This window comes from Vicia villosa, linkage group LG4 (genome assembly GCF_029867415.1).
Source record: "Vicia villosa cultivar HV-30 ecotype Madison, WI linkage group LG4, Vvil1.0, whole genome shotgun sequence".
Taxonomy (NCBI): domain Eukaryota; kingdom Viridiplantae; phylum Streptophyta; class Magnoliopsida; order Fabales; family Fabaceae; genus Vicia; species Vicia villosa.
Genome location: NC_081183.1, coordinates 148,743,010 through 148,815,098, shown reverse-complemented (window position 1 = coordinate 148,815,098; position 72,089 = coordinate 148,743,010). Strand labels below are relative to the sequence as shown.

General features: G+C 34.0%; 4 protein-coding genes across 4 annotated transcripts; 3 read left to right on the top strand and 1 right to left on the bottom strand.

Moving 5' to 3' along the window:
* The first annotated feature begins 13,259 nt into the window (after positions 1–13,259).
* Positions 13,260–16,407, top strand: LOC131595464 (3-dehydrosphinganine reductase TSC10A-like). Its single transcript, XM_058867814.1, has 4 exons — positions 13,260–14,025; positions 14,697–14,844; positions 15,183–15,473; positions 16,032–16,407. Exons 1-4 carry the CDS (start codon positions 13,501–13,503, stop codon positions 16,055–16,057), a joined length of 990 nt encoding a protein of 329 aa, XP_058723797.1. The 5' UTR covers positions 13,260–13,500; the 3' UTR covers positions 16,058–16,407.
* Positions 16,408–27,378: 10,971 nt separating this feature from the next.
* On the top strand, positions 27,379–29,553 carry LOC131598051 (receptor-like protein kinase HERK 1). The gene is made up of 3 exons (XM_058870697.1): positions 27,379–27,773; positions 27,892–27,969; positions 29,319–29,553. Exons 1-3 carry the CDS (start codon positions 27,379–27,381, stop codon positions 29,551–29,553), a joined length of 708 nt encoding a protein of 235 aa, XP_058726680.1.
* Positions 29,554–34,868: 5,315 nt separating this feature from the next.
* LOC131598050 (uncharacterized) lies at positions 34,869–35,513 on the bottom strand. Its single transcript, XM_058870696.1, has one exon. It carries the CDS (start codon positions 35,511–35,513, stop codon positions 34,869–34,871), a length of 645 nt encoding a protein of 214 aa, XP_058726679.1.
* An 11,676-nt stretch (positions 35,514–47,189) lies between these two features.
* LOC131599916 (uncharacterized) lies at positions 47,190–48,178 on the top strand. Its single transcript, XM_058872154.1, has 2 exons — positions 47,190–47,390; positions 47,609–48,178. The coding sequence occupies exons 1-2, from the start codon at positions 47,268–47,270 to the stop codon at positions 47,831–47,833; spliced, it is 348 nt and encodes a 115-aa protein (XP_058728137.1). The 5' UTR covers positions 47,190–47,267; the 3' UTR covers positions 47,834–48,178.
* Positions 48,179–72,089: the final 23,911 nt, after the last annotated feature.

The window sequence follows — 72,089 nt, the reverse complement described above, 5'->3', positions numbered from 1 at the left end:
TGGAGTGAAAGGTTTGAATTATGGAAAGCTAGATTTGCAATATTCCTTCAAAGTTTTTTATCCTGAACCGTGGAAAACTATAATCAATGGTCTGTTTATCTCTACTCACCATGTAAATGGTAAAGTAGTATATTTATTTGTACCATAGAGGAAAAGAAAAAGATTGAAATTGATTTCAACACAAAAAAAATTCTTAGTTATGTTCTTAGATAAAAATCAATTATTTTATGTCCATAACTTTAAATCCTCCAAGAAAAAATGGGATACTCTTTAAATTATAAACGAAGTTTCTTCAAGTGTGAAACAAGAGCGAATGAATAGTTGAGGCGAATAAGATGAATTTCTTTCTCATAAATGTTTTTCAATCCTTAGAAATCTTGGAAATAATGTTCAAACCTTTGTCACTAACATATATCTTATAATTAAATTTGAAATTTGAAACCTGACTCAATTCTTAAATGGAGAGATGGAAATGTTTACAAAATTTAGGAAAAATCTAGGAAGTAAGAAATCATCGAAAAAATTGAATGAATTAATTCAACTGCTAAAGGATGAAGGCATGAGCTTAAATCTAGAAGCATCTCTAGCAACTTCATTAATGAATTCCCCTGAAGATGAATCAACTCGAGTAATCTCCTTAGAAATAATAGTCTTTTGGTAGCTGTACAATTCTTGAAGAATTCAACATATGGAGGAACTTCATCAAGAAAAGAATATGACGAAGAAATATCATCTAGTGGAATACTCAAGAGAAGAAAGGATAATGAGGTCTTAAGGAGAAGCATAGCCAAATACTTAACTTCAAGGAGAAATGTCGAAGAATCAACCTCTAGTAGAAGCTTCTAAAAATCCTCTTTTGAAGAAGATAAAGTTTGTTTGAAATTATCACACAAAGAAGATGTCCATGAGGTAAAAAAGTTATCATACACACAATTGTTTAAATTAAGTGCTAGGTTAATTGAAGAGAATGATAAGATTAAGAAGTGCAACTTAGATCTTAAAGATTATTTTGAGTTTCTAGAAAAGAGTAATGAAATGCTTAAGCACAAAACAACCTACATTATAAACCTAGCTGGAACATGTGAGACTTGTGTCTCGAAGAAAAATGAAGTAAAAGATTTGCATGAAGCCCTAAGTAAATTTATTAACGGGAACAAAAAACTTGACTTGATTTTATCAAGTCAAAGGCCTTCCTTGAATAAAATTGATTTAGGGTTTAAATACGCACTAGTGCAGAAAGTACTTTTTACATCGGGTGAAAAGTACTTTTTACATCGGGCCTGGGCCCGATGTAAAGCCAGGTGATGTAATAAGTCAGAGACATTTTACATCGGGCCTTGGCCCGATGTGAAAAATTAACATATCACATCGGTTGAATTCAGATGTCTGATGTGAAAAATAATGCAATTTTTTAATGAAAAATATATACGCCATATTTTACATCGGTTTTCCTGTTCGCCCGATGTAATAGACAGTTTTTACATCGGTTTCCACTTTGCCCAATGTAATAGATAATTTTTTACATCAGTTTTCCATTTTGCCCGATGTAATATGTTTTCTGCTTTTAAGCATAAAATAGCTGTTTTTCCTATTTTATCCTGTAAACATACCACATTTGGGATTTCCTATAATTTTTTGGTATCTATTTTTTATATTTTTCCTACATCACACACACACATACCACATTTATGTTGCTATTTTTATAATAAGAAAAACATAAAATTCTTCAAAACATAATCCACTAACAAGACAATGTAGCATATAAATGCATCTGCCAATCATAACCACCTATTACTTACAATTATTACAATTCAAGATGCAATAAAATCTTCAAACGAAGAAGAAAATTCATGACCAAACTCAACAAACATAAATCAAAAGATAATCAAGTACTAATAAACTTAGATAGACCTAACTTAAAATTCTTCTATGAATAAAACAAAATATAACATAAACCCACTAGACATATTCTTGAAGAAATTCATTCAAAAGTCCACTGGTTTTCACGACGAACTTCCTCCTCTTCCTTTGGAGTGAAGTCATTCATAATGTTGAAGGTCATGCGGATCTCCTTAGGTGTCTTTCCCTTGATCATGTCTGCTAAAGTCTGACATGTAAGATCAAGCAAGTTCTTGATGTTTAAATAGTTAGCAGCCTAAAAAACAAAAACGTCATATAAGTTAGTAAATATAAAGTCTTTACTTACGAATAATAAACAAAACTAAATTCAGAAAAGTAATAAAGACAAAGAAAATAATAAGTTTAACAATGATACTTTGTTTTAACTCAATATCATGTGCATAGTATGATATATATATATATATATATATATATATATATATAGATATATATATATATATATATATATATATAGAGAGAGAGAGAGAGAGAGAGAGAGAGAGAGAGAGAGAGAACGGAAGGTAATGATGGTTACGCCATTTAACTTTCAACCATCACTCTCTTTGTCACAAGATGATAGAGAGCAAGGTAAACAAAAAAGGCTCAAATCCAATAAGTGAAAATGTTTCCCCCTTGAATGAGATTTAGCCTTTCCAATTTCTAACTAGTAGACTATCCCTAAACATTACAATAGTGTAGTAATTTTTATCATTAACCAACAATAATTAACTTGAAGCAAGAACACAAAACATTTTACACATAGACCTATTTTAAAATAGAGTACGAGCATAGAAGAACACAAACAAACTGAATTATTTTCTCTTCATCTCTATTTTGTTTGGTTGCTTGTTTATAATGATGAAGCGTATGGAAGGAGATACCACAGTTAAACAAGCAGTAACCAAACTAAACAGTGCCATTTATTGGTAATGTGGTGTACATGTTGACTTCAGAAATAAGTACGATACATATACTGTTATAAAAATGTAGAATGATACACAACTCTTTAGATACCAATAGAAATAAAACATCAACCCATATAATCACTAACCCTTTACATCTCACATTAGGGAACAAGCATGCGCAACCCAAGAAGCTAAAACATGCCCAAATTCACAAACAAGCAGCAGTAAGGAAAAAAGTGGTGAGGTTCATTGAATCATTTACAGTTCTGTTTTCATATGGCGGAACACAAGTATGTCACTCTCTCTACTTATTTTAGATTTAGACCTTTGTTTTCACACAGAGAATGAAGTAGCACCATTCCCAACAGCAGATAACCCACCCACCCCCTTCCCATATATTTTTGACATAAGAAAGGAATTTATCCATATATTTAACTCAACATTGATGGACATGATAGAAGGTTTCGCTCTTCAACCGTGTCAGTAAATGAAAACATTTGCAACAGAGGCCAATACACAATTATGATTCGAAATAGAAGCAGCCACTATATTGGGAATTAATTCAGAACCGAAACAGAACTTATGCAAGATGTCAACATCGAAATCGTAGCACAATATACAAGCAATTCCATTCGAATCAGCACCAACAAATAAACAACCTAATAACTCAGAATCGAAATAGCGTGTACGCAAGAGCTGTATTTGAATAGAAACAGAAAACAAGCAAGGATTTAATTCAAAATAGAAGCAGCATATACGCACAAAGTCAAAACAGGAGCAGATGCATATACTAATTCGAAACAGAAGCAGAATCTACGCAAGGATTCAACTGCATAAATGAACCATCAACGTCATCGATAACTAACGCATAAACAAAGATTGAATTACATTACCTATGTCGAAGATGGAGTTTCTTGAATCGAATTGATACCGACCGTGTTTCTTGAATCGATTTGCTTTGATTCTCTTGACCATGTTCTCCGCAGGCCGTGAAATTAAGGAGTTGTGCGTAATCGTAGTCCCTGCAGTGTCGTTGTCGTTTGGACGAAGCAGTCGCGGCGTTGGAGTTGTAGTCTCCGTAGCGTGCGGTTCTTGAAGTGATTGGCGAATGGAATAGGTTGCGACAATGGCGAGAGAGAGCTTCTTGAGAGAGGAGAGGACCACCTCCGATTCAAAACGAAACTGTTGTGTGCGGCATCAGCAGCAGACAGTGCTCAGCGGCGCGCGAGGCAGAAGAAGAATGAGGAAATAGATTTAGGGTTTTTGTTTAAAAAGGGGAAGGATTTCCCATCTGTTGAATAAAAGGCCTGATGTAAAGTTCCATATATCAAATTGGTTGGTCATTTACCCGATGGAAAGGCCATATATAACAAAACTTCTTCTATTTACTAAATTGCCACCGTGTTAAATATTTTTTATTAATAGACTTTTCACATCGGTGCGAATTTAGGCCCAATGTAAAATCATTTATAAAAAATTTCATTTTATTTACCAAACTGCCACCGTGTTATATTTTTCCCTAAATCAAACCATTTTTACATCATTGGAAATAAATGCCAGATGTAAAAATTTTTAACAAATATTTTTTACATCATATATCCTGAAACCTGATGTAAAATCCTTTAACCAAATGTCTTATTTTTAGTAGTGACGGTAGAATGCATATTAAAGATCTTAATATGAAGAAATTAAATCAACCTATCTATAAATCCTCTTACTACAATAGACTTGGCCATTTAAAGCCCTTTTTTTTTTGATAAATTGAGAAAGTCCAAAAGTAGTAACCCTAGACCTCTTAGAACTACTAATACACTAGGACCCAAAAAAGTTTGGGTATCAAAGGTGAAAACCTAGTGTGTTTTGCAATGATGCTTTGCAGATTTAAGAAAGTCATAGTGAATATTTAATGAAGTTGTGCAAATCAAAGAGTATACTTTCGAGTATACAATGGTACTTGTTTGAACTAAAGATTATGATCTAACAATGCTCGTTGATGGCGTGTATATCTATGATCGTGATCAAAACAAATGTTCATTGAGATTGGTCTCAATATTTATGATCTATGATGATTAATTCACCTATTAGTACCTATTAGTAGTTTGATAATATAAGTTTGTAGTGGGTATATATATCTCATGTTCAACCAAATCTTAATCCAATGATTCATAAGGAAGAACGTACGATATTGTGTTGTTGTTCTCTCTAAAGGGGGAATTTTTATCAAGGTTACTTGATAAATAAGGTAGTACACTGTTTAAAGTTTTATTAATCGAAAACTCTAATTAACCCTTTTACATAAGTGCTTTTATTTTTTGCTCATCGATGCGAAATTACTTTTACTAATAAAATAAATAAGCTTTTAAGTTTTGTCAAGAAAGGAGCGTAAACATAATGAGCGAGGGTGCAAATCCATTTTGGAAAATTTTTTTCTCATGCTCATGAAGGAGAAGCACTATAAATAGGTAACTTTATTCTCTTCTTTTGCAGTTCATATTTTTTCTTCTTTATGTGTGTGAGATAATACTATTTTAGTATTTTATCATCATCATCATGGAACCCCAAAGGCAGAGACTTATCTCTCCATCATCTGCTCTCACTGATGACTTCTCATCGCAACAACAAGAAGGAAGGTTATTTCAAGATTTCATAAGCATATCCATCTTGGGAATTCACACTTTGGATGCCTGAGTCTATCAAGAATGTGAATTCTTCACATAATTTTTCTGAGGAAAAGCTACTTCAATCACTTAACAAGGTCTAACGTTGCAACTCTCTAGATGATTGCATATAAAAATGATATAAAATGGGAAGTGAAGTGATACAATGCATGTTGTAAAGCAAAATAAAAGGAATATGACTACCATATATTTACTTGGTCACAAAGATCTTGGAATTCACCAGCAACCATGAAGGAGAAGATTTTAAGGAAGATGTAAAAAAAAGGAGAAGTTGCACTAGGAATGATGAGGTACTAGATTATTAATGGAAAAATAATTTAAAAATCCTCGAAAGGAAAGAAAAGAGGAATGAAACATAAGATTCAAGAAGCAACCATGAATCTAGAAGATTTATACTATGGCATCCACAAAAATCCCCTTTATTAAAGGCTTACTAAAGTAAATAACCAAGAGACTAAATAGGACAAATGAGAAGATCAACTTATTCGCTTTTCACTTTGCCCAAGACTTAAGACATATACCTACATAAATATTCACTGATTATGATGAGGATAGTGAAAAATTTCCTCACTTATGTGTTTATAGTTTTTTAGTGTGTTTAAATTTCTGTCTTTCCAACATTGTTCCAGTTCCTAAAATTTCATGCTTTCTCTAAATTGAATTCCAATTTTTTTTAATTAATAAATTAATGTTTTTCTCTCCTTAGTAATATGTTTGAATATGTGAACAATGTGCTTGAATATTTAAAATTATGTCTATGATCTTTATCCTTCTTTTTGTTTATGACAAAGGAGGAGAAGTATACTCTCAGGGGGAGTAGAGTATACTCTCTACTCACGTGAATGAGAGTTTAACCCCTCCAAAATGTATTCACCTATTTTTCTTTTACCACCTTCATGAGATATGAACTATTATCATCAAAGGGGAGAAGAATGTGGAATCATATACTTGCAAGTATAATCAAGAAGCTCATAAATATCAATACTTAAGAAACAAATGATTAGCCTTGATGATGTCATAGTTTTGATGATGACAACACCTGGAGTAGTAACAACACTTTAATTGGTTTTGATAACGAGGCATTAAGTCAACCAACTAGCTCAAGTGGTCAAAGATGCACGAGGTGGTTGATCAGGTTACTCCTTAGAATCAAGCAAAATAATAGGGTTTATGACTACTAAATGAAAGTGCAGTTACAATAAGGATGATCTTCATCATAAACCTAAGAGCAATAGTAAAAAAAACTTCAGCAATATTTTCAATTCTTAACAAATGTATAAATGCTAAACCCTAAAATGCAATTATTATAATAAAAATCATCATTTTGCTATGTGTTGTTTCATTAATAAAAGTCTTGAAATGAAGCAAGGATAACCCCCTCGCATTTTTATAAAGAACATCATGATCTTAAAATGAGAAATATGTTTGATTATAATAAGTATTCAACTAACATCGAAGGATCCAAAAAGAGTTGGGTACTAAAGGTTGAAAAGTCAATCTGTAATGCAGATATGCTTGACAACTTGAATTCAAAAGATCATATCGACAATGGCTCTTAAAGTTATACGACCGAGGAAATAAATATGATGTCTTATTTCACTCCTAGGAGATTAGAAGTTTCTTCGTAAAATAACAATAAGGCAAAATCGTTTAATTTGTGATTTTTGGTAAGATCCATAATATTACCTTGATTTATTCTGATTGATTAAACTTTTATAGCACAAGTTACTTTGTATTGAGTAGGTTGTGTAACAAAGGTAATAAAATATGTTTAATTCTTCTATACACATGGTCGTTAAAAACCTTGAAATAAAATCCTCTTCTTCTTCTTTTAAAACTTCTTTTCAAAAAGGCCATGACTGTATAAGAACTCATACATATTACCTTTATTGAACTAATCCCTATTAGGTAGAAGTATAGGTTATTGATTGTGTAGGTATCTTGGAAAAGACAAATCTAGAGGATGAATATTAAGTTCTAGATCAGATTATAAGTAAAGAAAATACTGTAGAATATCAAGATCTTCCGAAGGAATTGAGGATGACCTAAGACCATACTATCTAGAATATAATTGGAGATATTTCTAAGGGAGTTACTACTCGACACTCCCTTAATAATTCATGTTACTTGTGGCTTTTGTTTCATAAATTAAGGCAAAGGGAATTGACAAAGCTATTGTCGACGAACATTGGTCTCTTGCTAGGCAAGAAGAGTTAAATCAATTTGAAAGAAACAGTGCTTAGGAACTTTTTCCCAAAGCTTCCGCTAATCGAGTGGTTGGAACCTAGTAAGTTTTTCACAGTAAGCTTGATGTCTTTGGAATTTTTTTCAAAACAAGACTCATTGCAAAAGGTTATAATCAATAAGAAGACATATATTTCAATGAAACTTATGCCCTTGTAGATTAATTAGAAGCGACAAGAATGCTTCTAGATTTATCATGTATTATGTTTTGTTGAACTCTTCCAAATAGATGTAAAGAGTGCATCCTTGAACAGTAACATCCATAAGAAACTGTATGTTGATCATCCTTTTGATTTTATAAAACTCTCCTTACTCATGTTTTCAAAATGAAAAAGGATATCTATGATATAAAGCAAACTCCTAGAGCTTAGTTTGATGGTGTTATCAATTTTCTTCTTGATAACAAGTTTCTAAGAAGGATGATACAATTATTTTTCAAACTCAGGCATTTTTTTTCTGTTTCTTATGCATTTTTTTAATGATTCAGTCATACTAACAAATCCTTGTGCAATGAATTTTCTGATATAATGCATATTAAATTTGAAACATGGGAGAGATTCAACACTATCTTGGGTGACAAATTCATTAACCATAGGAAGGATTCCTTAAATATATTCACCTAAGGTATGTATAAAGAAATCTAAAGCTTTACACCAAAAAAAGATAAAAAAGGAATGATTTGCAAACTTGAAGAAGTCTACCGTGAATATTTAATAAAGTTGTGCAAAGCATGTGTATACATTGGGTATACAAAAATAAGTGGTTACCTGGTGGAATTTGTCAATCTCGATATTTTTTTATCAAGAAGTTGATGGTGATGTGATCAAGGTGTTAATAGATATGTTCAAGGTGTTGACGTTGATGATATCATTCAATAGATATTATCATGGAACCACTTAGAAGGTTTAGGTGATAGTTTTGCAATGGATTTATCAATCTTCTATTTCGATTGACTCTTGTATCAAACGATTCATAGAGAAAGAAAATCATCGGTGGTTTGTCGTACCCTCGAAAGAGGGATTTTTTTAATTCATCTTGAGGTTTAGAGGTAGAACACTTAATAGAGGTTTAAAAGTCAAAAAACTTTGATTGACTCTCTTGTAAGAGGTTTATTAATTTCTTAGTCAATTAAATTTTTACTAACATTTAGTTGATTTTTAAGTGTTTTTGGAGAAATGGGTGTAAAACGCAGTACACCTAATTCCCAATATTAGTCCAAGGCCCTAGGAGGCTAAAAGAAGGTTTTCCAAAGATTTCCCTAGGGGAAATGATTATCTATTGAAAGGAATATCAACAAGTAGATTCTAGAAGTGCCTCTCGATTTAGAAAGTTTCAAAGATAATTTGGCTTTGTTCGAGAAAGAATTAATGGGAGGAAATCCTTTCAATATTACCCAATATTTGATATCAAAGATCGATGTGCCATCCGCGAGGAGATGAATGGTCTTATGTCCCTCTCATTTGGGCCTCACTCTAGACTATGTTCTTGTTCATCTCTTTATCATGTAACTTGCTCCTTTTACGTGTGAAATCATGTGGTTTATGAGTTTTGTTGTGTTTATTTTTTCCACCTTTTTAATATTGCCAAAGGGGAAGAAGTATACTCCTAGGAGGAGTGGACTATACTCTCTGCTCATGTGAGGAGGAGTTTAACCACTCTAAAATTTACCCATTTATTTTTTTATTCTTTACCACCTCTCTGAGAGATGCATCATCATCATAAAAAAGGGGGAAATATGGATATATGTACTTGCAGGTATGAAGCTAATAATCCTATTATTGTTTAGCGTCTTGGAGTTTTGATGACAACAACATTAATGCTTGTTCAACTCTGTTGTGAATTCAATGCCAAGAACAAAGTATAAAACAAGGAAGAATAAAGGGCAAGGAAGAAGAGGAACACAAGAATTGGTTATAACTGCTATTCTTTCACTTTCTCTTAAAACAAGATTACAAGTTTACAAGAATAACAAATAACCTCTCTCACCCTAAATTAGGATTTGCAGCTTTGCAATGATGAGAGACTAGTATGCTATTTATAATAAAACCTAACATACTAACTAATGGGCTTTTTCAGCAAGGCCCATTACACAAGCCAACTTAATAAACAAGCTAACTTAACAAATTAGGGTTTAAACACTAAAACCTAATTTAACATGCTAACAACCCTAGCATCTTCGACATCTGCATGCTAGACCCATCTTCGACTACAGCATGCACACTTCGACATCAGCATGTAAACAATCCTTCGACTTCATGCTTAACTCTGTCGAACTGTCGAACCAAGAAGCTACCCTTCGACAATACTAGAGTTCGATCCAATATCTCACAAACTCGGTGGTGATATCCTTACAACTCTCTGATGATGGTGATTAACTTGAATATATCTCAAGTTTCATCTAGTAGAAGATTCAATGTTCCAATTAAGTGCTTATATAACTGGTATATTAGGCAAAGGAACATGAAATTTTATAATTGTGAAAGAGGGAAAGTGTGAAAGCTCGCCTAGTCGTGTCTGTATGAGTGACTAGAGTCTTCTGAAAGTAGGAGAGTAACTCCTAAGATACTAAGACAATTCCTTATGCCTTTTGATTGAAAACTACTTGTGAGGAAAATGTTGTTTGGTGTCGTGCCATTGTTTATTTCAAGAGTGCGATTCTCTTGAAGGTTTGTATTTGTTTCTTTAGAAAAACTAGTGAAAATCTATGTTTGGTTATATAAATCAGTCTGGTAAAAATTCTATTTGGTTATTAAGATTAGCTAGTAAAATCTCTACTCAGTTTGTGAGCTCAACCCGTGTAAAAGCTCTTGTTTGACTGCGGGGCAAGCCAGTGTAAAATCTAATGATTCACTTGTATCAAAGGTTCGTGGCACAACTTGTAAAAGTTCAAGTTATAATTTAAAACTCTCAAGAAGATATCTCAAGGACAAGAGTAGGCCAACATTCAACTGAAGATGTATAATCTTGTCGTCATGTCTCTAACCCTATATCGTTATTTTATGTTATTTACTTTATCGTTTATTTATTTCTGCTACTATTCTTTCTGTTATTTCTATGCTAACACAAATTTGTGCTTTAAGTAAACTTTTTTTTTAAAAATTAATCACGAATTTTAAATACAACAATTCACCCCCTCTTGTGTTTGACGTTACTTGTTCAACATAAATGATATTAGGTTTTAAAATGGTAAAATAGACTTTGATAGAGACATTCTTCATGTTACACAATTAATACATATGATATCTACTTATTTTAAAGGGACACACATACTCTTAAATTCACGGGTTTGCAAGTATTAAATGCTTTGACATCAAATGTTGACCTTCTCTAGCACCTAAAATCATACAAGTTCATTGGTTATTTCTTAGTCATAATTGGATTAAGTGCAATACATATGAAAATTTAAGAAGAAATCCTATAATATCAACTTGTGGTGGAATATTTAGGGATACTTTAGGAACATTCTTGGGAGCTTTCTCAATTAAGATTGAAATTTGCACTTCTTTTCAAGCAGAATTGCATGGAATCATGCTTGCTATCGAATATGCTAATAGGAGAAATTAGAGAAATCATTGACTTGAGTGCATTTTCTAATATGAATACTATCCCTTGGCATATGTTACAAACTATACGTTTCTTTGGATTCAAGATATCTCATATTTTCAGAGGAAAATGCATGTGCAGATAAATTAACCAATGTAGATTTTTTTGTGTGGATTATGACACTTCTCAATTTCTCTTTTGAATCAAAAGCAATTGTCTATGTCATGATATTTTACCCTATGATAGGAGAAACATAAACTCTATGGGTCTATTTGGCCTATTTGTTTGGTTGGTTCATCTATTAATTATGTATGGATGATTTATTTCAAGAGTTGAATCCTTAAAGCATTTAATGTTATTGTTGAGAAATTAAATGGGGGTTCTATTGTTCGATATGGAGTTTGATTTGTGCTTCCCTTGTCCTTCTTTTTTCCTTGGTGAGTTATTCTGCTTTAGGGCTCTTTATTTAGAGTTCATGCTTATATTTTTTTGGATTGATTTTATCGACCTTTATTTAGTATTCTTCTCTTTTTATTACCTTTTGAATGTCATTGACAGACTTCTAAGAAAGAGACTCGTTAAAATGCCAGGCCTTGAGGTTGTTTTGAAATGATCCCACAAAAATGTATTAGTTAGGATTGGCCACCTTTATTGTTGCTTCATTGAATTGTACTAGATACTTCTTAAAGGTTTCTAAGTTACACAAACAAATGTTGATCAAGCCTGTAGATATAATCGTCTAGTGTTTACTTATGGAAAGTTGATGTATAAACTTTTGGAAGAAATCTTAATTTCTTGTTTTACAGTACTGGAGTAGGTTCATGTACCACTTAAGTGTCACCTCTTTTAGAGTACTAAAGAGGTTCCATGACTTTGATGAACACCATATACGTGTTGATTGTAGCTAGATGCTCTTAGGGTTCTATTTTTTTATCAAAGCCAGTAGGTGCGGTGGTTTGAATTTCGATGGTCTTGTGGCATCCCAGGTTTCCATGCATAGTGGTTAAAGATATTCTAACTCACCATCAAAGTCACTTTATTGTACATGTTCGTTATGGATTTCTTTCACTTGTGTTTGTAAAGCCTCATTTTAACACTACAACTCGTCCACGATGACCCAAATTACGACCAAGTCTCCCTTTATTTTGGTGGAGACACTGATTTGCACCATCTAGTAAGTTGGATCAATGATATAGTGGCTGAGGAAAGACTTTTACTCGGCTTCAGGATAGTGCTAAATTGTCTTAATGAACTTGGTAGAAACACTATAAATAATGTGCGAAAGGCAAAGATCCATGATAATATGTGAATGAAGTGGAGTGTATGATTACTATAGACTATGAATGAGATCATTTGGTTCTTTCTAAACTCTCCATTTATAGGTAGCTCATAATTATGTCATTTTATTGGTCATTAACATGTTTTCAATAATAGATGTGGACGTGAAAAATGATTGTGATTAATTTTTTATGACTTCTAACATATTGTGATGTGGAGTTGGTTGCCTTTTCTATTTAGGTAGAGTGACCACTCTCCCTCATCTTATGTTGTCTAGATTGGACATATGGATTTGCTGAAGCTGGATTTTTAGTCCAATAGAGAGTACCAGTTGATCTCGTGCCTTCTCCTCTATCTGATATGGCATTTGATCCTTGAGTATCATTTTAAGGTTTATGCTCATGCAGTCAACATAAGTTCGAGCTCGCGATCCTTTTGAGTTTGTATCAGTCCAATCTCAAGCTATCCATAGTGGTAATTCATATGCGCATGTATTGCTATTTATATAAAATATATACATAATTTTATTACAAACTGTTAAATGTTTTCAATTGAATAATAAGTCTTTGCAGTTGTGCAAAAAAAAATTCTAATTCATATAAAAAAAATTAAATAAATATATAAATTTGATTGAAATAAATATTTACATTTGATTTTAATATACTTCCAATAAAACTATTATCAATGAGAGAATCTTTAGAAAAGAAAATAGAAGAGCATGAAGTTGTAGATTTTGTTACCAATGGAATGGAATTTGATAGGCAAGCACATCTATCAAAAAGAACAATATCACATGCATTCATTTCATTCTTTGTTTCAAAATTGGAATTAACAAAATTTGGGCAAAACCTTACACAAACGACAATAACAGTTTGTTACAATGACATAGAAATTGAAATTCTTCCCAAAATTCACACTTTCATATTCAACCTTTCAATTTCGAAGCTGCATCAATGGCAGACGCGTTCTTCTCCTTCTTCGTCCTCCTTCCTCTCATCCTCCTCCCAATCCTCTACTTCATAGTCCGCCCCCGTCCAGTTAAGATCCCAATCGTCAACCGTCACGTCTTCATCACCGGCGGATCCAGCGGCATCGGCCTCGCCCTCGCCCACCGCGCAGCCGCGGACGGTGCTCGCGTCTCCATCATGGCGCGATCGTTGACGAAGCTGGAGGAAGCTAAGAGCTCCATCAAGCACGCTACGGGAATCGAGGTGGCGATATTTGCGGCGGATGTGCGGGACTATGATGAGGTGAAGAAGGTTATTGATGAAGCGGGGGCTATTGATGTGTTGTTGTTGAACCATGGAGTGTTCTCTGCGATGGAGCTGGAGAAAATGGAGTTGAGTGAGGTGAAGTCTACGTTGGATATTAATTTGATGGGTTGTTTTAATATGATTAAAGCGGCTTTGCCTGCGATGAAGAATCGGAAGAATGTTTTGCCTGCTTCCATTGCTATGGTTTCCTCGCAGGCTGGTCAGGTATTGAATTTGAATTGGATTTTGAATGCTGTTTATAGTGTGTGATTCTCAAGATACCATAACATTGTGTCAGTGACTTAAGATGTTTGATGAAATGCCTCAATGGTGTTATGATTTTTGGAAAAACATAGGGAATATAGTGATTTATTAGGTTGACTCCATTTTGTATACCTTTTCCGCATGTCAATTGGCTGTTGAAGCATGAATTAATTGGTCAGTTTCAAGACCATTATAGTCTAATTGTGCTGCTGAAGGCAAAGAAGCAGTCTCTAGTTAGATAGTACTTAGAAATGTGGATTCTCACTTTCAGGCATTGATCGTGCGTGGAAGAAGTTGATAGATTGCTTGTTAGGCTATAGAAGTTGACTTGATGCCCCTTTGGTTTCTGCACAATCTGTGTATTATTAACTAATGAGTTGGTAGACTTAACTATTAGAGTTGGTTTGTTAGAGTGAATGGTGACTTGCCTGTTCCGCTAGGCTCAGCCACCGTTGGTTTCTGTTTTTTACTATTATATGGTATAACTTTTGCATTAATATTTGTTTTTACTGTGAAGTACTCATATCTAATAGTGTGATTCTTCAAAGTGTATAACTCTGGTTGATCAAGAGATGATCTGATGATGTGGTTTTTTATTTTCTTGTTAATATGGACTTTATGTCTATATCTAGGTGGGAATTTATGGTTATGTAGCCTACTCGGCCAGTAAATTTGGCCTCCGTGGTTTAGCAGAAGCATTACAACAAGAGGTTATAGGAGATAATATTCATGTCTCTCTGATATTCCCTCCAGACACGGATACTCCTGGACTTGTAGAAGGTAATAAATTGGACACGTGAGCTTATATTTACACAGACATTACTTTTGGTAATTGATCTTGGTTCATTTTACATTGAAAATGAGGTAAGTAAACTATACACCTCATTAGTTTGTTTCAACCTCAATATATGGATGTGGGAATAGGGCCTGCAACTGAAGTGCTTGATTATATATGATGTATTGTTATGTGGGATATTGTTAGCTAAGTCCTAAGTCCTAATTAAAAATTTTGTGATTTTGTCATGCCGAGTACCACTTTATGAAATCTCTTGGGAAATTTATGTATACTCTAGTGTAATCCAAGTGTAAAATCGAACTGAAATTTTATTTTTTTGCAGAAAATAAGAAAAAACCAGAGCTCACCAAAATCATTGCATCCTCTTCTGGTTTTATGAAAGCCGACGAAGTTGCTAAGAAAGCTTTTGATGGCATAAGACGTGGCAGTTTTTTCATTTCTTGCAATATGGAGGGTATCGCGTTATCCCTAGCAACTTCAGGTTTATCCCCTCAGAGGTCATTCTTAATGGCATTTGTTGAGGTCATTACTGCTGGAATACTACGTATTGCAGCACTATGTTTCCAGTGGAACTGGTACGGAAGTATAGAAAAGTGGCACCAACAAAGGAAGTGTAAGAGTCTGTTAACTTTGTGAAAACATACTCAATTTTTCATTTTTAAAATTTTCTGCATTAGACAATTATGACATATAGAAGACGGAAGGCTACTTAGAGATAATATATTTTTAGATACAATGAAAACAATTTTTTTACATTTTCAAAATTTCTATAAAAACTGAATCTATTTTCAAAAGCTAAAAAAGAAAATGATTGGGAAAATACAGTATCTGTTTTCTCTAAAAAAATTGTGCCATTTATGTGTATATGTACATTAGACTTTAGTCCTTAACAAATCTTTGGTATTAAGAAATCATAATTTCATGTATTGTGGAGACTGTTCAGAACTTTTGTTATCACTCCGATTAAGGGAAGAACAGAGACTGTCCAGAATGATCAGTGATAGTAGTATCTATTGTTTGTTTTTGTAAAATGATTGTGGTCTGTCTATGCTGTAAATAAACACTAAAATAATAAACACTCGGATGATAGGAACATTGTAGAAGGTTAACTGGTGTTACTTTCTGCACGTTGGACAAGGCTTGTGAATTTGATGATTTCTTCTTCATACAGGTTCACCTGGAACTGAAAGCAGTTGATGCACTCTGATCTCTATGCTCTGTTTTAGGAGGGTTAAATGCAAAACAATTAATGGGATGCGGGTTTCGTCCACTCTGCTCTACAAAATTAATTTGGCGAATCTTAAATGACTGTTGACAAGAACTCCATGCACCTTTAGTTATTCAACTTTGTGGCTTGTGATTTTCATCTCCTCGTATTTGATAGAAAGTATGTGGTCTATCTCGCTGACTCTGTTTTCTTTTCTCACAGCATTGTAAAGTAAATGAAACGATTTGCAATTTAGCATCCTAATTTTTGAACCATTTCCCCTCTGTCTAATTTTAACCATATCGATTCTGGGCTCAAGTGTTTTCTATTATGCTTTCTAGTTCTATAATCTCTATGCTGTTTTACTTTCGTTGGTGGATTCATTAGTAGTTATTATATGTTTAAATCATGTACTATTTGAAGCATGATGAAGATTTCCTCTTGTGAGTTATTTTGTTCGTTTATATGTTTGGAAGGTACAGTCTGGGTTCCTTGCATCAAACATATCATTTTTCCTCATCTGTGTTTGTAGCACCTAAAATTTAGGTTTAGCAGAAGATCTTTGACGGGACTGTGCTTGTTGACTATATGGCTTGACTTTTTTAGCTAGCTGTCAATGTAATTTTTAGGCACCAGACATAGGAGTATGATGTAGTCGATGGTTTTAGAAGTTCTGTTTTAGTGAAATTTTCACTATAATGTACTATCAAATTAAAATAATTGATGAGAGAATATTGGTTAAAATTATTTTCTCTATAATATATCCCATTGATTTTATTTTCATTAATATTTGAGATTTGTATTTTCCACATACATACTAATTCTCATCCCTATTTTGCCTGAAAAAAAGTTCGAAAGTGTGCCTCCAAATGTACATTTCCATGACTCCATCTCCGAAAAGTGTCATATTTCCACTTTGTTTATTTACATGGTTCATTTTTCCAACTCTCAGCTCACAATTAGCTCAAACCAACAAAAAGGGGTTAGGATCCTCTCCATTTTTCTCTCTCTCCATTTTCTCCATTATTATAGTTTTGTATATAAATAACACGTATTTTTATGACATGTGACATTTATTTCACATTTATTTAATTTTATATACTTAAAACTATAGTAATGGAGTCTTCTATTTCTTTTAACAAATGGAGAGGATCTCTACCCACAAAAAAGTTGCAATATTAGGAGAAAATTCACACACAGGCACATGTTAATTTTGATAATAGATTGAGACTTGTTATTTTGATGTCATTTTATATGGATGGATCAGGTAATTTGCTTTTTTTATGTCACTTTTAATTTTATATGCGTTTGGAGATGCTTCTCCGAATTTTAAGGACAGACTTTTTTACGGCGGTGTAGGAGAATACATGAGGGTGGAAAAAACAATCCACTATTTTTTTTATAAGCAAAATTTGTCTTAGTTTATTTTGGAGCTAAATGAGTTCGGGAAAATATACAGAAATTTCAGAGGAGGATTTAGGTGTATTAGCAGCAAAATTTTAGATGTTACTATTAGTAGGAGTGAGAATAGGTTGGACCGAATTAGGCTTTGTCAAGCCTGCTAAAAAATTCAAAACCTGAGTCTGGCTTGTAGCCTATCGTAGGCTTAATTTTTTGGCCTGAGTCTAGCCTTTTTGAAGGCCTGGTTGACCTACTAGCCTACTTAAAAGCATATTTCTTTTAAACATTTGTAAGTAAGTCATTCAACTAAAGTTTATATTATAGACTAACAAATTAAAAGATCAATAAGACTAAATACTTGTTTGTGTTAAATTATTTGAGTTTACCCAGTAGCATACGTTTTGTGATATTATTTGTTTGAGAGAACTTATGAAAGCAATTTATGACATTGTTCATAAGATTTTTTTCATCTTATTTTCACAATTTCTTCAAGATAACTAATATTTATTTTTATATTTTAATTTAAAGTACAAAATACAATAGAATATTAATAATATTATTCATATTTATTTAACTAGGCCGACCTGATAAGTTTAAAAGGCTTTTTATATGGCATGTGGCCTAGTCTTTTTAGCTAAATGGGCTTATAAAAAAGCCTAGACTTTTTCTATTTATAAAAAAATCTAGCTTAAGCTTGACCTGTGTAGGTTAGACTGTAGGCCCCTGTTAATCGGTCTGATTTATTCCCACCCCTAACTATTAACCTCTATTTTCAATATGAAGAAACAAAAGTGTGATTTTATCTTGCTACCCCAAAATTTGATCAGGCACCCTTAGCTCTTATGCATTTACCATATTAATAGTAAAATATTAAAATTCATTTCACAATTCTACTGTAAGACTTTGAGTATTTTGAAAAGCTCTCATCAATAGCGGAGTTTTTAGACAAATTACTGAATTTATGAGAAAAAGAATCAATTTTTACCAAATTTTTATGTTTATATGGTCTTTTTTATTTAAAAATTATGCATTTTTACCATATTTTTTTACTAAATATTTCAAGAAATTGGTAAAGAGGCATATATTTTATCAGATATTTTTAAAAATTTAGTAAAAATGCATATGTTGTTCTGGATTTTTTTAAATATCCGGTAAAAATGGACCGGCAACCGCTGAAGGTTCCCACCGGGGAGGGGAGATGAAGAAGTCATTGGATGCCCCGATGCCATAGGATGTCAAGGCGATTGTCAAAGGGTGCGGCCTCATTTTACTTGTGGACTGTTCATTGACGATGCTCGACGGTCAGCTACTGACAACGTTTGTAATCGATGTCATAAAGAGACATATTCCTTCCCTCTTCCATTTGGTGAAATGAAAATCACCTTGGATGATGTCTCATCTCGATTCCATCATCCCGTGTCAGGTAGTTTGTTTACCGCTCATCTCATTAGTCGCCATCTATCACATAATAATGTTCTACATGACTTGGGAGTTACAGAGGAGTAGGTGATAAAGGAATTTAAGGTTAATAGGGGTGCTCACTTTTGCCTATATTGGCTTCGGGATAGATATAATGACCTAGTGCGTCAATCTATGTATGAGGCAGCCGCTAGGGTATACATGATACATCTTGTAGTATGTACTATCTTAGTAGATAAGTCTCAAGTATATATTGTTGTGAAGTATATGTGGCTGTTTAGTGGCCTTCCCATTGTCAGATGGGCATTAGGGGTGTGTTATGCACATTCGAGCATCGTTTTTGTGTACTAGAAGAGGATTGATTCGTTTACTATAGATAATTTCATCTGGACACCACACACAGACCATAGAGTGCATCAAGAGTTTAATGACACTTCACTTTTTTTGGTTATCTGCAATTGGAGACCTTAGTGGCTAGACACTTACCAGAGAGGTGTTTGCGCCAGTTTTGATATGTCCAAGGCATCCCACGACCAGTCACTGCTATTCCATCTGAAGGCGTTGATATATGATTTGTTAGTCTCGCTATCGGCTTTGCCTATGCCATTGGAGATAATGCAATTGGAGTTCAGTTTCCTGTGCAATATGTTGATGGGTACTTGGAGTGGTACCTTGTTGTATCCCACCTATGCAACATAGAGATGATGCTGAACATTCTCATGTTGGGGGACCTTATGATGACAGGAAGTTGCCTCCACCTCTACATGGTGAGGATGACGCTCAACGTTTTCAAATGTTAGCAGTCATTATGCATAATTTCATGGGTTTGGTAAACCTAGATGGTAAGTGAAATTCTGGTATCAGATATGTGATGTCGAATGAGATGTCATGACATAATATCTGAGCACTAAACAGTAATGAACAAGTTGTTAGCAGTGATAATAATAGTGAAGAAAGTAAAGAACTCAACGATATATTTACCCAGTTCGGAAACAACCTTCCTATCTAGGGGCTACCAAGCCAAGGACGAAATCAATATTTGATAGTATCAATTCATAGACCCTACAACCAACACACCAATTGACGATCTACTCACTTAATCACTACCCTTCCTATGACTTCTACCTAAGACTCATCTAGGTATGAGGCTTTCCTCAAATCCCTTTAATCACAGAACCACTATGACAAACTACAAAACAAAAACACACGTAGAAGACACTCTTCCAAAACACACAATTCTCAATGCTTAAAAGCTTATGAGAACGACGCACTCTCCTTACTTAACAGCTTCGGAGATTACACCAGCATTCAACACCTACAGGTTTGTGAATGCACACATATGGAACTTACAAAAATAAGGATTCCTATAACCCTAAAATACAAATATCAGTTCCACCTAAAACTAGGTTACAACCCTTCTATTTATAAGTTTAACACGACTTGACTGGGCTTCAAAACACATCAAAGAGGCTGCCAAAAGTCTAGTACTTGTTCTCCAAGAAAATAGGTCTTCAATCCAAACTTTCCTATATTGTCTCCAATAATAGAAAGTGAGGAAATCTCTTGATTGAATCAATATTGGATAACACATCAGCTAATTGATTATTCCCGAATATTTTGTAGCTGAAACATGAGATTCTTGTAGCAACAAAAATGCCCGATTCACTTAACATATCAGCTTCTGCAGTCAGGATGTCATACCAGACATATTGTGACATCTTGTTTGACATGTTGAAGTCTGAACGCTAGATTATCTTTCATTTCTTTCAACTTTGATTACTAAGTTTGTTTTACCAAAATGCGTGCCAACCTTTCAACACATTATCTCCTTTGAAGTCTTCACTGATTGTAAAGAGCTTCCTTTTTTCATCCTGCAGTAGAAAAGCAATGTTCCTGTGCTCTATTACTTTCTTCCGAAGTTTTTTATTTTCCAAGCATGTTTCTGAGAATCCTGCTGCCAATTCACTTACAGTAAGTTCACCTATATACGACTCAGTATCAGACTCATCAGGTTCTTCATCAGATCCCCATGTTTTAGTTACGCCATTCTCTTGTTTGAACCTTTCCCCTAACCATGATACAACGAGCCTTTCTCATGTTTTTTAAGGTATATGATTTAATGTCTCTGTTCATACCCTTCATGATTCAACCTGGACTTTCCTATGTTGTTGAACTGCTTTCTCAACACAGTCAGGTCGTCAGATGAGCTTTCAGGGATCATCTATTCCTTGGTTCTAGAGGTCGAGGAAAATTCCATACTCCTCTTGTCTGGATGTTGAGACATTTAATTTAACATCTTTGATCTAGTTAGGGAATGACTAGAGTCTAAAGCTGACTTCTTTTTCTCATTCAGCCCTAGGGTACTCATGTCCCTTGTCATTCTTCCCACTTGAGGAATTTCATCATGAGACATAGACCTAGTATTATGTACTCTGACTAACTTTTGAGCTTTGTTAAGTTCAAATTGTAGAGAGCTAACCTCTTCTTCCAGTTCATAGATAGTCCTCAACTGTTCTTTCTTTTCTTCATTCAGTTGGTGCACCAGATCTTTCTGTTTCTCCCTTCACATAATTCAACACTTGTGAGACACAACTCTCTGTATGATGCAACTAGATCATCATATGCCGAGTCACAATCATCATATGTCCATATGCTTGTTAAATCATTTACATGTTTGGCAGATTCGTCTTCAAGGTCACTATCAGAGTCTTCTTTAGACCAAGTTACAAATATGCCCTTCTTCTGTCTCTTAAGATATGTAGGACACTCAGGTTTGATGTGTCCATGACCTCCACATTCGTAGCACTTTATACCATTTTCTTGCACAGACTTTTCTTCAGATTTCCTTCTTCTAGCATCATTCAAATTTTGAATGTCTGATGAGTTGTTCTGGACATTTGATCTCGGATTTCTGCCCCATCTGCTTCATCACCCTGTTGTATTGTCTTCCAAGCAGTACTATGGCATTGGATATTCCTTCATCTGAATCCAGGTCACATTCTTCCATACCAACTTGAGTGTTTGGCAGCAAAAGATATGCTTTTGTTCTTCTTATCGGCTCGATCATTGATGCTTAACTCAAACGTCTGAAGAGATCCTACAAGATCATCCAATCTCATCCGGTTAATGTCTTGAGCTTCTTCAATAGCAGTCACCTTCATGTTAAATCTTTTGGGAAGGGACCTGAGCATCTTTCTCACCAGTTTCTCTTCTGGTATCTTTTCTCTTAGCGCACTGGATGCATTAGCTATCTCAAGAACATTCATGTGAAAGTCATGAATACTTTCATCATCTTTCATCCTTAGATTCTCAAATTGGGTGGTTAGTAGCCGATGTCTTGACATCTTCACTTTGGATGTTCCCTCATGGGCAGTTTTGTGAATGTCCCAGGCATCCTTGGCTACCTCACACGTGTTCACCAACATGAAGATGTTCTTGTCAATTCCATTGAAGATGACATTTAGAGCTTTAGAGTTGGAAAGAGCGAGTTCATCCTCTTCTTTGTTCCAGTCTTCTTCAGGTTTTAACTCACTAGTGGGTTGTTTATCTGCCCCAATAATAACAGGATGCTTCCATCCCTTCAAGACTGCCTTCCAGACTCGGCTGTCTATGGATTTCAAGAAAGCCACCATACGAGGTTTCTAGTAGTCATAATTGCTTCCATTCAGAACAGGTGGTCTGTTAAAAAATCTTACTTCCTTGTCCATCGTACCAGAAAGTAACCTCCGTAGATTTCACCCAGATCCAGAGCAGGATGCCTACTCTGATACCAATTGAAATTTTGGTATTAGATATGTGATGTCGAATGAGATGTCACGACACAATATCTGAGCACTAAACTGTTATGAACAAGTTGATAAGAGCGATAATAATAATGCAGAAAGATAAGAACACAACGATATGTTTACCCAGTTCGGAAACAACCTTCCTACTCCGGGGGTTACCAAGATAGGGACGAAATCAATATTCGATAGTATCAATTCATAGAACCTACAGCCAACACACCCGTTGACGATCTACTCACTTAATCACTACCCTTACTATGGATTCTACCTAAGACTCAACTAGGTATGAGGCCCTCCTCAAATCCCTTTAATCACAGAACCACTGTGACAAACAACGAAACAAAAACACACGTAGAAGACACTCTTCCAAAACACACAATTCTCAATGCTTAAAAGCTTATGAGAACGACACACTCTCCTTAATTAACAGTTTCGGAGATTACATCGACATTCAACACCTACAGGTTTGTGAATGCACACATATGGAACTTACAAAAATAAGGATTCCTATAATCCTAAAATACAAATATCAGCTCCACCTAAAACTAGGTTACAACCCTTATATTTATAAGTTTAACACGACTGGACTGGGCTTCAAAATGCAGCAAAGAGGCTACCAAAAGTCTGCTACTTGTTCTCCAAGAAAATAGGTCTTCAATCCAAACTTTCCTATATTGTCTCCAATAATAGAAAGTGTGGAAATCTCTTGATTGAATAAATCTTGGATATTACATCAGCTAATTGATTATTCCTAAATATTCTGTAGCTGAAACACGAGATTCTTGTAGCAATAAAAACGCTTGATTCACTTGACAGATCAACTTTTGTAGTCAGAATGTCATACCGGACGTATTGTGACATCTTGTTTGACATGTTGAAGTTTGAACGCTAGATCATCTTGCATTTTTTTCAACTTTGATTACTTAGTTTGTTTTACCAAAATGCATGCCAACCTTAACATAGAGGTTTTCATTAACCGACGTTTGGATATGGGAGTTGTCAATCCTAATTCCTTTAGGAAAGTTATGGAAACCGCAAAAAAATGCGTTATTGATCGCGGTGTTGATAGACCCTCGAGGAACGATATTTTGTGGGATTTAAGGAGGCTCTTCGACTCCAAGAAGTTGCATTTCCATGTTCTCCTACTAGAGATAGTTCTGACTGTATTGTGGAGCTTGCTCATTAAGATGCAACAACTTCATCTTCTTCTTACGCTTCTTCAGTTGATGAGGATTCAACTGATTTTTTTCTAGAATGTTTTCCCCTATGGCAAAATCTAATTAGGGTATGTGAAGGTGAAAGAAAGAAAGCGCAGATGATTTGTAGCAAAAATGAAGTGTTGCAAACGGAAATGAGATAATATGAGGATTTTAACAAAAGTAAGATGAAGAGATATCACAAAACACCCAGCAACTACCCATCACATTTCTCCACCAACTCGCCAAGAAACGTTCATTCCTTCTGCCACTACCATACTCCTCATGCCGCTACCATTGGCGTGATCTCCGCTTTCCTTGCTGTTGGTCTACTCTCTGTTTATCCAGTTAGTTATTTGGTTCATCCTTTACAAGAAAAGGATGTTAGCAAAGAAACATACAATTGTAGTAGTTGCACGAGCGTCCAGCTTAGTTATAAATGCAGATTACGAGTATTTTCTGAGTTTTTCTAAACTTCTATTCAACACCAACAATTTTGATGAAAATCGGGTTTTTGAACGTGGAAGGTTTGATAAAGTCTACCGAGGAGAGTTAACTAATGGTTGAAAAATGGGGGGAGTCAAGCTTGCGGTCAGGGCATCAATGGATGTATAGCCAAAATCAAAACTTTATTCAAGTCCCGACATGGAAATATAGTTTCTCTGATCGATTATTGTAAGCATAATACATAATTGATTTGGTTTATCAATATATCGAAAAAGGCATCCTCAAGAGTCATCTTTATGGATCTTCTCATCCATATTTATCTTGGAAACAAATGCTCAATGTTTGTATTGGAACTGCCAAAGACTCAATTATCTACATTCCACATAAGTGACACCTCTCATTCATCGCGATGTTAAATTGACAACATCTTTCAACGCCACTTTCAATCTTACCAAATTTGTGAGCTTCTAAAGAGGCTATACAAATCTAATATATTCATAGCACTCATATTCTCTGGCTCCCCAGTTGCAACCAAAATGGAATCAAATTGAGGATTCAGGATCATAAGTACATTTACAATATGTTGATCGTTATGGCTTTAACACACCAACTTTCATTTGATTAACTACACTAATCAGTTTCGATTAATAATCATTTATATTCTAATTAGTTAGACTAATGATTTTTTTATTAATAAATAATAATCACCATCTTCTGAACTTCTTCCTTATTCTTCAATCCATATTTTTTTCTTAACTATCGGAGCTTTACCCTTTTTCATAAGAAGAGGAAGTATTTCTTTCATTTTCTACTAAAGAAGATATGAATAGGAGATAATGACATTTTCTTCCTCTCTTGTTTGTGTGAGTCTATGAAAAGAAACATTACTTTTTTCACCCTTAATGCATCTTTGGGAAAAATCTAAAATGTTCCTCAACTAAGAAATGTATTTTTAAAAGTACCAAAACATTAGAAAAATTTAGAACTTTATTTTCGAAAACGGTTGTTTTTCACACATAAATACACAAAATGTAACATAAATTAACCTTAATTGTTATTATGACATACATTAAAAAAATAACACTACATAGAAAATTGTTAACGTAAATCTAACATTATACTTTATCACCATGTGATGGACAACCTTGACACATAGGATTTCATTGATCGACGTTTGGATTTATGAGTTGTCAATCCTCATTTCTTATGGAAGGTTATGCAAACCGCAAAAAAGGCGTTGTTGATCGCGGTGCTGATAGACCCAACTTGATGAAGGATATTTTTTGGGAATTAGAGGAGGCTCTTCGACTCCAAAAAGCTGCATTTCCTGGTTCTCACGCTAGAGATAGATCCGACAAAATTGTGGAGCCAGCTCATCAGGATGCAACAACTTTATCTTCTTCTCACGCTTCTGCAGTTTATGAGGATTCAATTTATTTTTCGTTTTCTAGAATGTTTTCCCCGATGGAAAAATCCAATGAGGGTATGTGAAGTTTTTTTTCTTCATGATATTATCTTGCTCTTTAGGTTAGCACAACTTTATTTTGATATTATGGATACATTATATGTTAACTCTTTAGGTTAGCACAATTTTGTTGTGATATTATTGATACATTACATATTTTATAAAGAAACTTTTTACAAAAGCTTTAAATGAATAGTTGATTTGAATAGTTATTCTTAAAATATTATTTTAGGTATTTTATTTTTTTATTGAAACTTTTTTTTAGATACAAAAATTTCAAAAAATTACTTAATTTTGAAGTTATTTCAAATATATTTTCATAAAAATCACTTTTGAAATATTACTTTTTGAAAAAATTAAGATTTTGACTATGCTTTAGTTTTCAATAATGTTTGTTTATGTTATAGTATGTTAAAAATAATGTTTCAATTTATGAAAAACGAATATAAAAAAACTATAATATTTTAGAAAACGGTTTTGTAAAACTATTTTCAAAAAATACAAAGAAAAAATACATTTGTTAAAGCTGAAACAACTATGCCCAGTGGGAAGAAAAAAAATCCATTATATGTTAGCCACACACAAAAGCAAAAAAACAATAATGAATTTGGCAAGAGAGCTTAGCAGTGTGGAAAGTTTTATTGATCTTTCTACTAAGCTTTCAACTCTTTCAATCTTACCAAATTTGTAAGCTTTTAAATAGGCTTTGCAAATTTTAAATATTCATAGCACTCACATTCTTCATTTGATTAGCTAGAATAATCAATTTTGATAAATATTCATTTATCTTCTAATTAGCTAGAAAAATGATTTTTTATTAATAAATAATACTAGTAATCATTATCTTATGAAATTATTCCTTATTTTTCAATCCATACTTTCTTCTTAATTATTGGAGTTTTACCTTTTTTTTTATAAGATGAGAACGTATTTCTCTCATTTTCTACTAAAAAAGAAATGAAAAGGAAATGATGACATTTTCTTCCTCTCTTGTTAGTGTGAGTGTCTAAAAAAAAGCATTACTTTCTCCACCCTTAATGCATCTTTGGGAAAAATCCAAAATGTTCCTCAAATATGAAATGTATTTTTAAACGTACCAAAACATTAGAAAAATTTAGAACTTCATTTCCAGAAACGGTTGTTTTTCACAAATAAATACAGAGAATGTAACATAAATTAACGTCAATTTTTATTACGATATACATTAAAAAAGTAATATTAAATAGAAAATTGTTAATGTAAATCTAACATTATACTTTATCACCATGTGATGGACAACCTTTACATAGAGGTTTTCATTAACCGGCGTTTGGATATGGGAGTTGTCAATCCTCATTCCTTAAGGAAGGTTATGGAAACCGCAAAAAAATGCTTTGTTGATCGCGGTGTTGATAGACCCTCGATGAAGTATATTTTGTGGGATTTAAAGGAGGCTCTTCGACTCCAAGAAGTTGCATTTCCATATTTGCCGACTAGAGATAGTTCCGACAAGATTGCGGAGCTTGCTCATTAGGTTATGGAAAGCGCAGATGATTTGTAGCAAAAATGAAGTGTTGCAAACGGAAATGAGATAATACGAGGATTTTAACAAAAGTAAGATGAAGAGATATCACAAAACACCCAGCCACTACCCCTCACATTTCTCCACCAACTCGCCAAGAAACTATCACTCCTTCTGCCTCTACCATACTCTTCATGGCGCCACCATTGGCGTGATCTCTGCTTTCCTTGTTGTTGGACTACTCACGCTTGCTGTGCTGTTAATTAATTTGTTCATCGTTTACAAGAAAAAGGATGTTGGCAAAGAAACATATCGATTGAGTAGTTGCACCAGCGACCAGCCTAGTATCAAGAGCAGATTACAAGTATTTTCTGAACTTCAAATCAGCACCAACAATTTTGATGAAAATCGGGTTATTGAACGTGGAGGGTTTGATAAAGTCTACCGAGGAGAGTTGACTGATGGTAGAAAAATGGGGGAGTCAAGCTTGCGGTCTGGGCATCAATGAATTTATAGCCAAAATCGTAACTTTATTCAAGTACCGACCTGGAAATATAGTTTCTCTGATCGGTTATTGTAAGCATAATACATAATTGATTTGGTTTATCAGTATATTTAAAAAGGCACCCTCAAGAGTCATCTTTATGGATCTTCTCGTCCATCTTTATCTTGGAAACAAAGGCTCAATGTTTGTATTGGAATTGCCAAAGGACTCAATTATCTACATTCCGCATAAGTGACACCTCTCATTAATTGCGATGTTAAGTTGACAACATATTGTTGGACTGTAATTTCAATGCCAAGGTTGGAGATTTTGGAATCTCCAGAATCGGCCCCAGTAAGATCAAACTCATGTCACCACTGATATCAAGGGTACCTTCGGATACCTCGATACGGAATATTTTCAAAAAAGGCAACTTATGGTAAAATTTGATATTTATTCCTATGGAGTTGTCCTCATTGAAATCTTCGCTCAATTTAAAAGATTGGGAAGTTTGAGCATATCATTGAATGACATTTGGATATGGGAGTTGTCAATCCTCACTCCTTAATTTTGAAGATATTTCAAATAGATTTTCATAATAATTATTTTTGAAATATCACTTTTTGAAAAAATTGCGATTTTGACTATATTTAGTTTTCAATAATGTTTGTTTATGTTATAGTATGTCAAAAATAATGTTTCAATTTAAGAAAAAGATTATAAGAAAACAAGTAATCTTTTGAAAAACGATTTTGTTAAATCTATTTTAAAAAATAAAAAGATAAAATCTGTTTTTTTTAAATATGAAAAAAAACATGGCCAATGGGAAGAAAAAGCAATCTATTATATGCTAGCCACACACAAAACCAAAAATTCATAATGAATTTGGCAAGAGAACTTAGCAGTGTGGAAAGTTTTATTGATCTTTCTACTAAGTTTTCGACGTCTCTTTCAATCGTACCAAATTTGTGAGCTTCTAAAGAAGCTATGCAAATCGTATATATCCATAGGACTCACATTCTTCATTTGATTGGCTAGAATAATCAATTTTGATAAATAATCATTTATCTTCTAATTAGCTAGAATAATGATTTTTTATTAATAAATAATAATCACTATCTTCTGAAATTATTCCTTATTTTTCACTCCATACTTTCTTCTTAATTATTGGAGCTTTACCTTATTATTATTAGATGAGGACGCATTTCTCTCATTTTCTACTAAAAAAAAATGAAAAGGAAATGATGACATTTTCTTCCTCTTTTGTTAGTGTGAGTGTTTAAAAAAAGCATTACTTTTTCCACCCATAATGCATCTTTGGGAAAAATTCAAAATGTTCCTCAAATATGAAATGTATTTTTAAATGTACCAAAAAATTAGAAAAATATAGAACTTTATTTCCGAAAACGTTTGTTTTTCACAAATAAATACAGAGTACGTAACATAAATTAAAGTCAATTATTATTATTATGATATACATTAAAAAAGTAACATTACATTGAACATTGTTAATGTAAATCTAACATTATACTTTATCACCATGTGATGGACAGCCTTGACATAGAGGTTTTCATTGAACAACGTTTGGATATAGGAGTTGTCAATCCTCATTTCTTAAGGAAGGTTGTGGAAACCGCAAAAAAATGCGTTGTTGACCGCGGTGTTGATAGACCCTCGGTGAAGGATATTTTGTGGGATTTAAAGGAGGCTCTTCGACTCCAAGAAGTTGCATTTCCATATTTGCCGACTAGAGATAGTTCCGACAAGATTGCGGAGCTTGCTCATTAGGATGCATCAACTTCATATTCTTCTTACGCTTCTGCAGTTATTGAGGATTCAACTGATTTTTTGTTTTCTAGAATGTTTTCCCATATTGCAAAATCTAATTAGGGTATTTGAAGGTGAAAGAAAGAAAATGCAGATGATTTGAAGCGAAAATGAAGTTTTGCAAACGGAAACTAGATAATGCGATGATTTTAACAAAAGTAAGAAGAAAAGATATCACAAAACACCCAACAACTACCCCTCACATTTATCCACCAACTCGCCAAGAAACTTTCACTCCTTCTGCCTCTACCATACTCTTCATGCCGCTACTAATGGCGTGATCTCTGCTTTGTTAGACGCTAGGCTTACGTATCTAGAGGGGGGTGAATAGATACTTCAGAATTTATTCGGATTTCCTTAAAAGATTATGGCGAAAGCGTTTATGGATCGACTCGCGTCTATTCCGAACCGCTAAGGGAAGGATCAGATATGTATTTAAACCACAAACTGATTACGATGTAATGATGAAAACAATTAGAGAATCAACAGGTTGAAATGCGATAAATCGTTTAAGTGTTTGCTTGAGTAAACTTGTTTTCAATGACTTAGATATATGATGAAAGCAATATATCAAACACTTGGTGATAATGTCCAAATTGAGTTATGTATCAATGTGTGGTGACTTGTGATGATTATGCAGAATCTTATCACACTAGTTTAACACTTGATATGTTAATAAATTTGCAATTATGACCAGAAATAAGCGAAACGTAACGAAAAGATAAAAGCAATAAGAACACGATATTTGTTCAGACAGTTCGTCGATCATCCTCGCTACGATTACATCTGCCCCCAATTCCAAACGGGAATTGGGATGTCTTTCATTATGATTGAAAAGAGTTTGTACAAAGAAGATAACAAAGCAATAACGATAAACCAATTATGTTGATTCCTTGTATCTTCTTTCCCTTGATCTTTAGCCAGATCAAGTATCCTCCAAGAGCTTATCGTTGATTCCCTTTCTGCAGTGTTGTAAATTGCTTGAACCTTTGTTCTTCAATCTTCACACTCCGCTGAATCCTTGATGAAGCCTCTTGACAAAAACCCCTAAAATTCACCAATCTTAAAGGACAAAATCCGCAGATTTTATTTACCAAAAACCCCACAAATCTTCACCCACTGGGAACCTTCAATTCCTTTTCATGGACGTTATCGATCTTGATCATAAACCCTCACCATAAGAATTGTTGTGTGTAATTGTGTTGGAGTTGAGAAGAAGAAAGAAGATGAGAAACCTTTGTGTATCTTTCAGTTGTTGGTGTTGAAAATGAATAATTAACAGAAAATGATATAAATAGGTGCAGCACAGCTAACGCAGAGCAAAGGCATCATTTGGCAGGTTTTGAGGTAATAGGTCGACCTACCTCATTGATTGGGTCGACCTAAATGGAGCAGATTCAACACAATTCTGTTTGTGTCCAGTTGGGTCGACCTGTTGGAGCTCTAGGTCGACCTAACAGCAGTTGGATTTGGTTCTTGTGGTTTTTTTTCAGTTTAGGTCGACCTAGGCACTTGGTTGAGTCGACCTAAATGGGACAGAGGTGAATCTTCTTTATTTACTTCAGTTTGAGTCGACCTAAGGGCTGAGTGGGTCGACCTATATGAGACAAATTTCTTATGCTGAGTGAATGAAGCCTTATAGGTCGACCTGGGCTTGTGGTGGGTCGACCTAAAATGTCTTAGATAGCCAAAATTCTACTTTTCCTTGTGTCATTCAGTTGTGGCTTGATATTTGTTCACTTATGATGTTTGCCATGAATCGAAAACTTCTTGATGAGTGTAGGCTTGTACTTACATACTCCCCCTTTTTGATGATGGCAAACATTGGTTGAATGACGTAAGCTCCCCCGTACTTGAATGCGTAAGCTCCCCCGTACTTGAATACGTAAGCTCCCCCGTACTCATACTCTCTCATAGTATCGTGTCTGACAGAGACCCGAGATTTACGTCTAAGTTCTAGGAAGGTTTGCAGAGAGTGTTGGATACTAAACTGAGGTTGAGTTCTGCTTATCATCTGCAGACTGACGGACAGACGGAAAGGACGATTCAATCGTTAGAATATTTGTTACGGGCTTGTGTGTTAGAAGAAGGAGGTGCTTGGGATAGTTATCTGCCTTTGATTGAGTTTACCTACAACAATAGTTATCATTCGAGTATTGGTATGGCTCCGTTTGAGACTTTGTATGGTAGAAGATATAGAACACCGTTGTGTTGGCACGAATCTAGTGAGAGTGCGGTGATCGAGCCAGAAATTGTGCAACAAACTACGGAAAAGATTAAAATGATTCAGGAGAAGATGAAAGTTTCTCAAAGTCGTCAGAAAAGTTATCACGACAAGAGGAGGAAAACGCTTGACTTTCAAGAGGGAGACCAAGTGTTTATAAGAGTAACTCCTATGACAGGTATTGGTCGGGCGCTGAAGTCAAGGAAGTTGACACCATGTTTTATTGGTCTGTTTCAGATTTCAGAAAAAGTAGGAGAAGTAGCCTATTGTATTGTTTTGCCACCGATGCTTGCAAATTTGCATGATGTATTCCATGTGTCTGAGTTGAGGAAATACATTGTGGATCCGTCCCATGTGATCCAAGTAGATGATGTACAGGTGAAAGACAACTTGACGGTTGAGGCTTTACCAGTGAGGATTGAATATCAAAAGCTGAAGCAATTGTGTGGCAAAGATATAGCTTTGGTCAGAGTAGCCTGGGGAGGACCGGCTGATGGAAATGTTACCTGGGAGCTAGAAATCCAGATAAAAGACTCCTATCCGGAACTCTTTACTTGAGGTATATTTTCGAGGACGAAAACTCTTTTAGTGGGGGGAGTTCTAACACCCGTATATTTTAATTTCTAATTTAATTGGAAATTGAATTAATAATTAGACTTATTTTGTTTTTATGAATATAAATTGGAAAAGAATGGTTTATGGTATTGGGCCATGTGTGATGTTAGTAAGAATGAGGTGTTAAGTTAGTAAATCCCATTACTAATTTAATGTTATTTTCATAAAATAATAAGGGAATTGGAGAGAAGTTATGGAACGTGAAAGAATGAAGAATTAGGAGCTCAAGAACGTGAAAGAGAAGCAGTAGAGGGAGAGACCAATCAAGAATGTTTGACTAAGGTAAGGGGGGACTCTCCGGTTAACATTTCTTATCGTGTTTTGGATGATAACATTGATTAGGAATATTGTCTAGGTCAATTGGATTATATGTTAGGTTTAGGGAGGTTATAATTGATGAAATTGCATAGATTATTGGTTAATAATGTGTTGTTTTGATGTATAATGATGTATGACAATGCAAATGATGATTATTTATCTGTATATGATATTTAGAATCGATTTTGGACTTAGGATGTGTGAGATCGCAGGGTCTATCGCAGACCTGAGAATCTGCAAAATCGCACGTCCGCTAAGCGGAGGTAGGTCCGCTGAGCAGAGGTCCCAACATAGTTTGCCTCTGACACGAGTCGCTAGTGGTCCGCTGAGCGGACCTTGCTGTGCAGAAATTTTCCAAACTTGAAAATGATGTATCTTTTGAATCGTTGGCCTGTTTTGAGTGTCATTTTGAGTATGATGGACCTCATAAAATAACCTGTGTATTTAAATGATGAAATGAGGTGTAACTTTTGATTATTTTGAATCATGATGGTATCGTTTGATGAATGATGTATTGTGTATATATGTGATGAGATATGATAGTACATGTTATGTTGAAGCAATGATCATGTGATGATTTATTGGTTGTATGATGATGATTGGATGGTAATTGAATGGTGCTAATATATATATATATATATATATATATATATATATATATATATATATATATATATATATATATATATATATATATATATATATATATATATATATATATATATATATATATATATATATATATATATATATATATATATGTGTGTGTGTGTGTGTGTGTGTGTGTGTGTGTGTGTGTGTGTGTGTGTGTGTGTGTGTGTGTGTGTGTGTGAACATGCTTAATGATGATGATGATGATGATGGTACGAGATGAGACGATGATATTCATCGGATCGACGATGTTATAAGTGTGTTGTATATATTTGCATTCATTCATTAGCATATGTTGAGGGGTGAATCTAGATGATGTTGTGGATTCAGTGAAGGGCATAATTCCCATTGTGTGGAATTGTGCTAGCAGGGCCGTATCTTGACGATGTTGGATTGGTTGTTGGGTTATTCCCATTGATGATGTTTGGTACCACATGCATAGTGTCAGTTCATTCATATGCATGATTTCATAACATGATTGAATGTGTTTCAGTGTTATGAATTGATGATGTGTTGGTTGCGTGTTTTGTTGAATTGTCTGAATATAATATGATTAGGTGAATGATATAACTATGATGTGTTATTATTTATGATGCAATAATATTTGTTAATTGCGATAAGACTCACCCTTACATGTTGTTATTTTCAGATTGAGGTAGCGGCTTTCCGACTTGGTGAGGATTAGCTCATTAGTCAGTGCGTTTTAGTTTAGCGTCAGGTGTCATGCTCTGATATAATGTAACATTGGGGAACGTGATGTTTTGAGTTTATATTTTATAACTCTAATTGTTTGTTTTGAGTTTGAAGGATAAATTTTTAAAAGATGTTGAACTTATCTATATGATTTAATTTCCGCTGTGTTAACATGAATTATTATGTATTATGATGAATCTCCTCAGTGAACGCATGGCAATGACATATGATATTTATTTTTAATATGAATTGTGGCACCCTTGTTTTATGTTACTCTGAAATATTTATTTAATTGTCGCGGGGTTTATAAGGATGTTACAACTACCATCTTTCCATGCATAGCAGACACAACAAGACCGAACCTCTCAACACAATCAGCAACAATAAAGCAATGAGTAGCACCGGTATCAATAATAGTAGTTAAAGAAATGCTATTAATGAAACAAGTACCTCGGATGAGTCTGTCCTCGCTAGTGGTCTGAGTTCCCGACAAGGCGAACACCTTTCCACTAGATTAATCCTTCTTCGGTTTCTGACACTTGGTACTAACGTGCCTCTCTTCACCACAGTTGAAACACACCACATCCTTACTCTTGAACTCAGGTGTAGCATGACCAGGTTGTCCATAACGGAAACACCTCCTTGCATCAGCAGTACACACATTGCTCTTATGACCGGCTTTGCCACACTTAAGCACACAATACCAGTAGGAGCATCTCCCCCACTAGTCTTCTTGCCCTCATAAGCCCTCTGCTTACCCTTGCCACTAGGAGCATCATAAGGCTTGCCACGACCTTGCTGACTTTTGCTCCTCAACGATACGACAACAATCAACCAAATCCGCAAAGACACGAATCTTTTGGTAACCAACCGCTTTCTTGATCTCGGAACGCAATCCATTCTCAAACTTAATGCACTTTGAGAATTCACCAGTTGGCCCATCATAATGTTGGTAAAACTTAGCCAACTCGCCAAACTTAACAGCATACTCCACAACCGACTTGTTTCCTTGCCTCAACTCAAGAAATTCAATCTCTTTCGTGCCACGGACACCTTCAGGAAAGTACTTCCTCAAGAACTCCCTACGGAAAACAGCCCAAGTGACTCCTTCGCCACTAGCCTCCAACCTCTCACAAGTCTCGAGCCACCAATCATCAACTTCAACCGCTAACTGATGAGTCCCATACCGAACCTTCTGCTCTGGAGAGCAATCCATCAGACGAAAGATCCGTTCAATCTCATTTAGCCAAGTCAATGCGCCATCAGAATCATGGGTACCCTTGAAAATAGGTGGATTCTCCCTCTGGAAAGTAGCCAAATTGCGAGATGCAGCATTCTCACCACCATTAGGCTGATGCTCAAAAGCTTGAGCCATTGCCTCTAAGGCAGCAGCAATCGCATCATCGTTCCTTCCTGCCATCTCGAGTTGTCACTACAACACAAAAGAAATCACAACCAGACAACAATACATGATTACTAACCAACTACGACACGACACGTGGCCGGACGGACCGACCTGCTCTGATACCATTAATGTAACACCCCGAATCTACCCCGCAATTTATATAACAATCAGACTAATTAAAGATACGAAAACATGCATAACAGAGTGTCACATTTGATCAACATAAGAAAACACAACATATTGCATCAAAGCTCATACAATGGATACATAACAATAGTCATGGGGGAATACAAAGTATCATCACAACTATGCAAAACATCGCATAATGTAGCAGCGGAACACATAAATCATAACATCTCAACATAATGAGAACTTGCCAACATGGCATCCATGAAATATCGTGTCATCATACGAGTTAATATCAAAATTTAACAAATACAAGGTAACATAAAGCAACACAAACGGTGAAACCCCCCAGGTGCTACGTATCAGAGCATAAGATACACTGACGCGAACAATAAGCTAACGTCTACTCGTCATCAGTACCTGCAAGTTACCACCGAAGAGGTAACATACAACAGAAGGGGTGAGATATCATTCATGATAAAGAAACGTATGATAATACTTATAGCGGAAAAATAAGAATCATACGCATTCACCACTTCTCAACATATGCATTTTTGCAACAATCATATATATTATCAATTATCCAAGATATATAGTGTTCAAGCAACATAGCATTCAAACATCATGGTATTCAAGTAACATAGCATTCAGATCCTCATTCATATCATATAACAAATGCAACATATTCATCATCGCATAATACCAAAATATGACTCAATATGTAACTCGACACAATGCACATGCATGTGGTACCATTTGGAGTAAAACTCCCACTTCTCTTTTGCCATTAGGTCCACTTCGCATTTTCCATTTTCAGGCCATCGTCACATTTGCCATTAAGGCCACTTCACATTTATTCAATGGATGAGACTCAATGATGCAACATCCATATTCACATCATTTATCACATAACAACTAAACATCATCAATTCAATATCGCAATTTAATGACAACCACAATATCATTATTGTTCAAAGCAATGAATCACTTCGCAATCACGTCACTTCTCATATCAAAGCACAACAATATCACTTCACATCACATAAAACCATCAAGAAAAAAAATACAATTTTCAAGATGTTGTCAAGGGCTATTCAATTATATATCATCATATAGGAATTAATTTCAGCTTCACATAGGTTCAAACGACATATAAAACGGATCTACGAATCAAAAGTTACGCATATTTGAGTTTTCCCAAATCTGCCTACAGTTCGCGGCACCAACCTTGTTCGCGGCGCGATGACAGAAGTTTTGCTGTTCGCGGGGCGAACCGAACGAAAATCAGAATTTCAGTTCAACTAACAACTACGGGTTCCAATAAAAAATCACCCAAAATCTCATTCCAGACCAATTCCAGCACATATTAGTGATACCTAGCATGTTACTACTCATGGGCAATCATTATAACATCATTCAACACAATAACTCACAAAAACCCAATTGATTTCACTCAAAACCTAACATTTATCAAGAAAACGATTCAATACATATAACCCCTAAATTCCACCATAAACTATCATCATAGATCCCTTTAGAATGAAAGAACCCCACCCTTACCTTGGTTGGATTGAAAGAACCTCTAAATCTTCAATGGGTTCTCCTAGTTTCTCCTCTTCCTCCTTTCTCTCCTCCCTTTCTCTTATTTCCCAAATAACCCCTAATTATCATAAAACCCTAATTTTGTTAAACTCTTACTATTTTATTATTACTAATGGGCTCTAATTAACACCCCACTATTACTAACACCAACTTAGGCCCAAATGCCAATTGTTTTACTAACTTAAGTTATTTACAACAACATTAGCATAAAAAGTCAATTAATCACGTAATCATTTAATTCACATATAATCACACAAATAATACGAAAATTTACCAATCACACAAATAAATAAATAAAGCGATTAAAAACGGGACGTTACAATGTGTCGTGCTCAAGTGCCGCCTACAAGCCACCATTAGCGCCTCTGCACCCATACCCTTGGACCCGATCCCGAAGCTAGAGCCGAGACTGGGGGTTGGAATAAGCTGAGCCGAGTTAAGCTTTGTCAAGCCTGAGCCTGACCTGCTAAAAAATTCAATGTCTAAGCCTAGAATGTAACCTATGATATGCTTATTTTTATCCTTGAGCCTAGCCTTTTTTACGGCTTGATTGACCTACTAACCCACTTAAAAGCCTATTTATTTTGAACATTTATAAATAAGCAACTCTACTAATGTTAAATAGACTAAGAAATTAAAATATCAATGAGACTAAATATTTGTTTTCATTGATTCATTCGAGTTTATCTATTAGCATACGTTTTTTAATACTATTTGTTTGAGAGAACTTATGAAAACAACGTATTACAACAACTTATTATATTGTTCATAAATTTTTTTTCAACTTATTTTCATACAGGGCCGGCCTTTAGGGGGCGCAGCAAGAGCTGTAGCTCTGGGCCCCAAAATTTAGGGGGCCCAATTTATTTTTTAAAATTATAAATACAATACATTTTACACCTGTTTTCTTAAATACCGGTATAAATAATTACTTTCAAAAACATTTTACACCTGATTTTTAAATGTGGGTGTAAAATAATGTTTTTTTCAAAACTTCTAAAATTTTTTCAAAATTTCTGTATAAATTTTTATTTTTTTGTCTATTTTTAAAAATTTAAAACAGGGCCCCCAAATTGATTGGGCCGGCCCTGTTTTCATAAGTTCTTCAAGATAACTAACCTATATTTTTGAATTTTAATTCAAAATATTAAATAAAATATTTAAATAATATAGTTATTCATGTTTATTTAAATAGTAGTCTGATAGGCTTAAAAGATTTTTTATGGCCTGTGACCTAGTCATTTTAGCTTTAAGTTTTTTCTATTTAAAAAAAAGTCTGACATGAGCTTTTGTAGGCTATATCGTAAATCCTGTTAGTTGGTATGACATATTCTCACTCCTACCAACAAATCAACAAGAGGGTGTATGAGGGAGACAAATGCAATAAGACTTGCTACCACCACATTTGTCCATGTGACACTTTATACTCTTTAACTATTTTGTTGAGTTAATGTATAATTCTTTATAAATACTTTTAATGTGAGTAACATTTTTTATGTGAGAATATTTCGTATAATATTCATTGTCATCTATTCAATTACACATTTTTCTTATTATATTGAAACATACTCATGATCATTTGCGGCCATTAATCTATTATATATATTAAAACAGATTCCAACATCTTAGGCCATATAGTCATATTTTTGCCACATCATTAAACATTTATGCCACATCAACTCCGGATAACAACAAAAATCTTTTAATTTAACAACTAATTACTAATAACTTCAATATAAAATAGTTCTATAAACTTTTAAAAATAATGTATATATATTTCTTGCCATCTTTTCATCTATTTCATCATTATTAATATATTTTTGAAAGATAAAATTAATTTTATCCATTTACTTAGAATAAGTATATGATTTAAGTCAATATAATATAAATTTTGTTTACAAAAAAAAATACTATTAACTAATTACAAAATTTAGTTGATAGACGAACGTATAAAGTAAGACAAAAAATAAAGTATCAACCTTAAAAGATTTATACTAAAATTTCATACTCGAACGATTAAGACTCTACGTAATCAATCATCACAGTCAAAATTAAGATCTAAGATAAACCTCTCTATTTTTCGAAACATACATTTTTTATTTTGTATTTTATTCCTCAAATCATTAAGTTATATCATTAAATTTTATTAAGATGACGTGAATAACCTTATTGAAATAGGCGATCTTTTCTCTTTTAATCTTTGGTGGATTTGTCTCTCATTCACAAAATGATGAAGATTTAACAATTTTATAAATATTGGAGTAAAAAAAAGAAATTAAATATAAAAAAAATTATTGAAAATTTTGACTATGATGATTTGTTGCATACAGTCTAAGTCGCTCGAATCTAGAAATTCTCCCATTCATAAAATGATGCATACAGTATGAGACTCTATGATGATTGGGTACATAGAGTCTGAATTGTTAAATGCAGAATTTCTTTCATCTATAAAATGATAAGCATTTAACATTTTTAAAAAATATTGGAAAAAGAATAAATATAAAATAAAAATATTGAAACTTTTTCATTTGTTTGTCATTTTAAAATTTAAATAGCAGCATCTTATTTATCATTTCTATAATTTAAACATATTGTTCTCTCTTTTATTCTATTCATCTTATGGTCACGATTACAATTCATATTATATTAAATAAAATTAAAATATACATATAATCCAATATTACTTAAAAAACTTCATCAATATTCTGTGCATCGCGTGGGTGTGAATCTTGTTATAATAATAATAGACGACATTAGCATTGTTCTTTGTCTATAATTTTTTGATTAAATTAAAAGATTATTATAATCTCACTTGGGTTTATATCCCTTAACTATCTCCATTTTCTTAAGAAAACTTTCAAATTAATTAAATAATCAATACACATCCGTATATATGTTCATCAAATATTTAGGGAATTGTTTTAGAGTGTGTAGAAAGCCTATTTTTTGCATGGAAAGATTTCGTCATTGATTTTAAATAAGCATTAAATTTTGCAACGAAACACCATGTGCATGGACTAAGACTTCCTTTTTGACTAGAACTCATTTTTGCAAAACATAATGATCTATCTCTTGACACCATTCTAAAATTTTATAAAGCTCACGTGACCACCGACACCTAAGAAATCAATAATTGATTTGTGACACTGGTTGCCCACTAAAATATAATCCAAAAATGTATAACCGAGACCACAGCTGGTTGGAAAGTTTCTGTGACCTTCTCATGAATCAAAAGTCGGTTTGAGTGGTTGTAATGTTTTAATTTTGAAATTGTAAAATATAATATGTTACAATAGATAAATTTTACATTTTTTTATTTAATCTAAAAACAGTTTATAGTTGAATTTTCATTTTATACCTATAAATGAGTTTATACATAAATAAAAACTAAGAGATACAAACTGCGATGCTATCTTTTTTATGGTAAAGTTAATTCTTTTAAAAATTATATCTGTAGATCTAAGATATACAACATGGTTATTTATAAGTTTTTAGACTGTAAAAACAATTAATTGCTTCTGATGCTTAAAAAATCAAAATATCAAATGCAAATTGAATAAATATGTTTATATTGGTTGTCGAAACACATTTTCTTATGTTTAACCACTTTACTTAAAGTAGCTTTGAGAGTTGTCCATACTAAAATCTTTAGTCTTTAGTCTTAATTAGGGGTGGCAAAACGGACTCTCCGCCTTGCCTTAAGCCTACCCAAAAAAAAGCGGGGTGGACAAGCCCGTCAAGTAAAAATAGACATAAAAATCAAGCCCGCTCAACCAAGGTGGCGGACTTGTCCGCTTATTATTTTATATATTTTTTATTTTTTAATAGATTAATGACCTTTATTATAACTTTCAATTAAAATTTTCACTCATTTTTTAGAACAATTTTTTATTAAGCATCTTTTAAACAAAATTCACTTTAAAAATATTGCATATATTCACAAATAAATGTATAAAATAAAACCATCAAGAATTGAAATTATTCGAATTAACTAAAAAAGGGTCGGCTTAAGGAGGGACGGACTAAACAAATAGGTGGGACGGGCTTTGACAGGCGAAGGGTTTTAGCGGGGAGAGCATTGGCGGGTGGCGGGTTTTGGCGGGACGAGCTTTGGTGGGCCGTGGGTCCAAAATTTCAACTCAACCCGTCATTTTATGGAGGGTGCACGGGTCGGACCGGTGGGCCACGACCCGTTTTGCCACCCCTAGTCCCAACAGTGGAGAAATTATAGTCAAGTCCACACAAGCATGTTTTCCTCCAATCCAGCCATACACCAAAATATTTGTTGGTCTAAGCGTCGATGGCCCTCATGTATCAGTCAAAAAATTCACATACGCCTCTTTCTTCATAGATACTCTGGTCCGTCAAAATATATCAAACAAGACATCCCTAATAATATCATATCGGTTTTGAAGCCTAAAAACTCTCTACAATGAATCATTTGCTTCATAAATATATCTAAACTTTACGGTAAACAGGACAAACTTCATTAATAAAAAATAATATAATCATCAGATGATATGGTATATTAGAATAGTACGATATTTTACCAGAGACATACATATTAGCCTAACCCAGTAATAAGATTGAAAAATATGTTTTCAGAATTGTCATATTTTTTTGTGTGTAAGCAAGAAATCAAATTAAAGGAAGAATTAAGGGTTATCCAACCTTAGTACACAAAGACGGCCGGCAACCGACACAAAACGAGATTACAAACCAAATATGATTACGATATAAAAGACCAAGGGTCTTTGCTAAAATCGTAAAAACTATAGTTGGAGTGAGTAATATCGCCAAAAGAAGACCACCTCCAAACCAAAATTTTGATATTCTAAACCATGTTGTTGATGTTCCAAACCTCAAGCTTAAAGCAAAAGTCATTCCTTATCAACCAAATAATTCGTGAATTGGCTAACCAAAACACCCCTAATTTGCCTTCTTTAATCTTTTTTACACGACCAAGAGAATGCCACTCCATAAAAGACAGAAGACACTCATCCTCCACCACACCCGAAAAATCCACCCAAGAAGCTATCTTCCTCCAAGCAATTTTAATCACATTGCGCTTAAAAAAGATATGGTTCCTATCTTCCAAGTGATAATCACAAAAAATACACTTTAAGTTAGATAAAGTAAAGTTAATACCTCTACACCTCAAAAGATCTTTAATGGCTAATCTATTAACAAAAAGTCTCCATTCGAAAACTTTAATCTTGAACGACACCACCATATTCCAAATAAATTCCAAAGCCCCATCACACCTATTAATAGGCCCATAAGGAATACGCGAAAAAGTAAAATGTGAGTAACATGAAGAAATCGTAAAACCCTGTTTCGGATCAAGAGACCAAAAAACTGAATTCTTTACATCAAGCACACCTCCAAAAGACTCTAAACGACCCTTCAAATCCATGAAAAGAGTTAAATTATCCATTCTCGTAATAACAGTTTCGAAAATACCCAAATCACCCCACTTTCACACATTGTCGCACCATCCTCCAGTACCCGTCACCGATACTTTATTCAAAGAAGAAGCCGAATAAAGCACCGGGAAAGCCTCCTTCAAAATTACATTCTCTAACCAACAAGCTTCCTAAAAAGGGGTATTAAAATCATTTCCTATAGAGAAGCGAAAATTAGAGACAATCGGGTCCTTATAAGAATAAGAATAAAGTCATACCTTTAAAACATCTCGCAACCAAAAAGAAGAAGAGGCAAGCTTATAAGAATCTCCACCACAAAAAACTAGCATAGATAAATCACCGTACCGGACCTTCAAAACATCATACCACAAAGATTTATGCCCTTGCATAATTCTCCATCTCCACTTGTTTAGAAGAGCAAGGTTGAATTCGGCTATATCTTTTATCGCTAATCCCCCCATCAAATAGGGTAAAGTCACAACTTTCCAACTCACCCAATGAATCTTCCATTTCTCTTCAACTACCCCCACAAGAAATTACTTTGAATCATAGTAAATTCTTTAACCACTTTATCCGACATCTTGTAAAACGATAAAGTAAAGATGGTAAGAGAACTCAAAATAGATTTCAAAAGAGTGGTCCTACCTCCAAGATTGAGAAAACAATTCTTCCACCCCACAAAACAATTTTTCATCTTGTTCAAGAGAGGTAACCAAGATGATTCCTTCCTAAGAATGATGTCAATGGGAACTCCAAGAAAGGTGAAATTACTCTCTTCTATTTTGCAAGAAAGATAGAAAGCAGCAACTTCCAAAAAATTAGTCGAGACATTAATACCAATCAATTTGCTTTTATAAAAATTAATACCAAAGCTCGAAACAATTTCAAAGGCTCTCAACATGGTCTTCAATGCCTTCACATGCTTGAGAGTGCTTGAAATACTATAAGAAAAGTGATTCCGTTCACGATTCTAGTCTCGATCTATTTGATTTATTAATTTTCTAACACCTTTTAATAACAAACTTCTCAAATTCACCAATATGTTGAATTTTGAAATTGAATAATATATTTTTAGAATTGTCATTTTTTAAATGTCAACACATCAAAATCAATGGTAGGTTTTGAGGAAAGAAATTTGGATGGCTAAAACTAAAATATATGTTCAAATTATTTTTTAAAGTTGTCATAAATTGTTAATTGATGTGGATTCTTACTTTGTGTTTAAATTACTCTAAGGGCGAGAGTTCTGCTTCTGATAACTAAAAGAGAGTGTCATGGTTCTTTCCCATTCCTATTAAGGTCCTGTTTGTTTTGGCTTTTTTTAAAAATGATTTTTATAGTATTACTAAATTTTGTGAAAAAATATTTTACAAAGAAACTTTTTATAAAAGCTTCAAATGAAAATTTTGTTTGAATAGTTATTTTTAAAATGTGATTTTAGGTATTTCATCTATTTATAAGAAAAAAATTTAGATATCAAAATTTCAAAAAATAACTTAATTTTGAAGCTATTTCAAATAGATTTTCATAAAAATCATTTTTGAAATATAACTTTTTGAAAAAATTATGATTTTGACTAAGTTTTGATCTTCAGTTATGTATGTTTATATCATAGGATGTCAAATTAAGTGTTTCATTTTAGAAAAAAAATATAAAAAAACTTGTAATATTTTAAAAAACGGTTTTAGAAAATCTATTTTCAAAAATACAAAGAAAAAAAATCGATTTTTAAAAGCTGAAACAAACTGGCCCTTAAGATTTACCATCGATCACAATTATTAATTATTGACTGTTTTCTATTATCAGTGAGTATTACTCTAATCATCTGTGCTATAAATATTTATCTTTAGTTTTCTATTTGACAACTATATCGACTATCATTATGATTTTTTTTTTAAACTATTGCAAGCTATCATTTTATTACCGCACTCTACCATTTTGACCACTATTGATCACCATTTTTTTTTTTTGTCTTTGATAACAAATTTGTTTGTTGTTAAATCGCCACTTTGACCATATTCCACTATCACTTCCAATATCACTATAATTGTTGGTGATAGTGTTGAGTGTAAATGTGAGTGGTTAAAATTCCACATTGTTTATGAATGAGTGAAATGTTGAATTTATAAGAAACAAAACGCATTTACCTATCACCTTAAGGTTTTATGTGGAGATGTGGTGTCTCCCTCTCTTATGGTCTTAGAGCATTGGTCTCATCAGTGCTTCTGATTTCCCCAGAGTCTCTATTATAGGTTTATTTTTAGGCCCGATTATATCCTTATGGAATGTCTGATTGGCCTATAATTCTATTTAAAAGTTTATGACATTATTCATATGGTTTTTTCTACTTATTTTCATAAGTTCTTCAAGATAACTAGTCTTTATTTTTGTATTTTAATTCAAAGTACAAAATACAAGATAATAATAATAATAATAAATTTATTCATATTTATTTAAATAGGTCAGACTAATAGACTTAAAAGACATTTTTATGGCTTGTGACCTAGCCTTCTTAACTAAATAGACTTATTAAAAAGCCTAGACATTTTTCTATTTAAAAAAAATATGGTCTGGCCTTGGCTTATGTAGGCTCGATCGTAGGCCTCTGTTAGTCGGCATGGTCTATTCTTACCCTAAGTTGTTGATCACCACTTCATCCACCTTTAATTATCAATATTACAAATACCTACTACCACGTCGTCATCCTTTATTCATCAATATTACCAATGTGTACTACCACTCTAGTCACCACTTCGACCACCAAAGACCATCACTAGTCACTTCAATTATCATTGGTCACCACACAGACAATCATTTCATTCACATCGGATAACATTTTAGCCACTGAAAAACACCACTATGACCATCATCATTCTACACATGGTTGTCCACCATTTCAGCCACCTTCAACCATTGTTGATATCCTCTACATCCACCTCTAACCACCACACCACCTTTCTTTAATCTCCAATATAACCACCATCAACCATTATGCGACCACTTTGACCATCAACAACCATTATACATCTCTACTATTTCCACCCCTTACCACCACACCACTCACTTCCAAACACCAGTCTAACTATCGAAAACCATTACACTAGACCACTTTCAATCATCACATTATCCATCTCTAATCACTAGTTTGCCCATTATTAATCCCATTAAGACCAGTGACAACCACAACCTACCACCGCAGTCACCACTCCATTAACCTCTGATCATTAATCTGGCCACTATTTTCTACCACTCTAATTACTACTTTGACCATTAAAAACACCACTATGATCATTATCGATATATAACTCGAGTATCGACAACTACCACTTCATTCATCTCTGATCACCTATCTGACTATCATGGAATATCGTTTTGACTATTAGAAACAACCATTCTAATCACTATTGATATCCACCCTAACCACGCCAACCATCACTTTAACCATCATTGACCACCATTGTTGACCACGACTAAATCTACCTCTAATCTTCAATCAGATCTCTACTAACTACAATCATAGTCATTATTCTGAAATACCAATCACCACTTGTATCATTGCAACTACACCTTCTTTTAAGATCATAAATCTAACCACTAACAACTACCACTATATCTTCACTATAACCACCACTTTAACCACCCACAGTCTTTTACAACAGTGGTTTAAAAGTATTATTAAGTAAATATTATATATATATATATATATATATATATATATATATATATATATATATATATATATATATATATATAATATTTTAACTATTTTGTAAATATTGAGTTGTTTAAGACCTATTTATAATGAAAGATAATTTTTTTATTACATTTATAACTAATTTTAATTTTTAGAATTTTATACTTCAACATTTAAATTCATTTTAACTTTAAAAAATAATAAAAATTCAAAAACGAAATTAATTTTTTATTTAAAATTTTCTACACATTATTAGACCAAGATGGAACAAAAATCAAATCAATGACCTCTCACTAAATAGTACCATCTCTTGACACATTTTCTCTACTTACCGACCTATCATATGTTTCTATTAGACCGACTAAATTGGGTGACCGTCATTGAAAAACACATCTAGATCCATTGAACTAAACAAAAATACTACCTTAACCTTAACCTTAACCAAACATAAGAACATGCAAATCAGATAAGAATCTTTTAGTACACAATTTCATTTGTCGCCTTATATACAAATCTGTGGAATATTTTAAGCCATAACTTACTCTTTAATATCTAAAGAATCAAGTCCATTCATTCACATCACAACCAATTAATTAGTACACTCTCTCAAGATTGAAATTTTTGGATCAGATTATCATCTGGACATGATCTGTTGCCTACTGTTTTTCATATTTTATTTTGGATAATATCAAAACATATACTGCCATTATTCTTGTGGGGTCCATAGCTAGCTAAGCAATTGTGACCATGGTCCCACCAACCACATGACCACCCCATTATCTCTTAACTCACTCATCCTTTTACCTTTCTTTTTCTCTATATAAAACCAAACATCCACAAGTTATGGAGAACAAGTAAAAGATTAGAAATTTTCATGCAAAAAAATTAGAGAGTTTCCTTTTTATTATTATTATTATTATTATGGAAGTTGCTATTGAATTGGATGATGATTTATTTTTTGCAAATTTGAGCAAGGAAATTGCTCTCTTAATTATGGATGAAGATGAAGATCCTCTTGTTTCTCAACCTCAAAACTCTCTTCAGGTATTTTACTAATTACACCTCCTTAATTACCTCATACACCTCATAACTACATATTTATTTTCTCATAATATATGTAGCACCGACATCATTCTTGACCGTGTTGGTGTCTATGTCCGATTTGATTTATTTATTTATAATAATTATTATCGGTGTTGATGTGTTAGTGTGTAGTGTTTTTGGTGTCTACATATTTCATAATTGTTAAGTTTAATTTTCAGGCTTTTTCTAGAGCAATTCATCCTCCTCCACAGTTTGATATCTTCTATGAGCAAGCTTTGGTAAGAAGAGAAAGCAAAGGAACAGGAGTGTTTATTCCACAAGCAACACAGCCAAGAAGGAAGAACAAGAAAGGAAGATCTAATTCATACTCAAAATATCCAAAACAATCTCAAGGCACAAGAATGGATTCTCAAGTTCATAACAAGAATTCTTTGAAACAGTGAAAATATGGATGAAGTTATTTATATAGATCCTTCTAGTTAAAGCTGCATGATTTTAAATAATCTCTAGTGATTAATTTGATTATTATATTGTTTAATAATTTATGTGTTTAATTAATTCTTTATAGCCTTTAGGCAATAATTGTATGGCTAATTATTAAGTTGTATTGATATTTATATAAAGGTGAATATGTACATGAGATGGGAAAACCATTTTTAAGTATATACACCGATATATATTAGTCATCTTATAGGAGGGTTCAACAACCAAAGGTTTTGTAATCTTCCACTGTGTGTAAAAGCATTTTGTGGCTATCTAGTTTTCTATGATAGATAAGTTTGTCCTTCTTTCTTGCAATGATATTAATGGTAGGTTTTTTTTTTTTAGTAATTTTTCTATGTTATCCTTTTTTCTTTAACGTTACTATTTTTGTGTGTATACACTCACTTAATATATAAGTTAATATATATTTTTAAATAACTTAATCTTAATTGAACAGTCGACAATGTATTAAATGTGTGAATATAAAGTGTCTTTAGATTTTGATTTAATGTTATACATACTATAAAATACTATTTTTAATCTATTAGACTGATTTAATTAAATAAATATGAATAATTTATTTTTATAATTATATTTTATTTGTATATTGGATTTTAATATATAAAAAAACTAATTATCTTGAATAACTTTAAGTTGAAAAAGTTTGATAAACAAAATTATAACTTATTTTTAAAAACTAATATTAATTTATGTTTATATTGTTATTTAAGTTCGAATTAATCAATGCATTAATTTTATAGATAAATAATTTATTAACTATATATATATATATATATATATATATATATATATATATATATATATATATATATATATATATATATATATATATATATATATATATATAAAAATCTGAGAGGGTTGGCCCAGCAGAAGAGAGCTTGGGTCCAAAAATTTACTCTCTTTGAGGTCTCGAGTTCGATGGTGCTTGGGACTAAAAAAATCTCAAACCTTACTCGGAGTGAAAGCCATATATATATATATATATATATATATATATATATATATATATATATATATATATATATATATATATATATATATATATATATATATATATATATATATATATATATATATATATAAAAGTTGATCTGACTGGTTGGATATCACATATATTAATATATATTTATTCAAATGGAATAAAATTTTAAGTAGCATTATAGGTCAATAAGACCTACGAAAATATCAGACTCAGGTTTAAAAATCAATTTTTAATAGAATACATGGTGGACTTAGATTTTAAATTTTCTAGTGCATGGCACACTACTCTACAAAAACAAATTTTCACCACAGATGAGAGAAAGATTTTTATCTAAGGTTGGAGGTCTATTGTAATAAAGGGTGTGATACGAGTTAAGGGTCTCATATTGGACAATATATGGCCTATATATGTACTGATAAGTGGGAGTAATTTTTACCTGACTTGTTGGGTTGAGTTAGGTTCAATCATATTTTTTAACATAGTATCAAGAACCTCGTTTAAAATCTGGTAGACCACCTTCTATCAAGTTTTCTTTATCGAACCATCCACTATTTAGTTCGACGTTCCAGAATCTTGGACATGAAGGAGTGTGTTAACAATCCTGCATCGTATAATATATAGTCTAAACATGTGTTTATAAGTGGGAGCAATCATCATCCTACAAGCCAATTTTATAGAATTGAGTTAGGCTCAGCCACATTTCACAACAGTTATAAATAGCAATCATAGTAAAAGGTCGAATGGTCATGAGTTTGATATCCAGCGCCAACATTTTGTGTTAATTATACATTTGATCACGGTTATAAGTTTCAACTGTGGTGAAACAGTTAGCGCGGAACATTTCAACACGATTGTAGATTCTAGTTGTGTTAATATATACATTTTTATTATAACTTATGCAGAATGCTTATTTTATCAATCGCTCACTAAACACAACATTTTTATTTGATTTAGAAAATAATACTATTAAAAATTAAGATATATATGGAAAAAACCTACACTAATCAATGTTTTTTTTAACTTTCTGCAACTAATTATCCATACTTCATACTTCACAGTTGATAGTGAGCTATAATTGAACAATCAAGTATTACAAAACTACAACTTATAATTATGTCCTTGACATTCAAATTAAGTATCAAAATAAAAATATAATCAGATAGATAAAAAATGAATAGAACCGATGAAATTAAAGAAATAACATAAAATCTCATTGTCTTAACAAAATTTTTTTTCAATAAGCAATTGATTAAAGGAAGTGCACTAGGGGTGCAACCCTTACAAAAATGATCCTAAAAAAAACGGATCAAAGGCCGACTAAGGGAGCCTTATACCAATCGTAATAACCGCAATTAGCCGAATCTTGGCTTGCATACAACCACCTCCATGAGGAAAAAATTACATTGTTATAAACCCACTCAAAACTATAATTCTTATTTTCAAACACCATAGTGTTTCTCATACACCAAAGACTCCAGGTAGTTGCTATCCAAACTGATAAAAGCTTATCTTTGATGCTAGTTCGCTTAACCTTTAGGAGAATGGAACCAAAATCCTTGAACTCTGCTAAGGATAACCACGAAACAGCTCCCAGCCACTCAAAAACTTTACGACAGATTGAGAATGCCACCGAACAATCGAAAAATAAATGATTAATCGACTCCATATTGTTATCGCAAAACAAACAGGCTGGCGAAGGAAGGTTATTAACACCCCTGCGAGACAGCTGCTCTTTCACCGGGAGTTTCCCTGTTAGGAGTCTCCAAGAAAAAACCTGCAAATGGATAGGAATTTTCAGAGACCACACAGCTTTTAGGCAACTTATGATGTTAGGAGTCCAGGCTGTTTCTTTCGCGACCTCCACTTACTGAGAGACCGAAGACACCGTAAAAACACCGCTAACATTCAAATTCCAAACGAACTTGTCTTCAAACTCAGTGACCAACTCAACCTGCTGCAGCAAGGACTGCAAGTCCCTCCACTGGTTTTGCACAGTGACCCTGCCGTGAGAAGCCGGTGACAAGTCCTCATCAGCTACCGGCTGAACCGAAACCGGACCCTGCAGTAAATTTGAAAAAACAGGAAACAGCAACTGATTGTTCCAATGGTGATCTTCTCCCCTAGCCTGGAAAAATTCAGCAACCGAAAATAGTTTGTTGGTTGATACATCATACAAATCTGGAAAAGAGTCCCGATTTGTTTGATTTCCCAACCAATTACTATCCCAAAAAAGAGTGTTTATGCCATTTCTCACCCTACTATGAACAAAACTAGTGAAGCCTTCTTCCAAACCTCCTATGCTCACATTGTTAGACATAACATCTCTCCACCATAAAGAATCGGTATTTGAAAGAATATCTCCGGACTTCGCTTGCACCTTGAGTTTTGAATTAATGTATCGTAGGTCAATGAATCGCCTCCAAATAGCTTCCTTCTCCGTAAGAATGCACCATTTCCATTTGAGAAGAAGCGCGTTGTTCATGTCACTCACATCCCTAATCCCCAAACCTCCTTTGTCCTTAGGCTTGCACACAACCTCCCATCTAACCCAATGTATGCTCCTTTTATTCGCGTCACCGCTCCACAAAAAGTTGCTTTGTATCTCTCTTATCTCTTGAATGATTTTCCTCGGAGCTTTAAAAAAGGATAATGAGAAAGTTGGAATAGCGTTAAAAATCGAGTTAATAAGAGTCAACCTTCCCCCGATAGATATGTTCCTCCCTTTCCAAGAAGATAATCTCTTCTTGATGTTGAGAATTAGGTCTTTCCAAGTCTTTTTTTCTTATAGGATTGGCCCCCACCAAGATGCCAAGGAATTTGAAAGGGTAAACTCCTTTCTTGCAAGATAGAAACAAAGTTGCCGAGTGCATAATCCAATCGCTCACATTGACTCCTAAGACGTTGCTTTTATTGAAGTTGATTTTTAGCCCCGACACGAGTTCAAAAGCTCTCAAAATCACTTTCAAACTCCAAAGGTTATCACAAGATGGCTCCCCTAGAATGATCGTATCGTCCGCAAATTGAAGAATGTCAACTACTTCATCCTCCGCTACTCCGAATCTAAAAGGCTTAAAATCCCCCACTTCCATCGATTTTTTAACAATAGAAGTTAAACCTTCCATTACCATAACGAAAAGGAAAGGCGACAACGGATCTCCTTGACGTAAACCTCTTTGTGCCGAAACTTCTTTAGTTGCGCTTCCGTTAACCAAAATGGATAAATGGCTCGAGAACACGCAAGCTTCCATCCAAGACATCCATTTCTTGCCAAAACCCATACTCTTCAAAATGAACCTAAGGTAGTTCCAAGATACGGAGTCGTAGGCTTTCTCAAAATTGACCTTAAGCATCATACAACTACTCTTCTTTCTCTTCGCCCAATCTACTATCTCATTGACCAAGAGCACACCGTCCATCATGTTTCTATTTGGAACAAACGCGGTTTGATTAGGAGAAATCAAATTTCCAATCACTCCTTTTAATCTATTTGCTAAAAGCTTGGCCAAAATCTTGTAAATAATCCCAACCAAACAAATGGGACGGTATTCATAAAGCTCCTGAGGGTTTTTGTTCTTCAGAATCAACGTTAGAAAAGAAGACGTGATGGCTTTCACGAGCTTCCCTTTGGAATGAAAGTCATTGCACAAATCCATCAAATCTCCTTTAACAAGTAACCAAAACTTCTTGAAAAGCTCAAGCGAGAAACCGTCCGGTCCCGGGCTTTTATTGCTGTCACACGACCAAATAGCCTCCTTAACTTCGTCTTCCGAAAACGGCCTTTCAACCTCCAAAGAATCCTGTGGCAGCAGCGATCTAAAGGAGTTACCGGGGGGCTCCGGTCTACAAAAAACGTCCTCCGAGAAAAAAGCACTAAAGTGGTCAAAAACAAAACCCTTTATCTCAGAAACGTCTTCTATACTCCCTTTGTTGGTTCTAATAGTGCACAAGTTGTTTCTCCTCCTTCTCTCCCTTATGGAATTGTGAAAGAAACGAGAATTTTCGTCTCCTTCGGATAGCCACAGTTGTCTCGATTTGATACGGAGAAGTCTTTCTTTTTTATTAAGATTAAACCAAAAATCCGCCAAAGATTTAGATCTTTTAGCCACCTCCTCTTCCGGTGCTTTACCTGCAAAATGAACAAACACGTTATCTAAGAAATTCATTTCCTCCCCGGCCTTCTCAATGTTGAGATCGATCCACCCGTACACCTCCTTGTTCCACCAAACAAGTCTCTTCTTTAAAATTCTCATCTTCTCCACCAAGCAATAATCACCTCTCCCTTTTATGTCCATGTTGTTCCACTCCTTTATAACAAAAGAATTAAAATCCACATTTTCAAACCAAGAGTTGTTGAATCTAAAGGGTTTTGGGCCCCAATTTTGTCTATTGTGTTTCAACCAAATCGAAGCATGATCTGAAACGTATCTAATTCCAATGAATTGGCCTTCCACCTTCCAATCATCGATAAAATCTTCCGAAAGAAGGAATCTATCTATTCGGCTCATTGTTTGGCCATTACTATTGAACCAAGTAAATTTTCCTCCAATAGTTGGGAGATCCACCAAGTCCATACCTTCTATGAAAGCGTTGAAAACCGACATCTCCCTTTTACAACTCCTACCGGATTTACCAACTCTTTCTTCCAAAGAAGAGATAGAGTTGAAGTCACCTCCAATACACCAAGCCCCCTTGTCATTTTCCAACTTGAACTCTATCAACCTCTTCCAAGATTCCATCCTCCGATTAATATCACAAGAAGCGTAAATGTTGACAAAGTAAATCAACTTTCCGTTCTTTTCCACACAAAGGCCTAGGTAACCTTGACCTTTAAAGCTAAAAACCAGATTGAAAAATTCCTTCTTCCACATAGTCAACAAACCACCTGATGCCCCATCCGCTTTCGAATAGGACCAATCCACCAACGAGTCTCCCCACAGCTCGCAAACTAATCCTCTGTCCATACTACCCAGTTTAGTCTCCTGAATAAAACTAATATCTGCTTCCCCCTTTCTGATGAAATTGCCCACTCTTTTTCTTTTGGCACTATTGCCCCCTCCTCTCATATTTAATGAAAAAACAATCATTTGACAACCATATTGTTTTTCCCCATTGACTGCATCTCCTATTTTTTCTCTCTTGACTCTAACTCCCCTAACTTGCTAACAGGATCAAAGTCTGCAGCCACGTTTGAAATACCCAACCTAATCATAGAATTCCATAAACCTATTGAAGCTTTATTCAAAACACCATTCACTATCCTTGTGTTGCAGTTTCTAATATCAGTGTTATTCAGAGACTCACTAGATAGAGATAAAGGCCCAGGAAGAAAATTGGTTTTAGTGAAAGAGTTAGAACCTGGGATTGAACCTCTAAGAGAGGATCGAAGCTCCTGCCTAGATGGTTCGAATACCTTCGCCGGATAAACAAAATCTTCCACCACCACTCCAAGATTGAGGACCTCTCTCATCTTTTTACGAACCTGTCTAGAGTTCTTCTCTTTACCCATCTTCTCCACGACCCCTATCTCCAAAGAATTCTCGCAAGCGAGATTAGAATCAAGAAGGGGCTTCTTCATGTTGTTGTGTTCCGACGAAACTTCAATTGGACTATGAAAACCACAACACAGAGCTTCTAAGGAGTTAGCTGCTGGATCGGTAACCTCTAGAGATGGGCCCTTCCTCTCTTCAAATAATGGGCCTTTGTTAAAAAGACACACTTTATTATTGGATGGCCCAGTAGAGAGGATGGGAGAAGACTCCGCCTCATTAGGTACAAACACAAAAATACCTGCGGGCCCCTCCCTTTCCAGAAACGTCGCTTCATCCTCTCTAGAATGGAAGTCAACTTTTTCTAGGCTGCAGGCTACATGGCTCAAGGAGAGAGAAGGAGAATTAGCTTGTGTGTTCAGTCTCGCAGAACAAATCGCAGAGGCTTCCTTAAACTCCGCTCCTTCAAAAATGCCCTCAGTACAAACATCCTTTGGGAAAACTTTTACCTTCATCTCAGGGAAATCCTCATTTGCCTTTTTGAAGTCAGAAAAAACATTTTCCGTGTCTACGCCTGTCGCCGTTCCTCGTGCCTCACCCATTTCCTCCAACCTTTCAACTCCCCTTGTTCCTACCTCGGATGAAGAGACGTTGCCTGAGAAATCCGATGAAGCGTATGAATTACCACCGGAGGTATCCCGATCCCCCATAAAGGCATGCGTTTCCTCTATCACCATGATATTGAACCAGTTACCATCAATACAAGCTCTAACATTGCTCCTGATCCTATGAACAGGGTGAGTAAAGACCATAATCTTCAACACATCCATTCTGTCCGGTTTAATTTTTAGGAAATCGAAACTCGCAATGCTTCCAATGTCTGCTAGCAAAGCGCCCAGAAACTCTTCATTTCTCACGTGACAAGGGATGCCGTAACAAGCAATCCACACTGCTCTTGCACCTTCGACATCTGATTCCTTCCACATCCTAATATCTTTAAACCATTGATCCTTCCATTCCCCGCCATCCTTCAACAAAGCTTCAAGGTCACCCTCCACCGACTCCTCCAGCAGACACAGGTTAGGACCTAGAGGAACTGCCCTAACAGAGAAAATACCTTCCTCTAACAAACTTTGTCTTAACAAATTGACGAGACAAATAATTGATTTTAAGTTTAGCCGTCCATTAAAAAAAGTTAAACCTATATATATTCTAATTCTATATAATTTTGAGTTATATCTATTTTCCTAGAGTTCTATTGTGAAAACTAATATAAATAAAAAATGCTTCGAGTTCTTAGAATACCGGAATCAAAAATACAAAATGACAAAAAAATATAATTTTATTAGCAAAGTTTTTTTTACGAAAAATAAAATATTTGATTAATCAGTATTTTAAACTGGTCTCTGAAACATCAACGTAATACCTGTAATTCAAATTATTACTTATCGAGTGAACAAATATCAAAATGCAATTTATTCTAAAAATAAATAAAAGAAATAAAACAAAGCTTAATTATAACTCAAATTTAAACACCTATTAAAAATACTCAAATTAAACTCAATTTTTTTAAAAAATGTTAAAATACTCAAATTAAATTAAATTTCTTTTAAAGTAGAGTCGATTATATCTCTATAATTAAATTTATTTGAAGTTTAGATATAAAGTTTTTGAATGTTAAACATAATTTTTATATTTAAAAGTCACTTTTATGAATGTATCAAAATATAAATCACTTTAAAACTTCAATTTAATTTTAATTATAGTTAGTTTTATGATAATTCACTCAAAAATTAATTTTGAATTCACTTTTTATATGGATAATTTTAAATATAAATTATTTTAATCTTAATTTACTTTTAATCAAAATTAATTTTCAGCGTAGAACTAATGTGCATGTGCACGAGATCTAGGGCTGGGCAATTCGTTGATTTCGGATCAAAAATTTAAATTAGATGCAAATTGAGGTTTCATTTTTAAAGCTCAATTTTGACCGATAAATTTTTAATTTTTAACGGATTCAATTAAATCAGTTTAGCGAGTAAATAAGATCAGTTTAGTTGATTTAATATTTATTGATTAATCTATAAAAATGATTCATCTTTTATACAATTCACAAATGACCATTCTTTTATTTTTATTTTTCAAAAAAACTATCGAAATTTTAGAATAACATACAAAAAAACTATTTTTAGTAATAAAAAAGTTATTATTACGTCGTAATATTTCAATTATCATTTGACATTAATTTGGTCATTATCATACGTTAAACCAAAAATTAAATAATACTCAAAATTTTATATTATATATATATATATATATATATATATATATATATATATATATATATATATATTTGTGAAAAAAAATCTAAATAACCATATTTAAAAAAAAATTATCCCAAAAATCAGGTTTTCGGAAAAATTACCTGTATGACCAGGTTTGGGAGGTGGTCTCCACGTAGGAGCCACCTCCGGTGGCGTCAACACCAAAAATCACCCTTCATATGCGCCACCTGGGGTGGCTTAAAGGTGCATATCTCATGGTGAAGCCACCTTGGGTGGCGCCAATGTGTTCCTCTTTTTTTTTTTTTTTTAATTTTGTTTTTTATTTTGTTTTGTGTTTTGTTTTTTTTTTTTGTGTTCCATTTTTTTTTCCGAGGGGTCATGAATAGCATAATTTTAGTGTTTTAAAAATATTCTCTTTTTTTCGTATTTGTAATGTTTGTCCCGTACTTCCCGTATTTGTAATGTTTTTTCTGCATTTCTCGTATTTGTAATGTTTCTTCCCTATTTATATCATTAAACACTACCTGTCTAATTATTTATTTAATAGTTTTTTTAATTATGTTGAAACAATTTAAAAAAAAACTAAAACAAAATAATTATATTTTTTAAAATTTAAATTATAACTTTACTAATGAAATGTTATAGAACAAGTCCGGGCTAACATTAGAACGGGTCTGAGACATTATAAATGAATAAACTACTACTATAGAATTAGATTCAATTATCACTGCCGAAAATATATTGAGTAGTTTATTTTTGTATTTAGCTTAAATAGTTTGTTTGTCTTGTGTAAAAATTACAAGGGAATCATACTACAAAAGAAAAAAGAAAAAAAAAAAAAAGCAACAAGTATGCGCCACCTCAGGTGGCTTGTACGTTGGAATTTGCACTATGGCGCCACTCCAGGTGGCGCATATGTGTTAGAGTTTGTGTGTTGGCGCCACCAGAGGTGGCTACTACGTGTAGACCACCTCTCAAACCTGGTCATACAGGTAATTTTTCCGAAAACTTAGTTTTTGGGGTAATTTTTTTTTTAAATATGGTTATTTGGATTTTTTTTTTCTATATTTGTGAGTACACAATGCCACAATTAAATTATATAAATAATAATAATTTGACAATATTATAAACCTCATTTTTATACTTAGTCAATCATATACTAATAAAAAAATATTAATTAGATTTGATTAATTTTGATTTTTGACGAGTTCAAAATAATCATATGAGCTCGACCGAAACAATCATATACTACTCAAATTAAACAATGGAAACAACCTGACATCGACCCGATCCATTTAAAAAAAAAAGACAACATAATTGATGGGTTTCAATCAGACGATTTAAATTTATCCTCCCTTCAGACCTAAGATGAAATCCAAATCAGTGGTCATTGCTTTCACATCTTTCATTAGGAATCCTGGTACAACATTTTCACTTCCAAAGAAAATTTTATAGAATATTTTTTAAAGAAAAATAGTACTAGTTCCTAGAGTAGAACATGCCATGTTCCAATGACGACTTTCGATAGTGAATACCAAAAGGAAAGGTTCCAATTATTGCTTTGCTGCGAGACAACTCGAAAGAGAAGTTTAAAAATTCATACAAAATGTATATATTGTTCTCTTTATCAATTACTAGCTAGATCCTATTAACACCGTTGAAAAAGTGGCGTATATGATTGTACAATTACCTTTTGGATTTGGCTTTAATGTATGAAATTTTCCATCAAATATTCTTTGCCTACTTAGCTAGATTTGCTGTTAAAGAATGCACTTTTGTGGTTGTCATAATTCATATAATAATGTTTCACTATTTTCTTTTCTTGCAAGAAAAACCTTTATTTCCAACCCAAATATGTTTCTATGATGAGTTCACATTTGAAGAGTAATTCAACATTAAAAATAGGTTGGAAGCACTAAAAAAATGTCTAAATATTATTATGTCAAACAGTCAAAGTGAAAATTCATCAAAGTTTTATACAGAGTAATTACAAATATAAAAAGAGTTTGTATTTATAAATATAAAGGAGTTTCCAAATTTTTATGTAAATTAAAAAAATTGTAGTTGATATGATTTGAAAATACCTCTTTTTATTAATATAAACAAATTGAGTAATAATTTTTCTTATTAAACTCTTTTTGAAAGTATTGAATCACTGTCAATTTGTGAATTGTATTTCAGTCTAATCAAATATTTTGAATTTAAATTAAATCTTAAAAGTACAAGCATATTAAATTTCTTTTGAGAGAAAACTAGTGTTAAATCAACAACTAGTCTGGAAGATTAAAGAAGAAAAAAAAGAGTAAAAGATTATAAATATGATTGATCTTTTGTTATCCCATTTAAGTTGATAGAGCATATTTATGTAACTATTGATCAATTATAGTTCTCTTGATTTCGGTCTAATAATTAGGGATATAGTGTTACAAGCATTATATATAATATTACGACCCGGTTTACAATAATATTCTTGAATCATATAGTGAGGGCTACTGCCCTTGCACCCACTTATCATTTGCCCACAACAAATAATTGGACCTAAGATCCATTTGAAATTTTCGCATATTGATTTTCTCTTTGTCTTAATCTGAGTCATAACAACCTCCACCTTGGAGAATATCAAACCCTTACGAGGATTTCCTACATGACGATCACATCCTGATAACTAGGGAGATACACCTCTTGCTTAAAACTGAGAAACATATAACAAGTTCAAGCAATGCTTGGACTGACTAGTTTGGTCAACATATTAACTGCATTCTCTAAAGTATGAACCTTTTCAAGTAATATTTGTTTAGATGCAAGTAATTTTCTGATCTTTTGAAACCTCACATGAATACGTTTGATCGTGGTGTGATACACTTAATTGTATGCCAAATAAATAAAATTCTGGCATTCACAATGAAATTGAAATACCTTGCTTAACACCCAAATACCTCACCAATCATGTAAGTCATAAGGTTTCTTTAGCAACTTCACCTACTGCCATGTACTCAACTTTAGTTGTCGATACAGCCACTATGGATTTAACCAATGATTTTCAACAAATAGGTCATCGTGCTAAAGTAATAACATACACTGTTATAGACTTTCGATCATTCATATCACCAGTATAGTCTGAATTAACATATCTTACAACTGAAGGATCACCTTATTCGCTGCTAAACATGATATCATAATATGGTGTACCCTTCAAGTACCTAAAAATCCATTTGACTTTTTCCCAGTGACACTTGCTCAATTTAGACATAAACTTACAAACTTGACTTATAACTTGTGTCAAACTTGGTCTACTGCATACTTTAGCATATATTGTACAATAAAATGCACTAGCATAAAGAACCTTTGGCTTATACTCAACTTTTGCATATGACTTTGGACATTGATCCAATGAGAGCTTAAAGTGATTCGCCAATAGAGTACCCACATCCTTTGACTTATATCCCTATGAGTTTCCATACCAAGAATTGTCTTAGAAGCGTCTATGTCTATCATGTCAAACTCCTTTCTCAACATGATTTTCAGTTCATTTATTTCATATAAAAGATTAGCGACAATCGACATATCATTAACTTACAATAACAAGAAAATAAAAGAGTCATCATCAAAGCTTCTAACATAAATACAAAAGTCATACTCACACCTTATGTAGCAAATATGAAGCATGTATGAATCAAAGTGCTTATACCATTTCCTTGGAGACTACTTTAAACCATACAAAAACCTTTTCCATTTACAACCTAGTGTGCCTTATCTAGTGTCACTGAACCCCTCTGGCTGCTTCAAGTAAATTTGCTGATTAAGATTATCGTGAAGAAATGATGTCTTCACATCCTTCTGCTCTAAATGCATGCATGTCTTGGATGGCTACCAAGCCTAACACTGTCTTGATAGAATTATGTCTAATGGTCTAATAAAAAAGCTCATCATAGTCAATCCTTTTCTATTGTGAGTACCCATTTTCTACAAGACAAGCATTGAATTTTTTCCCCTTCTTTTCGTGTTTCTGCTAATTTTCTCTTAAAGATCCACTTACGATTGATGGAGGTTTTCCACTTAACAAGATAAACAAGCTCTCATGTCTGGTTTTTCTTTAAGCTCTCATGTCTGGTTTTTCTTTAAGGACTCCATCTTATCCACTATTTCCCCCCTTTCATTTATCTTTCTCTTGGCTAGCTATAGCTTCTCGAAAAGTGGAAGGGTCTCCCAAACTAGTAAGAAGTGCATAGGCTGCAAAATCTTCAAACCCATCACACCTTTTGCATAACTAGCAAAGACAGATTTCTTTGACTTTGGATCAATTTTGGATTGATCTTCATTGGATATATTCACATAAGCTGAACACTAAAAAATCCTTAAATTTTCAAGATCAATATGATTACTAGTTCATACATCCTCTACAAACTTCCTCTCTAATGAAGCATATGGTGACATGTTGATAAGATAGCACGTCATGCTAATAACATCTGCCCATAAACCTTTTGATAGTCTAGCATTTAACAAGAGAAATATTTACCTTTCATTTAAAGACCTATTCATTCTCTCTAACATGCCATTTTGTTAGGGTGTTTTATGAACTGAGAAATGCCTTTGAATATCATTTTTTTCACATAACCTCTTGAAATTTGAATCAGTGTACTTTGTCCTATTATTTGACCGTAAATACTCGACTATTCTACCTATTTGATTCTCTACCTCTGCCTTCCATAACTTGAATTTGGCAAAGATTTAAAATTTCTATTTCAAGAAATACACCAAAATTAAACTTTGCAGAAAAATCATTCGTAAAACTCACAAAATAACTAGAACCACCCATGAAAACCTCTTTATTAGGCCCCCACACATCAAAATGCACATAGTCTAAAATTCTTGTTGTTTTGTGCTTTCCAATCTTGAACAAAACATAACAATGTTTCCCAAGTACACAATACTTGCACAAATCCATATTCCAACTAAGAACATCCTTTATTAGATTTATCTTAGGAAGTTCCATCATCACCCAAAATCATCCACCCTAAATGTAGTGAACCATTTCTGATGGTGCGTCATGTAGTAAGAACAACCAGAGTCAAGAATCCATGCAACCGTGCATATGCTAGATGAAACACATAATATATCTATTTCACTGCCACAATCATCAGGTTGAACTATATTTGCATAATTGAATGAGTCCTACTATCTGTTTGGATAGTCCCTCTTTCAATATTCAATCAGTTTGCAACTATAACACTCAATTGTTTTCTGATTCTTGGATTTAGACCTGTTATTTCCAGAACATGCTTTACTCTTGTTATGCCCATCATCTTGACCCCCCCCCCCCCCTCACATACAGAGACTTGTCGTCTTGAGTTCCTTCCTTAACACTTTGTTTCCTTTGAGAATGAGAAAAATGTAGTTGTAATCACATCAAGATTGATAATGTTTTTCCAGTATGTAAGAGTAGTCACCAAAAGATCATAAGAACATGGTAACGATCACATCAAGATAATTGTCTTATCTTCGTCATCAATCTTCACCACAAGTTTCACCAGATTGGTGATCATATTGTTGAATACATTGACATGTTACAAATCAGATTCTTCCTACATCTTCAAACTGTATAGTCGCTACTTCACAAATAATTTGTTCATCGGCGTCTTTAACATATATCGACTCTTCAATTTGTCTTAAATCTCCTTCGGGGTCATTAGGTCCAGGACATGATACATCATCTCGTCTAAAACACATAGGTGAATCAATCATGCGTCTTTCTTCTTCATCTTTGCCGAAACGATATCCTCTATGTCGGTCACTTTCGTCTCACACGACGCCTTTTGTAAACTAACTGTTGAGCCAACAAATCTTTAATCCACCTTTGTCATAATTCGAAATTACTCGTCTCTTTGAACCCTGCTACCTCAAATTTCATATCAGAATTAATCTTCATTTAATACCAATTGTTAGAACAACAATAAATATAAAATATTAAAGAGAACTATAATAATTCTATAGTTACAAAAGTATGCATCATTGATCAAACTTCATTAATAAGGATCAATTATATTTATTGTTTTTTACTTTCGTTTTTTCTTTAATATTATATTATATACGATGGTATAACCCATACATTAGTCTCAACACAAGTTAAACTCATAATTTTCCATATTGTAGGAAATTATCTCTTTCTTTCTGTCTTTCTTTCTGATAGACGACTCAACTACTCATACTCGTCCAATAAATTTGTCACTCCATAAATGGCTAAGGTTTGTGTTTAAAGTATAGTTGAGACAAATTCATAAATTCATTCGATATATTGTCTATTTCTTGGCGCAAGCATCTTAATTGTTGGAAAAAATATGGCTAATATTACTGTTGCGAGCACTTTGCTGCATCATCACATCAATCATACATTACTATGTCCTACTCTAGCCAGTACCATAATCCTCATATAACTTTGAGATTATTCATTCATTTTTGTTTATACACAAACTACCCCAACGTGTTAGTCACATGACTCTCATTTTCTTCACTAAATTTGCGACACATTGATAGAGGACAACTCATCAAACCGAGTAATACTGCATGCCTACGTTTAAAAATAGGCTTCACCTTTTATAGAGTGAAAAGTTAGGGTGTCAAAGAGGTCGGTAGTAAAACCAGAGGCATTTTGTAAAACTGTGTTTTAGTTTTGAAAAAAATGGATGATTCGATTATATTTTAAAATAATTTTATATTGTCAATCAATCACAATTATGTATTTAATTAAATTATTTTTTTAGTTATAAAATAAAATTAATAACATGATTGATTGATGATTTTTTATTGAATAACAGTGTAAAACTATTTTACACGGTTAATGCATATCCATTAAACATTTTACTTTTAAAAATATAAAAATAATAAATTTATTAAGTAGTTTAATTTTACAAAACTACTTTTTATTTAAAAATTTTAAAAATTTAAAAACTAAAATAGATTTTAGAATTTTTTATTTTTGATTTTTATTTTTTGAAATTATGAAGAGAAATAAACAAAGAAAATTAGTATAAGTTTTATTAATGATGACAAATTTATAATATTATATAACTTTAAAACAATTTTAAAAAATAAATTTATCAAATATTTTTTTCGATTGTTTTTTAAAAACTATTGATTAGCATTGTTTTGCAAAATAATTTAAAAAACTAAAAACTAAAAGTTATTTAAACGAACCTTGTAATTTGAACCACATAATACACTATTAAAATTAGATAATTAGAGAATTACTATTTAAACCACATAACACATATGATAAAATTGGATGATTCGATTATATTATTCAATCTATATAATAAAATTGTATAGATATTAAGTTAAAATGTCTAACATATGTCTATCTTAGCGAACAGAAGTCCTATTATGGAAGCTATGGATTTTACTAGTTCAATGTTGGATTTTATCTTAGTCAACGGAAGTCCAACTATAGATTTTGAAGTGAGTAAGGGTTTGAGGCAAGGGGATCTTCTCTTCTCTATCTCTTTTTTTTTTTCAACAGGTGGTCTTGCTCGAATAATTTTCAACACTGGAGAAATTTTCTGGATTTCATGTAAGTGAGGACATTCATTTCAAATTGCTTCAATTTGTCAACGATACTATTGTGCTTTGTGATGGGTCTTGAAAAAAATCTTTGGAGTTTGAAGGGCATATTGAGGGGTTTTGAATTAGTGTCAGGCTTAGGTGTGAATCTTTCCAAAACTAAGATTATTGGGTTAAACATCAACGATGATTTATGCAAGATGCTTCTACTTTTCTCACTTGTGATATTAGAGCTATTCTGCTCCCTTTTCTTGGCATTCGGTAGGAGTTAACTGTAGAAGTGTTAGCTGAAGATTTCGTTTGAGAAGAATGTCCTTCGAAGATTTGGAATTCAAAGGAAGATGGTTACTGATGATCATCTTTGAAGATAAAAATGGCTACTGATGGCCATGCTTCGAGAATGATGTTTAAGTTGGAACAAAGATAGTGAGCGCCGAAGCTAAATTCGAAAAGAATGGTCTTTGGGACTTAGACGTTTTTGCGAAATATGCGAAGTACTGAAGCTTAGCGTGTTTTCGTGGCATTCTCGATTCTGATTACGTTGCCACGCGTCGAAAGAGGATTCAGGCGGGAGGATTTGAATTTCGAAGTAGTTTATATAACTGCACAAAGACAGATGGCATCCCAGGGATTCTCGAAGAATAATGTGGCATCAGATTAGCGTAGGACCGTTAGGGTCAAACTTAGTATAAATAAGGGTCTTAGTATTAGGATTCCGTGTGTTCATTTTGTACAAATCACTCACATATTACTCAAGTATCAAGTGTTAAGAGAAAGAGTTCGCTGAGAAATGTACGTATAACACCAACACCATTTTAAATACATGTGTATTTTTCTTTATTCAAGTATCTTTCAATATTACTGCATTCCATTTACTTTATGTCATTTATATTCCTGCACTCTTTACTTTCATGTCATCTAATTTTCGAAGCATTTAACTTTTCTGCACTTTAAGATTCTTGCACTTTTACAGTTTTGTCTTATGTTTTATCTTTAACTTACCTTTCGCTGATGTTATATTTACGTGTATAACAAGGTGATTGCTAATCTTTATTTCCTTGATTAAGTATTTCTTATTTCGAGACACACCAACCATAGACATAATTCAAACTATCATGATTAACAACCTTTTTGACTATGTCCTAGGATCAATCTAGTCGATCCTGCGAGTAACCAAATCATATTTATTATAGTTTGGAAGACTAGCGGTTGTTTACCGGAAATCACCGTAAACAAATTGGCACACCTGGTGGGACAGTGTCAAGCAGATTGTTATTAATCGATTGTTTTGTTTTGTCTAGAAAATATCAAGACCTTGTATGAACCTTAGGAACGGTAAATTAACAAACAGTGCACAACCGATTCCCAAACGAAGGTACAACAAGAAAATGGTCGTTACGATCAGTGCAGGGGGAGATCAAGATCCCCCACAAGGGTCAGGAACAGGAGCGGCAAATTCTACGCATGTTTCGACTTCTACTCAAGGAGCGCAGGATATACCGGGTCCGACTGGATCGAGACCTATGGATAGTTCCCAGGCTATACCTGAAAATAATGCAGCAACGACAGGGACTATTCCAATTTCAGTGTCGACTACCGCGCCTCCATCCTCAAGTGCGAGCGAAATGCAACTTGCCTCGACAAATGCTGCAAATCAGTTATTTACCCCAGGATCATCCGCGTTCGAATGGAGACCAAACAGTCAATATGGAATGCCATATCCATACATGACAGGTACACAAGGAGCAGGACCTACATACACTACAACTAACCCAGCAACATTTTCGCCAAATGCTGGTTCAGTGGGTCGAAGCGCACAAAACACTGGCTTCTCTGCCCAAATACCCAATTTTACCACAAGCAATCAAGCAGCATTCCGACAAGAGATGGACGCAAGTAACCACGATATGTTAGGAATCATGGCCAAAGAATTAGCGTCAATCTTAAATCCATTAGCAACCAATATTGCTAATACTAATCGGGAGAATGTGGAAACTTTTCAAAAAATATCTTCCCAAATGAATCGAATGGAAGAATTCATGGGAGTTCAACAACCCAAGCGGAGAAATAACCAATCCTCTTATCGAGAAGGCGATCCCATTCTAGAACGTATCCAAAATGCGGTTCCTCCGTCTGGTGCAACCACTACTGGCGTGATTCCTCCACAAAGAACAACAATGGTTGAAAGGAATCGGGTAATAGATTTAGAGGCTTCGAATCAAAGAACTGTTCCCGTCCAGCAAGAGTTTGAGGAAGAAAGACCCAGATTAAGGGTAATAGGTAGGAACGAACACCCAGACGAAGTAGTTCAGAGAGTCAGGAGAGAAAACCTGGCTACAGAGAATAACCTAACTGCCATGATAGAGAGAGTTATGGCCAATAATGGCCTTAGTACTGGACTTCGACGTCCAAATTATACATCCCCCATAGCGGATTATATTATGCAAACAGAATTACCAAGAGGGACCAAAGTACCCAAATTCACAAAGTTTTCAGGGGACACTAGTGAATCAACGGTGGAACATATTGCCAGGTATCTGACAGAAGCAGGAGATTTAGCAGGGAATGAAGATTTAAGGATTAAATACTTCCCTAGTTCGCTGACAAAAAATGCTTTTGTTTGGTTCACTACCTTACCCCCAAATTCGATAGATGCTTGGGCAAACTTGGAAAGATTATTCCATGAACAATTCTACATGGGTCAAACCAAGATAAGTCTGAAAGAATTGGCTAGCATCAAGAGGAAGTTCACAGAACCTATAGATGAGTATCTAAACAGGTTCCGTTTGTTAAAGTCAAGATGTTTGACGACTGTCCTAGAGCATGAACTAGTCGAAATGGCTGCTGGTGGTTTAGATTATTCAATTAGAAAGAAACTGGATACTCAATATCTAAGGGATATGGCCCAGTTGGCAGATAGGGTTCGACATGTCGAACGTTTAAAAGCAGAAAAGGCTAGGGCAAACAAGGGCTACAAGAAAGAAAGGGTAGCGTACGTCGGAGCAGAAGACGTTGACAGCGAATCTTTCGAAGACTCATACAGTGTAGAAGAGGTCGAAGTAGATCTAGCCGAACTAAAAGAAGCACCACCTTATGCTTGCAAATTACTTACCCCTGCCAATGGAAAAAATCCAGTAGAGAATGATAAGAGCGATAGATTTCCTAAGAAAACTTATACATTTGATGTCACTAAGTGTGACGAAATATTTGAGTTACTAGTGAAAGATGGCCAAATGATAGTGCCTCCTAATTCTAAAATTCCTCCGTTAGAACAACGGAAGAAGAGAGGTTTTTGTAAATATCATGGTTTTTAGGCCATAAAACCTCACAATGTTTTCTTTTCAGGGATCTAATTCAAAATGCTATCAGAGATGGACGTTTGAAATTTGCTGATAAGGCCAAGAGCCACATGAAGGTCGACACAAACCCCTTGAACATTGCTGACACTAACCTGTGTGAACCACTTGATGTCAACATGGTAGAGGTGTCTGAAGTCGAAGTTGCTGAACCAGAAATGATGTCAACTGGAAAGCAGGCTACTGAAGGCCTAAATAACAATGCAGTCTTCAATACTGATGTTGAAGAATCCTCCAATGCATAGACGAATGAAGTTTTGAAAGAAGAAACCAGTGAGGCCACTGAAGACCTCAGGTTGAAACTTCAACAAATTCAGATTTCTGAAGCCCCTCCAGCAGTTGTTAACATTGTCAATGTTAGACGGCCTTTGTCTGAAATTGACGAACTGGAAAAATGGTTGACAAGGCAAAAGGGAAATATTGAAATTCCGCCAAGAGGAGAAACCCTGAAAGATTATCTCTGGAATTGCCATGAAAAGACTGGCGGAAAACAATGGATGTGTCCAAGGTGTTCGATCATGCTGAATCGAAGGGTCCAGGCTAACTTCGAAAGGGCCCTGTGAGAAAGATTGGAACAACCATGGAGAGGAGGAAATCCTTTGCTAAAGGTATACCCAAAGATGGAAGAAAGCTTGGTGGGCTTCCTGGTCAAATGCCACAGGGAAAACACTGAAATTGCACTATGTCCCAGGTGTGGAGCAGTCGATGACGAAATACAGGCACGGTCATTCGAAAGGGTGTATTGTTATACGGGTATAGAAACTCAGGGACTTTGTCCTAACCTGTATGGTTTCGATATATGGACTCCATCGAAGAGACCTGACAGCCCATATCCTAGAGCTCGAAGAGTCACATTCAAGGTCCCTGCGGACGTACCTAGGGACAGATGGATGCAAGTTGGTGCAAGGACCAACAAATGGCGAAGTTGGGACCAAGGGGGAAGGACTGCAACGGCGTATAGGAAACAATTCCAAACCTCAAATCGAGAGATGTACAGGTTGGAGAACTACAAAGGCAAAAATCCTATGTCCATATCCCAATGGAGAAGACACCAGAGGATGAAGAAGGCTCAAAGAGAATACAAACCGAGGGAAATCGGAGAATCTAGTAGTAACCAAGTCCCAACCCAGGGGGCAAGGTCAAGCAAACCTCCAGTGGAACGCAAATTGTTCGATTCTGAAAATGAGAAAGAAGAGGAAAAGATGCATTCCAACCCTTGGAAAGAAGATGATAGAATGACAAATGATTTTGACTCTGATGGGGTATCATCTATAAACCTCAACTGCAATGTTGTGTCTGTACTCCCTCATGAGTTTAATCAAGAAACTGAAGTTGAAGATCGTGAAGAGGCTGACGTCGAAGAGATGGCGAAACACAGACCTGTGTGTTACTATGTGCTGAACAATGGTGCAGTTGAAGAGCAAAATGCTTTCTTCGAGAGGCCTGATGAAGGTATGCAAAACCATTTGAAACCACTCTACATAAGGGCTAAGATTGAAAATGTTGGCATTAATAAAGTCCTGGTAGATGGAGGGGCAGCGGTGAACCTAATGCCCCAATACATGCTGAAAAGAATTGGTATGTTTGATACTGATATAAGGCCACATAACATGGTTTTGTCTAACTACGAAGGCAAAATAGGGCAAACCTTGGGAGTTGTCCAAGTAAATCTAACGGTGGGTTCAGTCACGAGGCCAACTATGTTTATGGTCATACCAACAAAAGCAAATTATAACCTCTTGCTCGGAAGGGAATGGATCCATGGAGTTGCTGCTGTGCCTTCGACAATGCATCAAAGGTTAACCATTTGGAGAGAAGATGGCATAGTAGAGAATATTGAGGGGGATCAGAGTTATTACATGGCTGAAGTTAATCAAGTTAATAAGACTAACTTCGATAGGAACTTGGCAAACATAGGACCTTGCCATGCTGCGGAAGATATATACACCCCAAACAAGAATGCATTGTATTACTTGTCTTTGCATCCAAATGGGTTCCAATGGAATAGGGAAATAATGGACGGCCCAGAAGATACCGCACCAATAGAGCATTATCCAACAATACGGCCAACAGGCTGGGATGACGACGTTGATGATGTCTGAGTCATCATTCTTCGAAAAGATTTCGGCTTATATAGCCGAGAATAAAAGAAAGACGGCTCTCGAAGCCGAATTATCAAACATGTTGGTTAATGCAGGTCTAAGAAAGGAAGAAACGACAGATTCGGGGATAAATATGATCCCTCAACCACCTGAAGATCCAGTTCGAGTCGAAGAAATCTCAAGAGAAGATTCAAGTCAAAAGTTAGATGCAATCTACGACGAAGAACCCTTGGGATTCGAGAAGGACCCAATGGCATCAAACATAAAAATGTTAGCCTAAGATCCACTCGAAGAAGTAAATCTTGGAGACGAGGATCGAAAGAGGATAACATACGTCAGTGCAAAATTAGACCCAGCGTTGAAATTAAGAGTTATCAATTTGTTAAAAGAAAACAAAGACTGTTTCGCTTGGGATTATGACGAGATGCCTGGTTTAGGAAGAGACCTGGTCGAACTAAAGTTGCCAATAAAGGAAGGGAAGAAGCCCATAAAGCAGACTCCTAGAAGGTTCGCGCCAGAGATCCATTCAAAGATTAAAGCAGAGGTCGAAAGGCTTCTACGTTGCAAGTTCATCCAAACTACAAGGTACGTTGAATGGATTGCCAATATTGTACCTGTTATAAAAAAGAATGGTTCATTAAGAGTATGCATAGATTTTCGTGATCTGAATGCAGCAACTCCTAAGGATGAATTTATTAAGTAGTTTAATTTTACAAAACTACTTTTTATTTAAAAATTTAAAAAATTTAAAAATTATAAATTTATTAAAAGATTAAACCTTTTATTTTTAAAAATTTAAAAATAATAAATTTATTAAGTAGTTTAATTTTACAAAACTACTTTTTATTTAAAAATTTAAAAAATTTAAAAACTAAAATAGATTTTAGAATTTTTTATTTTTGATTTTTATTTTTTGAAATTATAAAGAGAAATAAACAAAGAAAATTAGTATAAGTTTTATTAATGATGACAAATTTATAATATTATATAACTTTAAAACAATTTAAAAAAATAAATTTATCAAATATTTTTTTCAATTGTTTTTTAAAAACTATTGATTAGCATTGTTTTGCAAAATAATTTAAAAAACTAAAAACTAAAAGTTATTTAAACGAACCTTGTAATTTGAACCACATAATACACTATTAAAATTAGATAATTAGAGAATTACTATTTAAACGACATAACACATATGATAAAATTGGATGATTCGATTATATTATTCAATCTATATAATAAAATTGTATAGATATTAAGTTAAAATGTCTAACATATGTCTATCTTAGCGAACAGAAGTCCTATTATGGAAGCTATGGATTTTACTAGTTCAATGTTGGATTTTATCTTAGTGAACGGAAGTCCAACTATAGATTTTGAAGTGAGTAAGGGTTTGAGGCAAGGGGATCTTCTCTTCCCTATCTCTTTTTTTTTTTTTCAACAGGTGGTCTTGCTCGAATAATTTTCAACACTGGAAAATTTTCTGGATTTCATGTAAGTGAGGACATTCATTTCAAATTGCTTCAATTTGTCAACGATACTATTGTGCTTTGTGATGGGTCTTGAAAAAAATCATTGGAGTTTGAAGGGCATATTGAGGGGTTTTGAATTAGTGTCAGGCTTATGTGTGAATCTTTCCAAAACTAAGATTATTGGGTTAAACATCAACGATGATTTATGCAAGATGCTTCTACTTTTCTCACTTGTGATATTAGAGCTATTCTGCTCCCTTTTCTTGGCATTCGGTAGGAGTTAACTGTAGAAGTGTTAGCTGAAGATTTCGTTTGAGAAGAATGTCCTTCGAAGATTTGGAATTCAAAGGAAGATGGTTACTGATGATCATCTTTGAAGATAAAAATGGCTACTGATGGCCATGCTTCGAGAATTATGTTTAAGTTGGAACAAAGATAGTGAGCGCCGAAGCTAAATTCGAAAAGAATGGTCTTTGGGACTTAGACGTTTTTGCGAAATATGCGAAGTACTGAAGCTTAGCGTGTTTTCGTGGCATTCTCCATTCTAATTACGTTGCCACGCGTCGAAAGAGGATTCAGGCGAGAGGATTTGAATTTCGAAGTAGTTTATATAACTGCACAAAGACAGATGGCATCCCAGGGATTCTCGAAGAATAACGTGGCATCAGATTAGTGTAGGACCGTTAGGGTCAAATTTAGTATAAATAAGGGTCTTAGTATTAGGATTCCGTGTGTTCATTTTGTACAAATCACTCACATATTACTCAAGTATCAAGTGTTAAGAGAAAGAGTTCGCTGAGAAATGTACGTATGACACCAACACCATTTTAAATACATGTGTATTTTTCTTTATTCAAGTATCTTTCGATATTACTGCATTCTATTTACTTTATTTCATTTATATTCGTGCGCTCTTTACTTTCATGACATCTAATTTTCGAAGCATTTAACTTTT

Coding starts and splice junctions, on each gene's coding strand:
- LOC131595464 (XM_058867814.1), top strand. CDS start 13,501: ATGGCAGACGCGTTCTTCTCCTTCTTCGTCCTCCTTCCTCTCATCCTC. Junction 14,026..14,696: donor TTTCCTCGCAGGCTGGTCAG/GTATTGAATTTG, acceptor GTCTATATCTAG/GTGGGAATTTATGGTTATGT. Junction 15,474..16,031: donor GTGGCACCAACAAAGGAAGT/GTAAGAGTCTGT, acceptor TTCTTCATACAG/GTTCACCTGGAACTGAAAGC.
- LOC131598051 (XM_058870697.1), top strand. CDS start 27,379: ATGAAGAGATATCACAAAACACCCAGCCACTACCCCTCACATTTCTCC. Junction 27,774..27,891: donor ATGGGGGAGTCAAGCTTGCG/GTCTGGGCATCA, acceptor TTGGTTTATCAG/TATATTTAAAAAGGCACCCT. Junction 27,970..29,318: donor CTTGGAAACAAAGGCTCAAT/GTTTGTATTGGA, acceptor TGTGATGGACAG/CCTTGACATAGAGGTTTTCA.
- LOC131598050 (XM_058870696.1), bottom strand. CDS start 35,513: ATGGCAGGAAGGAACGATGATGCGATTGCTGCTGCCTTAGAGGCAATG.
- LOC131599916 (XM_058872154.1), top strand. CDS start 47,268: ATGGAAGTTGCTATTGAATTGGATGATGATTTATTTTTTGCAAATTTG. Junction 47,391..47,608: donor AACCTCAAAACTCTCTTCAG/GTATTTTACTAA, acceptor TTTAATTTTCAG/GCTTTTTCTAGAGCAATTCA.